The following is a 64023-nucleotide window of genomic DNA, read 5'->3' on the forward strand; positions in this document are numbered from 1 at the left end:
AAACAAGCCGACTATGAAAAATCGGGAAAATTTTCATTTTCAACAGATGACAACGCGTACTATATTTTATCTCCAAATACTATAATTTTGGAGGCTCTGTACTATAATTCCTCTTTCAAAATATGGCAACACTGCTTTCGTGACACTTTATTTTCGTAACGGTTTTGGGCTGGGAGATGACGGCTGAAGCACGTTCCAATGTAAAAATATCTACAGACTGGCAAAAACGGCGTTCTTCATGGGATCGGAGGTACGATTTTCCAATATGGGCGTAAGTGATAACCCTACTGAAAGCCAATAAGAATTAACGTAACTAACGTAACGTGCCAAAATTTAAATGATTATAATAAAAAAATAAAACAACAGAAATACAAACACAAAAATGAATAAAATAATGGAAGAAAATCGGTGTTTTCTTCATGAATTTTGTAATTTTTCTTGGACAGCAAAAAGGAATTAAGTGATTTAAAAATTCTAATTGCAAATAAATTAAAATTGCATACTTGAAATATTATAGGTACCATAAATGAAACAAAAAATCCATTACTTAGAGAGAAGTTGTAAAGAAACAAAGTTCTCATTAACATGACATTTTTTCACTCTTCTTGCTCTCCTGAATAGTAGTGATTTGTCACTAACGCACCCTTTTGGCTTGGAAAAGTCGAGTCTTCATATTTTTGTTCTATATAAATAATATCAATATTATTATTTTTCAAATCGATAGCATTATCCAGTAAACACATATAATTGGTAGATGTCTATCAGATTTAATTTACCGGTCGTAAATTATAAATGCCAACAGAAAATTGCGTTACGAACAAAAAAGATATATCTATAAGTATATGCGACAAAGCGATATGGAAGTAAACGGTGAAGTAGAGTAGTTGGGTGCCAAAGTCAATAAAGAAACCGTGGTAGTAAATGCGAGGTATCATTACCGGCTGAAGAGGAAAGCCGATACATTGCACGACTGGGGCCCTATGTTAGAACTTGCGAGTTCTAGTCGCCCGGTCGACATGACGTCATATGACATCATTGTGACGTATTACCGGAGTGATAATAGCATTCGAGAAAATAACGCTAGTCAAACACTGGCGTTATTCATTGTCACTATACACAAATAGGTGATTCAGCATAATAATATCTATGGTGAGCAGTGTGTGTTGGGCGGCTTGCCTCGAGCGAGACTTTATATCACCAGTTAGAACATAGGGCTGCTGGTCCTACCTTTCCGCCCCTCCCGTTCTCTATGGATGACCTGTCATTGTCTATAGCAGGGTTTCCCAAACTTTTTCTGCAATGGAACACTTAGCAAACCCGGAAATTTCAACGGAACACTTATTTTACACCGTTTTTATTAGCTCGTATTCTTGTTTGTCCGGTGGTTGTTTGTCCAGTACAAATCTTGCAATCGATTTTAACTAACTTCCCGACTAGCTAGACATTTGAATCTTTTACAATATATCAGAACGCGATGCCAATGCATTCTTTTAATACTTTTAGCCATCTTTAAGCAGAATTGAATTCATTTTCAGTTAATTCTGTTTTGTATGGAAAGTTATTTCAGAAAAATCCGTAAGGTGGTCCTAGCATCTAAATTATTATATATACGTGCGTTACTATGGAAATCAAAATGAAATGTCAAAATTACATTTCAGTATTCTATATTATTTGTTTGTTTGTTTTTTATTTAATTCATATCAAGTACAGGTTTGAGCGTACTGAGCATAATAATTCAACAGAAAATTTAAAAACCTTGTATATAAAAAGTTCTTTTTATCTTGTAATTATTTATTTTAGATTGATTCCTACTAGTTAAAATTTAAAAAAAAATGTTATTCAAACACATTATTTATTTAGTAATTACATATTTTTAAATATATAACTATAATATAATATAAACATAAAAATATGAATAAATAAAGCACTTAGGTAATGGCTTTGATAATTTTGAGTACTTGAATTGTATATCTTCTTGATATCAGGCACAGTATTGGTAAGTTGCATTCTTATATCTGCTGTGAAAATGTGTAAAATCCCGCTTCGGATAAAGGTAGTAGAAAACGGAAGTAAAACAATCATGCCCCCCACATCCTGAAGCGGGCCCTCAAGTTATGATATTTGGTGGGTCTCCTACCTATCTCTAATGTTAAAGGCAGTGTGACACATCACATTAACATTTTTCAAATTTTGTTACAGCTCAAATTAAGGGCCCTTATTCAGTGAATTATTAACTATTTTTTTTCTATTTTTAATACATCTACTTTTATCATGGAGTTGTCGAGTATCAATACGTAATCATCAAAAATTATATCGTTCAATTATATAATTTAAAATTAACAAATGTTAATAGTCGTGAAGTATAATAGCGCCGCAGGCGACTTTTTTAACTATTGAAACAAATTTTTGCTGTGTATTTATCTTACTTATCTGATCACCCGTCACGCCGGGCCCACCCAGAGCCGTGCCCTGGTACTCTTCTGACAGACTCGCCCAGAAATCATTTAAAGGCTGATCTTCAAATCAGAGTCACTAATTTAATCAATAAGATTTTCATAGTCACCTGCGCTTAAGCCTACTGGTTTAACTGTCACGAGGTATTCATAAAGGCATATAGAAAAAAGGGAAGGAGCTGAGATCAAGATAGTAAAGGGTCTCTCAAGAAGGATGCTCGATTTTTTTAGGTTATAGCAGCCATGTTGTTAAGGTGACATCTGTCAAATTTGATATGAATTGTTTAGTAGTGTATGGCAAATCACCAAGGACCATGGACATTCAAATACCGTTGAACAACGTGTGCAAATCATCAAGTTTTATTATCAAAATCAGTGCTCCGTTCGAGAAACGTTCCGCGCAATACGGAAGTTTTATCCCTGCCACAGCCGTCCTGCCGAGTCGACTATTCGACGTTTGGTGGCCAAATTCAAGTCAACCAGTACGATACATAATAGGGCAGGCCAATACGAGTACGTCACCGAAACGCAAGGTCTGCTGAAAACATCGCTGCTGTGCGTGAGAGTATGTGGGAAAACCCGAGGCAGTCAATTTCTCGTCGTTCACAAGAACTTCGCCTCTCTGCGACTTCAACTTGGCGAATTTTGGATCGGGCCTTAAGTCTACACCCGTATAAAATCCAACTGAGCCAGGAACTCAAGGTAAACGACCATAGACAACGCCGTGTTTTCGCTGATTGGGCTTTGGAGCAGTTGGAAGTTGACCCAAATTTCGCCAAAAAAATCATCTTTAGCGACGAGGCCCATTTTTGGATGAATGGATATGCGAACAATCAAAATTATCGGATTTGGGGTGATACCAATCCACACGAGATACACCAGCACCAATTGCATCCCGAGAAAGTTACTGTTTGGTGCGGATTTTGGTCTGGCGGAATCATCGGTCCGTACTTCTTCCAAAACGAAACTGGCATTGCCATAACTGTCAACGGTGAGCACTACAGGTCGATGATAAGCAACTTCTTGTAGCCTAAACTGGATAATGTGGTTCCAACATGACGGCGCTATTTGCTACACAGCGCATGCTACGATGGACATTCTGCACGAGCTATTTGAAGGCATGGTTATCTCGCGCGGCGGCGACGTGAACTGGCCACCGAGATTGTGCGATTTAACGCCTTTAAACTTGGGGCTATCTTAAATCGCATGTCTAAGCGAATAAACCGATGACATTTGATACCCTCAAAGTCAACATAACTAACGCCATACAGCAAATTCAGCCAGATTTATGCGACAAAGTCATCGAAAATTGGACCTCCCGAATACGTGCCACCAAACAAAGCCACGGCGGACATTTGAACGACGTTATATTCCATACTAAACTTAATGTATTAAATAATTCTTTCAAATAAAAAAAAACATGAGTGGATATCTCACACACAATTTGTTTTATTAACATTTAAAAATCGAGCGTCCTTATTGAAAGACCTTTATTATGGCGTGTAGGCTGTAAAAATATGTATAAATACTCGTATGATTATAATTAAATTTTAATTCTTTCTTGATACTTAATTTTGTAGATAAAACAAATTTTTATGTTGAAAAAATAGACGTTTCCATTTTAATCACTGTCGTATTGTCAATATCGTACAATAATACAAGGTAACATCAACGGAATGGAAGGATAAAACATAAGTTAATACTAAATAGCAAGGAAGCCAATATCAGACTAAATATTCTTATTCTCAAACCGGTTTTCAAGCTCTGTCGACACTAACTTTATCTATAACTGTGATTGTTGTTCAAAAAGTTTTTCTACTCTTATAATGTCTAACCTTAAAAACAGGATGAATAGACATTTTCTGTGCTACTTTTGTGGCTTCACATAGTCCTTCACTACGCTGTAAAGTTTTATCAATGGATGCATTATTCATTTGAGGGACGAGGTTCATTCAATTAGGTAATTAGATGTAATACATTGCCTCAAAATATTGTAATATTGTAACGTTGGTAAACTCAAAATCACACAGATGCAGCAATAGTTTGGACACCCAGTGACGTCCCTAGACAAAATGCCGCCCCTAGGCAGTGCCAAAATGCCGCCACATTTTTTGAATACTGTCCTCATCCTTTCATAACTCCAATATCTAAGAAATGTGTTGTATGGATACATTACTACTATACCTATATACAACTAAATCTAATTTAAACGGGTACATTTAAAAATACACTTGACAACTTCCAAAACTCGCGAGTGACTGGCAAACATATTTGGATAAATTTAAAATTAGGTATACACGTGTCATTGCTGTTTACCAAGAACGTGACCTCCAAGGAAAACGGAAGTAAACTAGACATCGCGAACCCGACAAAAAATCCTGTTAAAACTTTAATAGTACCTAATTAATTCATTTCGTTTCCAACCAGTGAGCTGATTTTTTTAATTGAAAGATATTTCCGTTATTAGGTACCAAGTTTATGTAGCTATTTCTATATACACCTAGTGATTCTCCTCGATTTGCCGCTCTTTGGGTAACTGCCGCTCCCAAGCGACGCTCAATCTGCCTACCCCCACGGGACGTCACTGTGGACACCCGAAGAATTTTATGCGGTTTCTTGTAATATCCAGCCAGTCCAGCATTTCAGGTTCATAGTTGTAGCGTAAGCGATTTGAATTTACTGTCTTGTATTTTGAATACCATCTGTTCATTATCATTCAAAATGTCTTTTGATGTTTAGTTTTTAAAATAAGGTGAGTCGGGGTAAGTGTAACTTTGGGGTAAGTGTAGCTACTTAGATATCTCAGTATCTACTACAAATTGGATTTTTTTTTCTAAATGCCTTTATGGATACCTCGCATTTACTATCGAGGTTTCTTAAGGACTTTGGCACGCAAACTACTCTACTTGATGCTAGTCAAATGAAAATTGTGCCGGCTGAGAGAATATGCCTTATTGAAAACTGTTCTTCTACCCGCATCGGGTATTGCTAATTTGAATTCGGCCAGGGCCTATGAAACCGCCTTGCAAAAACCCTGGAAAATTCTTAGTAGCGCAAGGCGGAGGTGATTCTGATGAATATTTTGTCGTATTCATTGGGAACTGAGGACTGCGATTTGTAGTCGAGTTTTTTCCCGTTGTAAAAGAAATGTCGCATAGGACTGATATTCTGAGCATATATCTTATATGATTGCAGTCACTGGATCTGAAAGGCATGAGTCATCATTACATGTCACCATTTATTATTTTTTATTCTTTTTATTACATCAATACAGAAATTAAAAAGTGCATCTCTTCCGGCCTCGTTTGCCATGGTCCCCGGAAGGTCTCGAATGTTCGCATCTGCCATCTGTAATAAAAAGTTCAGGTTGTGCCGCTCCTTGCTAAAAATTTGACAATCTAGGAGTAAATGTAGAACGTCCTGGTCGCTTCCGTCATCGCATGGACACTTTACATCAGGTGTTATTTTAAACCGGTGCAGGTATGCTCGCATGACTCCGTGACCTGTAAGAATCTGAGTAATCTCAAAACACAACCCCTTATGCACCCTGACGTCTCGTGCTGCTAAAATTGAAGGTAAAAACTTTCGGGTCAACTCCCCTGTCGATGAGTTTATGTATCGTGAGTTCCATTCGTTTTTCGCCATATCTGAAATTGTAATTTTCGCGTAGCTCAGAGAAAATTTGTCATAAGCTATCGTGGTCTTGGGTTCAGAGGCACCATGCCGAGCCAATTTGTCGGCTCTTTCATTTCCTTCTATCCCAGTGTGTCCCCTTATCCACTTGAAGTGCACCTCGGGGTGGCGCCGTCTCAGTATTGCGGACTCGCTGTGAATAGAAAATACAATCGGATTAGTAGACAAGGGATCTCCAATTGCTTGGATTGAGCTTTTGGAGTCCGAATAAATACAAATACTATGGTTTTCGGTGAGCTTTCGTTGGATTGGATCTGAGCCTGCCCACTCCAGAGCGCATTGGATGGCATAGAGTTCGGCTTGCATTACCGTACAATAGCTGGCAAGGCGGTACTTACGAGCCGCTATCTCGCCGCCATTAATGTATGCCACAAACCCTGCACCAGTACCGCCATCAATTTTGCTCCCATCCGTGAAAATCGGCATGTTATTGCATTCGTTGCTTTCCAACGTTGCAGGATAAGAAACCACTTCAAAAAATAGTCTAGCCGGGTGTGGCAGCCTTCTATAGTCCACCGGTTTTTCGTAAAGCCTGTCGTCAGGCAGAAAACCTGCGAGGCCCTCCTCGCCCTTCTTGGCTCTGTAAATGAGAGCGATTTGTTTTAAACGTAAATCTAGAGGCATAAGTCCTGCTAGGGCTTGCGTTGAATTGAGCGAAGCCGTGCGGTAAGCTCTGCATATTCGTATTGCTAGTGCTCGCTGAACCGTATTGAGTTTTTTTGCTATGTTTTTCCCTTTGGCAGCTTCATACCATATGCTGGCCGCATACGTGATCATAGGCTCAATAGCACAAGTGTAGAGAATTCGAAGAGCTTCAGAAGATACACCCCATGTGGGTTTGGCCATTCTTGTTAGTTTGAGCGAAGTCACCGCTGCTATTTTGCAGATGCTGTCCGCGTGCTTTAACCAATTTAGTTTCTCATCGATTACTACCCCTAAAAGTTTAAAATCCCTAGAAAAAGATAGAGGTTGCCCACTTATCACCAGCGAAGGCGGAGAGACGCACCTCCTAGTAAAAAATAAGGCTTTCGTTTTCTCCGCGGAGAAAGACAGTTTGACCTTCCTTCCCCAGGCCTCGACGCTCTCCAACACGCTGTTAGTCATGGTTTCTAGAGAACCAAGTTCTTTCGATTCCATAATCAGCAATACATCATCAGCAAAAGCCTGTGCGTGTACACCTTCAGGAAACGACATAGAAAGAAGATCGTCGAGAACTATGTTCCACAGTACAGGGCCGCAAGACGAACCTTGTATGCATCCCTTTGATGTCTCTTTGGAAGCAGATGCTCCAGCATATTCGACGATGACTTCTCGGTCAAATAGGTAGTTTTTGATGAGCCTGAAAATAGCGGGATAATTTTTAGATTTCAACTGTTGAAGAAGATATGGCCACCATGCGTTGTCAAACGCGCCTTTGATATCAAGAGATACCGCCACTACGAGCTGACCATTGCGGTTAGCCCCCTTGATTCTATCAATTGCTGCATGAAACGCGTCTTCAGTACTCTTTTGAGGGGTGAAATCGTATTGGTATTCGCTGAGCAGATGTTTAGTCTGAAGTTTCCAGGAAACTCGATTAATAAATAATTTTTCGAGTACTTTACCAAACACGGGCAGCAATCCGATGGGCCGATATGACGAGACGTTAGCGTAGTCGTCTTTTCCCGGTTTGGGAATGACACCACTCTAGCTACCTTCCAGATTTTTGGAAAATGACCAATTCGCAAACAAGCATTATAAAGAGCGACAACTATACTAGGAACAGTTAAGAATGAATTGAGACAGATATCCGCCGTAAAGCTGTCGTGTCCCGGAGCTTTAGCTGGATTAAACAGCCTCATTGTTCTTTCGACCTCCTCGAGAGTGAAGTTCTCGTCGTCATCTTCCTTTGAAGGAATCGAGGTGGCATTTCGGATCAATGTCTGTTGCTCCGTTTCGTTTGCAATATTGTCGTCTGGAAAAAAATACGCAAGAAAAGCCTCTGCAGATTCGAGAGCCAAAGAGGTCATGCGACCGTTGATTGTCAGAGTTTCAGGCGGTTTGAACGCCTTACTTTTGAGCAATCTCTGAAGACTAGACCATACATTCTCTTTTCCCTGCGCCGAGCAATGGCTCTTCCAGCTTTCTAATTTCGCTTCCGCAATCGCAGTTTCATACTTATTCTTTGCGGCTTCAAAAATCTGTCGAGTGAACGGCCGTCGAACCACGCTTGAATTGCGGAATTTTGTCCTTGCTACTCTAAAAGCCATTTTCAGTGTATCCAGTTTAGGACTCCACCATGGATTACTTTTTCTTTGGAATCTTTCGCCCGAAGAGCGCACCATCGTGCTCTTGCATGCCAACTCGTTCGCCAATGACCATTCTTTGACAATGTTTTCGAGCTCATGTGCATCTGCGACGCTATCCAAACTATCTACAGTGATACCGCGATCCTGAATCTGGGAAATAGGTGCAAGCCCAAAATCTATCCAGTTAGCCTTGGACGTCTTAAACAAACCTGGTCGCTGAGGATTGACATTTGAAGTTTTGTTTGCAGCGTAGCTATCTGTGGCCTGTAATGAAAAAACAATCGCATTGTGGTCGGATCCCAACGCTGCATCACGACATACTCTTCAATTTTTAACTCTGGTGAGCAGAGCGTTGGAACACGCAGTAATATCAATATAGCTTTCCAGCTTACGAGTTCCTCTGATCGTTACAAACGTTGGGACAGAACCCTCGTTTAATACGTTTAGGTCGTGCTGTGCTAAAAAATCTGACACGGCTGTGCCTCTGCTATCAGTACGTCGACTGCCCCACCAGATGCTCTTTGCGTTTGCGTCGCCTCCGAGTAACATCCTGTGACCCTTTGAAGTGTTCATTAGCCTGCTCATGCCGGTCAGCGATTCATCGATGTGCACCGACGGCGCGCAGTACAGTGATCCAACCAGTAGCGTTTCTCCTAAGTAGTCGAGTTCTACAACAGCGCAACTATATGAGCTAAACTCGGAAAGTAAAATGCAGTGGGTTAGAGATGACGTTCGACGCACAAGAATAGCTGCCTTCACTGGATACAGACTGCTCGGCTTCTGAAAAATGATACCTGAAAAAAGCGACGTACGGATTTGACCCGTGTTGCCAGTGTACGGTTCCTGGATTAAAGCCAGGTCTACGTTATTAGATTCCATATACCTGATGAAAGAGACTGTGGCGACCTCGCACCGTGCAAGATTCGCTTGTGCAACTTTTAGGTGTATAGCCATTATTGGTTTCCGAAATCAGTTGCGGAAGTAGACTTGGCTTCTTGTTGGCGGTGCAATATGCATGCGCGCGATAGAGGGCTGTGACCCGTCGGAGCCGTCAGATGGAGCCGCCTATTTTTCCGGACGCAGTTGACGCATGTCAACTTTCCCTTTTTGGGACATTCCGCGATTTTGTGGTCCCCCCCCACATCCCCGATACGCAAAGGCTTCCTTGCAAGTATGACCAGTATGCCCATACCCCAGGCATTTCGTGCAATGCACAACACTAGAGCATGGCTGCACTCAAACCCGCTGGAAACCAACGTTCAGGCCGCCAACTTCCACCATCTGGTGATACAAGGAGGACTCCACCTCCAGAATGTAATTAGATTTGCCCTGGATGCGACCTTTTGTTTTGAACACAACCCTGAAGAAATCGTTTGGTGACGTTCTGATGAAGGCATTTTGATAACGTAGTGCAGTTATCAATTGTTCAGCATCAAAATTTTCCTCAATACCCTTTAGGACAACCCTCGGCCTTTTCAGTGAGCTGACCGATGCGGTGAGAACCTCCGAGCCGCTGACAGCGTCCACCAGTCTCCGGGAGTCGTCCTCGCTCATGACTTGACGATGCACTTGTTGTGAGTCGCCCTCGCCAATGACACGACAGCGATCCCTAGACTGGAGACGTCCACCGTTTCTCTGATACATTTTTCAACCTCCTCGCTCGTCTTACTGTTGTCTTTGCTTGTTAAAATCACAGCATGACGTGAACGAACTTTTTCCGATGCAGCTGCAGTCGAAGCCGGGAACTCCAAGACAGGTGTAATCTCAGGCTTCCCAGAAGATCGTGTAGCTCCGGAAACTTCCGCAAAGAAACGCTTTGCCGATACGGGTCTATTGGGAATGACAGTTTTGGGTCTTGCGGAACTGGCTGAATGCGGCTGTGCTGGCCGCAGCGAAATGTTGCTAGCACTACGCAAATTTTTAGGGGTAAGGATTTGCGGTGGCAGTTCACTCTCCATGTGCGCAGGTGCTTCGCTAAAGATTCTTGTGACAGGCCGGCGATCAATTGAGAGCTGCGTTGTGTGACGCTTTTCTTGATTGAGCAGATCTCTGGTCGCCTCAGCACGCGCCTTAGATTTGATGAGGGCGCTCTCAAGCTCGCGTTTTTCCAGCTCTGCAGCCTGACACGCGAGCCTGATTACGCCCAGACTATTCGATATTGATTCCTTCGCTGACCGACTGACATTTTTGAGGGCTTCCAGTTCTGCGGAAGCCTTCGTGATCTCTGTGATGATGGTCACCAAAAACGTAACGGCTGTCACGGTCACTGTCGTCAGAGACGGAGGCGTCTTTTGACAAGTGGAATTAATCGTTGAGCCCTCGGCAGATTTGGCAGGCGATTTTTTACCCATTTTAGAATACAATAACAAGATGTTACCTACTTTAACAAATTTATTTCAAAATAAGCTATTGGATCAAATCAGTTTGGCAACGCTGCGATTTAGGGTAGGTAGACAGACGTTATTAAACCTTATTAGAGCACACGTTGGTAGGTACTTTTAATTATTACAAGTTACTAGTATTGCTAACTCAATTCCCTCAGAACATCGCAATAGCAATAATCGTCGTAGATAATAATTACTACAACAGATATGTTTTGAAATGAAGAATATAAAACCAATTTGTTTCAGGATATTGTTATTAGGTAGGTTAAAAAAAGGTTGATTTAAGGGCTGCAGTTCTGAGAATTTGTAACTTTGTGTTTGGAGCGAAGACTTTTGTGAATAGATTATTTTTTTGAAGGCTGCGAGGTTGTTGAGTTGACGATTATTTTTGTAGGTAGGTATGTATGGAATAATTACTTATCGGGTGGTCGGATCGAGCTTTCTAGAATTAAATTATAAGTATATTGTTATATATTATATAAATGAAGTAAAGGCTAATGCAATGTTTGGAGGGGCTTTAAGTCACATAATTATTATATAGTGTTGGATATTTTGTGAGCTACCTACTGAAAACCTATGGTACAGGACTAGGTATGTACTGAATTAATTTATTTTAAAATTTAATTTGAATTGAATTTATATTTGAGAGGGCTAGGCGAGTGCTGGTTAGTATAAAGTTTCTGATAACGAGTTATGGTTTTAGAAAATTATGTTGATGGAGCTCAATAATTTATAGTAACCTATACTGATTGCAATGGAATTATTTAAGAGCAAATTGGTAATAGAATAGAGTAGAATTTACCGTTTGCGTACGAATAATAATCTTACTGTGATAGATATGTGCGGGCGGTAGGCATAGTATTCTATCATGGTAACGTATTGTATGCTATCGGTAGTGAGTTGGACTTGCTTCGTTTTTAATTAATTTTTTGATGTTAGGTCAATTAAGTGGTTTTACAGAGATAATTAGTATACTAATTGTAATGAAATGATTTTAGTGAGATAAATTGAGACTGTAATTTATGAACTTTAGATATTAAATAGTGATTGATTTAAGGTAATGGTTCTATGATGCAATTGTTTGTTAGATTACTTAGCTTTCGATCCCGCGCATCCTGGAAGGCGATCTCTGGAGACTCCGCGAGAGCTGGGGCAATTTACACGGGCAAGCCGGAAATTACAGAATGCTCTGTCATATATTGTTCACACAATGAGCGCGTCTCCTTATTTCAAACTTATCCGGAAGCCGCTCCTGGGCCCGCAGCAATCTCGCGAGAACGTTCGCCAGGATGCACGGTATTCGCAGCAATATAAATGAAGCGAAAGCCGAACACAATAGTCAAATATTTTAAAACAAACTTTTCAACTCAGAGCGAGGCGGCTGGATTCAAATGGTTATCGGCTAGAGAGCAAATTCAGGTAGAGAAATAAAATTTGGGTCGGAGCGATTTGCGGATACGTCTGTACGGTCCGAGCGCTAGGAAGCAAGTCCACTACACTCTTAGACAATAGATACAGATAGACGCTTCACATTGCCTTGGTACGTGAAGCTGCTTGCCGTGTGTTTGGTTGTGTGAGTGAGTGGACATATACGAATACAAACGTTCGAGACCATAGGCGTGCGGGAGAAACGGAATATTATTAATATTCATTGATGTTCATTGGTGGATATCTTCAATATAATAAATACAGAAACTTCAAAATGTATTATTATTTAATTATCATAATAATATGGTACTTACATTAAAATTAACAAAGTAAATAACTAAGTAGGTACATGAGTATAATCAATATTAAACTGACAAATTATCATATTAATTTACAAGTATCAATAATTCAAATTCATCTAAAAATATATACCTACAGAGTATATAAATAGACATGCACAATAGCGAATCGAATACAAAATATGGATCAAAGAAAATCACTTTGAAAAATTCAGATTATTAAAACACAAGTTGAAGGACGTGCAAAAAAAACCTATACAAATTATAATATTTGGATTATATAGAACAGGTCTGGGCAAGCGGCCCGCCAAGTTTTTCTGCGGGACCCGCGAGTTTTAATCGTATTTTTGAAAAAAAATACTTTTTTCTACATTAAACGCTTTGTTAAAAATAAAATTTTATAAATACATAAATTGCACCGTCGAGAAGATATCTGCAAATTTTACAACACTCTTAATTCGGACAAATTAGAACAACTTAAATAAAGATTCTGATCGAAAAATGTTGGTCATTTCTAGATCAACTTATATAATTATGTGAACAAACAATTTCAATTAGGATGATTATCAATACAAACTCTTTACAATCAAACATCACTGATAAACATTTACAAGCAGTTTTAAGAATCTTAAAAATTAACATCTGAAATTAAAATGATGCTGAAGAATATAAAACAGTTCTTATTCATTCTTCTCATTAAATTGTTGGCTATAATACTTTGGACGCGGAAGACGCACACGGCGCGTAATGACCAGGCGGCCGATCGATGTAATTAACGTGCATTTTAAAGGGGGCAATTAAAATCTCATTATCTCTTCAGCAGCGAATGCGTTAAAGAATTATTTATTTTTTTATGTTGAAATTCTTTTTTCATGATAACGAATAACGTCCCCACGTTTATCCAATTCTGCCTTTTTGGTTCATATTTTGGGAATCTGTAATCCATTAGGGAGCAACATTACAATAACATTCATAAACCAATTACATTTAGGAAATCACGAAGCAAAAATGTTAACAAACAGGGCACTAAATCGATTATTCCTCGGGAGTTTTTCAACATGTATACTAAATTCCATTTCTTTAGCAAAACAATAAAATGATTGCCTACTATAGGTAATCTTTACTAATATTTTTTTTCAGTTTTTTGTTACTTCAATTTTAACCACATACCCACTTTTTGCGGACGCCTATGAATAATCATTTCGCTAGTGCTCGCCCAAAGTGCTCGCACTAGACGTTCAGCATTAAAATATAATTTTCTATTTTTTTACATTATATAGTATTGTTAAGCGGTGAAAATGCAACCATTCGATAAAGATATGCATAATTAAAGTTATTTCGAAAAAAACACTAGGTCACTTTATATTAAAATATATAATAATATACAAATAAATTATCACGAACATGTATCAACTTACCTATGAAACGTAATACCATCTTCTTGCTTATCAGTACGGCTACCACATTTTAAGACAACACACAGAACCATCTTTTCTACTTAATTAACTAAAAATATTTACCACTGACTTTATGTTTACCACAAAAAAATGCAATTGTAGCAACACGAGCTCGCGGTTATGGATGCTTTCTGAAGCGTTTCACCACTATTTGCCAGCGACATTGTTGGAAACTAACCAACACATGTGTAGACCTTTTATCTTACTCTAGCGCGTGTCTCAGAGATCGTAAGGGTGCCGAATACTTTCTCACTCGCACTCATGCATCGTTTTTGTTCAGGCCTTGACTACACTACAAATTGGATGAAACTATCTATGGAAAGGTGATAGCAAAGTCAACGATTTATAAAAATAATCAGAAATGGTGTCGATACCATGTTTTTTGAGGTACGAGAACTACATGGATTATTCTCCAGACGACATTTTGAAGTCGACGAGTGAGATGGTAGTTGTTACTAAAATATTTTTTTAAACATGGAAATCTGAACATTGTGGTTGTAAAAATTGGTGAGTATATGTGTTTTGATAAACTGCTTCACGTTGTGTTATCGTTTTACTAAATTATAAGCATTTGAAACCTTTAATCAAGTAGACACACTTCCCCCACGAAAGTGAACACGTGGGGTAAGTGTGCCTTTGTATTGTGTCACACTTTCCCCATATATTTTCTTTGAATTTACAAAGTCAATATTTTAACTAGTGATGGGACATGACGAATTATTTATATCGATCGAAGTATCGAAGATCAAAAATGTTCGTAATTGAAATAGAATGTTTATATGTAAGAATTTGTATACCAGTATAACCTAAATAATTCAAAATCCAAGGGACTCTGAAAATTTGATTTCGAATCCGCGAAAATCGCTATAAATCGAATTTTCTGAAGAAGAAAAAAAATCGTCATTTTTTATGGGGACTGTTCGACTATAAAATGTTCTTCTAAGCCTATAATTCTGGATTGCAAAGTTGTTCAATTACCAAATAAAGAAGTTACCGAAAGTTTAATATAAATGCCACTGTTACAAAAGTTTCCTGCAGAAAATATAGAAAAAACTTTGTTTGAAACACTTTTGCTGAATTCTATCAATAGTAAGACGCCTATAAAGAATAAGAGAAAAATGGTTGCCCCAGGAGCAGAAGTGATTACATGTTATGATGTTATAGAGCGAATGAAAAATAATGTCCCAATAGAAAAGAAAATAAAGCCATTGCAATAACATGCAGAAGAAGGTATTGAAACCGATAAAAGTACACCAAAACAAAAAAAAACACAAACACATGTTATCGGAAGAAGATTTGTCATGGACATCAAGTGACAAAAGCGAAGATAATATGCAAGACTATGTTAATGATTTGCTCGGCGATGAGGAAAACGGTCCTTCAATTAATACGCTTAATATACGAGTATCAATGTTTGATCAGTTTGATGATACAGCAGTTGCATCTAATTCAGAAATGTTAGAGATTGGAAAATGGAGTGTAGTACAATTTGCTACAAAAAAAACTGTGAAACATTTTGTCGGAGTTATAATAAAACTTGAGCAAGATGACAGAATTCTGACAAAGTTTGCTCGAAAACTTAAGACTATTAAAAAAGAAAACGAAACTATGTTTTCATTTCCAAGAGTAGAAGACATTTACTAAGTGAAAGAAGAGGATGTCATCTACATATTGCCTCCACCATCAACTGGACGAAGAGGCGAAATAATTTTCAAAACAAAAATCTCTGGTTACAATTCAGGTTACAATATTGCAATTCGAAATAATTACGTTAGAATAAATAGTTTTGTAAGTAAGCACTTAACTTGAATTGTAAGTACAGTAAAAACGAAAGAATGATTCGAGAATGAGACCCAAAACGTTACTAGAGATTTAATGTTTTTGTGAATTAATTATTATTTTTTCTTTTATATCTTACTCTCTATTTGTATCCACATTTTATTTTTGCTGATTGTTATTTAATTTTGTAATAATACGAAAATAATCATGTTAGGTATATTAAATTTCATGAACTGTTTGTTAATGCTTACTGTTTCGAGTTAAAAAAAATTATGTTTTACCTTGTTAATTCTTGGTGAAGCTGTTATAACATTTCAAATTTAACTCATTCTTTCGTACACTTATTCACACGCCGCACACAATCGACAAACCTCTTTATTGTTTTGATTTTACTGTAAGTGCTTACGTCTTTGTCATGTAAGTACTGACTATTTTTAGGGTTATTCTGCATTCCTGTATTGTATACTTTGTATTTGTGCTCATTCGAGACGAATAAAATTATAAGTTAATCTTCAAAAGCCTTTGATTGATTTACCTACCATCCCTGTTGCTGAGATAACCACATTAAATAATTAAGTACCTACCTAATAAAAAACTTCATTTTTGTTTCGGGACATCACTAGCTCTACATATATTAGTATGACACACTTACCCCAAAAAAATGATAGAGATCATTTTTGTTGAAAATCTATACAAAAGTTTTAATTTAAGAATCAATATCCATTAAATGATATGTTATCTTTCTATGCGTGTAATACGTTATGGTTTTGAAGAACTTTTGGAATAATGGTGAATTTAGTTACACTTACCCCAATATTGGGGTAAGTGTAACAAACTGACTAGTAATCAAAAAATATTAAAATGTCGTATTATAGTAAGATATACAGTGGGTTCAGCACTCGAAATGGAGAATTTTACGAACCGGAGCGCTCGGTAATTTTATGAAAATATTAACATAGTCATCTAATTTTATGTGTTTTATAAAAAATAAGTCTGTGATTTTTTGTTATATTATGGCCATTCTAGCTCAAATGGTAAAATTATTGTTTCCATGAGACGGAACAACAATGTTGCCGATTTTACGACCCGGAACGGCGCTCCGGTGCGTTCCGGTCCATTTCGAGCCCTGAGTGGGTTCCTTCTGTACATATCAATTATAATGATATTGTAGATTATATGGTAAAGTTTTCAACTGATTAAACATACCAATTCATCATGAAACAGGTTGAAATTCATCTCATTAAATTCTATGTCACACTTACCCTGACTCACCTTACTCATTAAATTACTTTAAAGTAGGTAGTAACGTAGTAAAGAGTTTTTTTTTTTTTTTTTTTTTAAATATTATTCAAATTGAAAGTAAAACACAAATAAAATAGTTAAAACTTTGCAATATTTTAAATTGAAATTATTTGAAAGATTCTCCGAATACCTAGTTATGCTAAATAAATAGGTATGGGAGCGAAACACCCGGGCGGCAAGATTTAAGGGAAGGCAAAAGTTCCAAGAACCAGTCATTAGAAAATAAGCCGAGTACATAATAGAAAATGTACAATATTTCAAGAAAAAACAATTTGTCTAACAACTAGGAAAAAAGTCTTCAATTTCATTAAAGACTATTTTATAAATTTATGTTTCTCACTCCATCGATACATATTGATTGTTCCAATATTTCAGTAAGTAATATAATATTATGATATAATTTTTGTTACAAAAATTTTGATGAAAAAATATTTTTTAAACTTTTCTTTGACTTTATCTATATTTCCACATTTCTTTCTTAATTTTGATGGGGGCAGCATTTTTGGGCTGGCACCAGGGCGGCAAACACCCTTGGCACGTCCTTGTGCAGCACAAAGTGTGTGGAACATAAGATGGTTAGTTTATTAAAGAATATTTTTTACACTTTCTAGGTTATAAATGGCTGCTCGCCTACAACGGAGAGATTCCACCCGGGGCTTTGAAAGCACAAAAACTCTCTGATTCCTGGAACAGTTGTACCGAGCGATAGAGTATGCTACATTACAGTGGGTAATGAACGGTTCATAAAAACAGAATACGAGGTTAGTAATTTTTAGCTTTCTAAATTAAAATTTTTGTTTTGCTACCTATTTTAAAGCTTACTCTCTCCACATATTAACGGGTCGATTGTCACTAACTCGAGAAGTTGCAAGCCATTATTTATTGCGTAAAATTTCAAACCACGCTGAAACCGCGAGATCGACAAACTTTGCTGTTCAAAACAACAAGTAAAATACGCAGAGTGGTCTCTCAGTCACATAGCTGGCACCAGAAACCAAAAAACAGGTATTTGTATAATAAATTGATGTTTTGTCCTCTACGTGCGTCTTTCTTCGAGTCGTGTAAACTCAATCAAAGCACACTTGAGTGCGTTTTGTTACATGTTTTGGTGATTACGTCATCTTTTTTGGCCTGTTTTTAATTAAATATATAGGACCTAGAATAAAAATTAATACACCAACTTGTATAGTGCAAATACCAACAAAATGGCGCTAATAATTCCAAAACCTAATTCATTTATACAAAAAACCTTAGAATATTATTAAAAAAATAAAATTTTGAATTAAAATCTTGAATTAAAAGCCTTAAATAATATAATGTTTCCTGTTCATAACGAAAGAAATGTTGATAAAATAAATGAAGAAATGTATAGAACACGAGAGGAAGTAATTATCTTGAATAGGACCTATTAGGACAAGCTGATTATGATAATGTCATTATAAATATGTAGATAATTTATGTAATATCACCATACTTGATAGCAATTTATAGGACCAAAAAGAGTGGATTAATAAAATGGTAATAATTGACAATTTTATTTGCCTATAAGCATGCATTTTACTTATAGGTAATAAAATATTTACAATACTTATAAAAGAAGAAGAAACATAAAATAAACGTTCTGTATTAATTAGGTAGGTACATACCAGTGGCGCAGCCAGGGGGGGGGCAAGTTTGCACTGGCACCCCCCCAAACATAAAAATTATCAGAATTATTTTAAACATTGAAATTGAAAGGCAATAAACTATACCTTGGGCTTAGACAAATAAAAACACGGCAAAAAAAATGATTTGTAATTATTCTCCAGCACCCTTTTTAGAAAAATTTCTTAGATTTTAATTTCTAGCACAAAAATTTCGAAACATTAATGTCGGGTTTTTTAGACACCCAATCCCTAATGGACCTGTCAAAAAATTCTCGGTGTCCACCCGAATTCCGAAGTGGTATAGGTCATGGCTGGGGAGGGCTGACAGGGCTCTAGCCTGGGGGTCCGAGCTGTGGGGGGCCCGGCGTATCGGGTTGACCAGATAAGTGAGATAAACACACATCATAAATTAGCTTTAACAGTAAAAAAGTCTTTGTTTCTTGTTCTCTAAAGTTTTCTGATTATTATGTATCGATACTCGACAGCTCCATTATTAAAGTAGATTTATTAAAAATCGCCAATAATTCACTGTATAAGTAGATACCATTAATTTGAACTAAAACACAATTTGAAAAACGGTAATGTAGTGTTTCACTCTGCCTTTAATCTTAGCGGTAGGTAGGGGGTCCGCCAAATACCCTAGCCTGAGGGCCCGTTTCAGGATGTGGGGGGCATGGTGTAGCTACACCGAGTGCAATAGACAAAAGATCGATAAACGAGAAATTAGGCTCTGTTGTGTTGAGTAGGTTTGTATATAAGTTAAATGCACTAATACTTTTTTTTGTCCATTTTCAATTAATATTTTGAAACCTCAATATTAAAAAACCAAAAATCGACGTTAAGAATTCATCGAAAAGAACGACTACACCCACTACAGTCAGTAGTGATGCAAATCAGAAGTACATTTTTTTTCAGTGGAATTCGGCATAAATATTGTAGCTCTCTAGACCAAGCGGGTAGCGCAGCCGATATTATTTGAGTAATGTTTTAGCATACTAGGCGCACATCTCCAGCATGGTCGCTGTTAGTCACTTCCAATCCGTCAGTCGCTGATGACACGCTCAACGGTTACCGCCAATATGCCTCCAATTTAAAAAAAAAAAAAAACTAGGAGACACTGTAAAAATATACCGCCGTGCATTGTGAAAATATGTAAAAATAATTATATGAAGGAAAAAGAGCCTATGGGACTAATTTATATTCTCCTTGGGCCCCCCCAATATTAAATTCTGAGTGCGCCACTGGTACATACAGACCCACAAACTTATCTGATGAATGGGATGGGGGAGCCACTGTCGAAAACTACCCAATCACGAATCGTAACTGGACAGAATCTGACATTCGAATGACATTTTCAATATGGCGTCCTATGGTAGTTTGTAGTTCCATTCTTGGCCATTCTTTAGTTAAGTTTATAGGTCTGTATGTTGAACGTCACATGACGTATATTAGCTATTGTCTTTGAATATGTCGATAAGGTAGAATTCTGTTTGACCCAGACTGCCGATATTAGTCTATGCTGCCGATGTTTTGTTTACACTTTATATAACCTTACTTTACCGGCAATATTTGTTGAGCTATTGCGTCTTTTTTAGTTTATTTGAATTATAGTTATCTATACATGCTACCAGTATGAGTGATTGTGGAACGTCCGAGCTATATTTAACAAATCTTCAACATCGATAAGAGTTGTAATGTCAATCGAAATAACATATTCTAAGTGACATACGAGGGTGGGTCAATAATTCCTTAGAAAAAAGCATTAAAACAGTTTTTATTTTTGTATTTTTTTTTATTTCTCAACATAATCTCCTTGGAGCTCAATACACTTGGTTAGACGTTTCTCAATTTTTTTTTAAACCGTCAGAAAAATAAGTTTTCGGAAGGTCCTCAAAATAAGCATTTGTCCGATCGATGACTTCTTCATTTGCAAAAAAACCTTGTCCACTTAGCCATTTTTTTAAGTTTGGGAAAAGGAAAAAGTCACTGGGGGCTAAATCTGGCGAATACGGTGGGTGGTCGACCAATTCGAACTTCAATTCTTCAATTTTAGCCATTGATCGTAAACATGTGTGAACACGGGCATTGTCCTGATGAAAGAGGATTTTTTTCCTGTTTAAATGAGGCCATTTTTCTTCAATTTCGTTTTTTAGCTGGTCCAATAAAGATGCATAATAATCCCCTGTTATTGTTTTTCCTTTTTCCAAATAGTCAACGAAAATAATTTCACGTGCATCCCAAAATACAGTAGCCATAACCTTACCAGCTGATTTTACGGTTTTCGCCTTCTTTGGTCATGGTTTGTCTTCGCAATCCACTGCTTTGACTGTTCTTTCGTCTCGGGAGTATAGTGGTGTATCCATGTTTCATCTACAGTCACAAAGCGACGAAAAAATTCATCCGGATTGCGTTGCATGAGCGACAACAGGGCTTTAGAGGCCACCACCCTATTGCGTTTATTGTCGACTGTGAGCAAACGCGGCACCCATCTTGCAGAAATATTTTTCATGCCCAATTTGTCATGTAAAATAGAAATGACGTTACCTTTTGAGATCCCTGTAACCTCAATTATCTCACTCAACTTTAATCTTCGGTCACTTAACACCATATCGTGGATTTTATTGATCATTTCTGGTGTAGTCACCTCTACAGGACGTCCTGAGCGTGGTTCATCCTTTGTTGATGTACGACCACGTTTAAATTCATTTAACCAGTTATAAATAGTTGCAAGTGAAGGAGCAGATATGCCGTGAACTAAATCCAACTCATTTTTTATTTCCTTTGCTGTTAACCCTTTTATATTAAAATGTTTAATAACAGCTCTAAACTCAATTTTCTCCATTTTCCATTTTTCCATTTTCCACAAGCAAATTTTTTTTTTAAATGTACGAAAAACACACAACAACCCGACCAATCTGATTGAAACTTCGCAGCATACTGAATCGGTAGTGCCGCTGCATGAAAACAAACCGCTTACAGTACTAGTCGCGCCACTTGTCGGCTTTTCTAAGGACTTATTGACCCACCCTCGTATTATAATGGCAAAATTATATCCTCTGAGAGAAAAGTGTGACGGCATTTGAGTCGCTTAGAATCATAACTCACATATTGCAATTTTGTCGTTTTTTAGTTAAATATGCCAAGTGATTCTAAATGAATTAATCTATATACAGAAAAATAGTTGAGTATTAAAAGTCAATTTAAACCATGTGAAAATCGTTGACAAAGTTCATTGTTGGTGTAATATGTCGTATATTTCAAAGAATAGAGTTTTGTCACCAACGCTTTCCTAACCAATCGGGGAGCTCTATTTCTCATAGTATGCTGTATGTCTGCAACGTTAGGAGTATTAGGTATATATATTTTTTTTAAAAAAGTTATTCGACTCTCTCACTCATTAATATTCTAGGGAGTTCAATACTGTTCTTCTAATTACAAAAAATAGTGCTCTGTTGGTTTTTAGCGATTATCTCAAAACTTGATTTTTGGAATATGTGAGTTATGATTCTAAGCGACTCATTTGATGATTTCAAATGCATCTGATCTTTTTGACTGGCATTCAAAATATGAGTGCATACCTATTCATTGGTAAGTAAATTAATAATAATGTAATTTAGTGTAGTGCACAAAATAATGAATAAAAACGTTGTGTCAAAAGACTTTTCTTTGGCATTCCGTCAGAGGGGTAGAAACTTAACTTAAAATAATTCATCAAAACATAAAGAAAATCACTTCTAATACGTTTTATCGGTTGATCTGGTTATGAATAGTTTGTGAAAATTGATTTTAAAACAGTAAAAATGCATTTTAAAATTTAAATGTCCGGTGATCATTTAAAAAAAATGCTTTGTGTAGTGTTTCAAAAATACTTTATACTAAAAAAATTCCCAATAATATACATTGTAAATAAAGTCGCGTGTCAATCGGAAACTTATTGGAAAACAATCAAAAATATCCGGATCCGAATGGAAATTTCTCAAATTCTTTACTTTTTTTTCGAATAAAGAACGATCATGGAATGGATTTTTTTGAACCTATCGCACATGACGAACAAGGCACACAATCGCTTGCCAAATCAGAAAAAGTCGTACCTAGTATAATTAATAATAATATTAGATTAGATTAGAATATAATAGATTAGATTATATTAGATTAGATAGTATTTGATAATTTGAGTAGTAAAATTTCATATGCATCAAAGGGTGCCGACATTTGCCTGACTTGGGCTATTGTGATAGGGCCCAATAATAAATAATTTTCTTGTAGGTACCTAATCAAATTTTTTATTATTGTGAAAATGTTCATTTGTAATAATTTTGCGGATTGGTACTAATATTATATACAATCAATCGTCAGGTTCTTTGCGACTGCAACGCCATCTGGGGTAAGGTGAAAGGAGACGACATTCCCACTATTGCGTTACTCGCCGGAAAGTCAGAAAATGGCGAAAATCTGTTCGTCGGTCGTTGCGAGGTTGGTGAGTTCGGTCGCGGTTATTGTTATCAAGAACAATTAATCGGTCCAGTCGTACTATCCCAAAAATGCTGTATCCTCTACTATTTAGATGAAGTGTTTGAACACGAATTCTACGAAATATTGATGGTCAAACCATTATAAAATTAAATTCCGACAATGTGTAAAGTAAACCCTTTAATGCAAATAGTTTGGTTCGATCTTCACTTATTAATAAAGAGTATAGACCATTATGCCCCATTTTACTTGTAGGCCTTGACCTTTTTCATTCAGGGAAAATCAAGCGAGTAACAAGTTATTGTAGTACCTGGTACCTGTGGCGAATGGTATGCCCCAGCGGGTCTATTCTATACACCAGGCCGACTATCGACCGTTAAAGTGATAAATTTTAATATTATCACTTTATCATATTGAGGTATTATAATAATTGTTACAATAAGTTAGCCAGTTAAATAGTAAATTTTATCATAGCCAAGAGAGGTGCTGTTAAAACATAGCACTTATTGTAACAATTACAACCAACTTATTGTAATGAATTGTTACAATAAGTGCTAATACTTCGATACAAACCTACCCTAGATAGCCGCCGTAGCGACCGAAAGCAGTCTTGTGTATAGAACAGACCCGCAGATGTTTCACATTTATTGGGTCATTCAAGTAGGCATCTGTATATAAATTTTTATTGTATTTGTTAATGGTATTAATTGTTATATTACAAATGTCAAGCCAAACTTGACTTATTATTATTACCAAGACTTCTTTGATTATTATTATGTATAGATTTAATTTTACATAAGTAGGTAGGTATTTTAATTATGTTGAACCAATGACATTAATATGGACGAAGCATCTGGAAAATAAAATGACACTCACTTTGTGTCGGGTTTGCCGGATGGCGAATTTCATATTTTAATATCGGTATCCTACGCTCAAATGAACATTCTGCTTGTTGGCGGTCTGGCGACACCGCTGCCCATACAAAATTTCTGACTGTCAGGTTTCGACTCTGACGTTATTATTGTGTTACAAAATGCCAATGTGCCTAGTTAAAAATTGTAAAAAAATCTACTTAACACTCCAAGAAAGATGGGATATCACTTTTCATGTGTTAGTATTATTTATTATTGATAAAATGCCATTTTAAGATATCGATGAATGTTTATTCAATGCACTTGAATGACAGAAACCATTGGACAGACGCCTGCGATACGCTGGGCTCACTTGCGTCTAATCTCCGAAAAGTCGTAAGTAACCAAAAATCTGTTTATTACGCAATGACACTAATACGCCATTACAATAAAGGTTATATTACTATAAATTCTCGAAGCTTGTATCGCATAATGGAAATGGAACGTCATACGGTCACGTGACGTCTACCTATACATCTGTGAATGGCTTTCATGCACAATTTCTCGTGCGCGCCGATATGAAGTGAGTTGTCCATTTGATATGTCATTGTGTTGAACCCTAAGATGTTGAATGAATCTTCCAAATGGATATGTGATTTAGTACATACTAACACCAACATAAACTGCAGGCTAAATACCTATAGTAAAATAAATGCATTTGCTGGCCCAAACATCGTCACCTTTACGGAACCGGCTTCATAAAACACGTGACCGAAATTCCTTAGACGATCGTCAATATTCTTTTGTTTCAGGATTTCCAGATAATTGGTAAATAAAAGTGTGCGAGATGACGGATGAAATGTAAATACTAAATAGATTAAGTTTTTATTCTTAAAATGTATAATTATGTTTAGTTAATAAAAATTGTAGGTATGTACCTAGCACGTAAGTTTAAATAAAGAAATACCAAAAATAATATAATATATATTATACCGGAACGCACCGGAGCGCCGTTCCGGTTCGTGGAATCTGTAAAGTTATCGCTCCGTCTTACGAACAAAATAATTTGACCGTCTGAGCTAGATATGCCATAGATATAACAAAAAATCTAGCACACTTGTGTTTATAAAATACACATAAAAATTATTGATAACCTTGTTAATATTCTCAGAAAATTTTCGAGCGCTCCGGTTCGTAAACTTTTCCATTTCGAGCGCTGAATATATGTATTGGTATGCAAGGAAGATGAATGGTTGACATATTATTGTAACTATTAAATGTATGTTTAATTTTATTATGTAATAAAAAAAATTTATTGCGTAATTTTCGAGGAAGGATATATTAATTAAACTCGGTAACTTCGTTTCATACTTTTAAATACTAACGTCATTCAAATAAACTATAGAATCAGTAATATAAAACTTTATTATAATTGGCTTCGATAATAACGCTTAAATAAAATAATTGTACCTAGAACGTAAGATAAGAATAGCAGCGAAATTCGTACATCGAAAACCCTATTATCATTGGGGGACATCATCGCATCATGTCCGTCGTAATAATACCATTTGATCAGTGACGTTCCTAGACAAAATGCCGCCCCTAGGCAGTGGCAAAATGCCGCCACATATTTTTATACAGTATTTTTTATCATCCTTTCATTACACCAACATCTAAGAAATGTGTTGTATGGATGGATACCACTAAATCTAATTTAAATGCCATCTCTGCCTCAATAGACAATATAAGTCCACGGTTTCAGATACATTCAAAATTACACCTGACAACTTCCAAAACTCGCGAGTGACAGGTAAACATACCTATTTCGATGAATATAACTATGTACCTATCTACAATTCAAATATAATTCGCAAATCTGCACGTGTCATTGCTGGACATGACGTCTAAGAATAACGGAAGTAAGCTAGACATCGCGAACCCGACTAAAAAAATATAGTCCTGATAAAACTTTTATAGTAATTAATTCATTTTGTTTCCAACCTGTGAGCTGAATTTTTTAATGGAAAGATATTTCCATTATTACTAAGTTTAGGTAGTTATTTCTATATTATATACCTAATGATTCTCTTCGATTTTCCGCCCTTCGGGTAACTGCCGCCCCCAAGCGACGCTCAATCTGCCTACCCCCACGGGACGTCACTGCATTTGATATGAATAAATCCAATTTATATAGCGGCACGGCACTTAATCAGCCGTCTTCTGCGGTTTTAATAAATGAGTCATTAATTTCGCTTTGTTTACGTACCGCGCTTACCTACGCGCTAAATTCATGTACGCGGGCGGTAAAAGGGTCATAAGCTTTGTATGAAAATCGGCGCTAATTCATGGCCCATACAAATCTGATTTTATTTTGTTAAAATATTGAAATATTAGTTTACAGTTTTGTAAAGGGCCTAATTATAAGTTATAATAAGTAAGTTAATATTAAATAAGTATTAATATAAAGACGCCAGACGCTTGTTTCACCGTAAACTCATTAATTTGTATGTGTAGGTCGGTGGAAGTAAATTAAAGGGCCTATTCTTATGTTAATAGATACCTAATAAAAAGTTCTAAAAGCCTGCACTTTTTATTTCATTCAAATCATGCTTCAGCTCTTGTCATAAGGTATTGATAGCGGTTCTATCTCAAAGTTTGTCACTCCGGCTCCCTTTAAAAATTCATTAAAAATAATCTCGGTTAAATAAATTCAATTTTATATCTTCGATACATCCGCCCACTTAAACATAACATCTTAGTCCCTCAGACCAACCAATAAATTTAAATAAATTCCCAAAGGGAAATCTCATAGACTCAAATGATGTACGAAAAAAAATCGACATACAACATCCCTTATCTCTATCAGCCAATGAGATCCGAGGGATGATTATCTATAAAAGTCGACATCCTGTCGACTTGAGACCAGTGATGCCAACCGTACTATAATTTTAATTCCGCGAAAAATGTAAAATACTATAGTTTGACGCCAAATATACCAAAATACTATAATTTTAAAGGATTCAAGACGACAAATATTCCTGTGCTATATATTTTTCAGAAATACTATAATTTTTATGCTTTTGTACTATAATCAGCATAGAAAATATGGCAACACTGCTTGATACAGTACGTCGCCTTCCTTCAAAACAGTAAGATATAATCCACACATCTTTGTGTGTGGATTCGATCGATATACGCGTCTCTTCCTCTAATAAATAAATACTAAATCTGCGTGCGTCAGCATAAGATTTATCGATAAAAAAATACCTAACTATATACGCGGTTAGCAACGAGTGTAAATAAACTCTCGCGCTCAAAATAAATAAACCTAAGATAAAATTAAGATTAATAGATAAGTTATATAAAGAAATACATGTGCCAATAAAAGTTAGTATTACTTTAACTATAGAATATTTATTCATTTAAATATATACCTACTGTCTCGTCAGTGCAGTTTTGTGTACCAACAGTCCCGAGATCATCCTTCTACATTAGTAACCATTCGAAAATAAATTTTAAAAAAAGAACTTAATATTAAATAACATCGTCCCCAACTACGATTGAGCCAGCATCGTAGGTATAAGTTACACCTTCTCTCCGTGAATAGGGAATCCAATCCCGAGCTAAAATTCTGATCCCGGGATTTCGGGATTACAATTTGACAATCCCGGGATCCCGGGACTGGTCCCGGGATTGGGATTTTTTTCCATTGTTAATATAAAATTTTTATATTTACAAATAACATTGATAAAATCGGTCAAAAATAAATCTAGTATAATTTATTCTATTTAAGACATTTATTGTTAATATTGTATACGTTAAATCTTGGAAATACACAAGTTTAATGGAGTAAATAATATTGTAATATAAATAATAATGTGAATTTAATATGAGATTGCTATTTCTGATAGTAAAGACATAATGAATAGATCAGCGAGATTTAAAATAGTAAAGCAAATAATCATGGCGTACTTATGGTCTTTCCGCTTCATAAATCTAATTAGTCAGCCAAATATGAAACTGCCGTAAAACGTATGACATCATGGTGGAATTACTTTGTTAAAAGTGCGAAGCATTGTTTTTTTACCAATCTTTCTCATTTTTAATAATCTAGGTATGTGAAAAAATAAAATGAATCGGCAACCTACACATCAAACTTCATTCAAACTCAGTTTATTTCTAATGTAGTTATTTTGTATTAAAAGTATTTTTTCTGTTATATTTTCCATAAAAATTGATAAAAAAATCAATCCCGAAATCCCGGGATTATGTTTATCAATCCCGGGATTCATAGGTATCGAAAATAGCTCGGGATCCCGGGATCCCGGGATTCGGGATCCCGGGATTGGATTCCCTATCCGTGAACCATAAACATAACAATATACGTAGTGAACTTCGACTCTGCGGGGGGTGGGATTGTTAATACGTAACGTAGGAACGTAAGTGTCATTATTTTTTATTATAACATTCTTCAATAGTAAGGTTTGTATGAAAATTAGTGGTCCATTTTTGTTACATCTACACTCTATCTCTACATAAGAAGGTTACCTTCAACATCTTTTATTAAAACCAAAGATGTTAGAAGAATACCGTAAACCTGGTAACATTGCTCTTCCATGGTAACTTTTCCCTGACGCGGCGTTTTACGTGGGCGAGTCGATGCGACGCGGCACGGCACGGAAATAACAAACCATGAAGAGCCACATGAGTGACCTACGTGCAGAAGGTCCGGCGAGCGATGCGAAACGGCGCGTGGTTTCAGCGACACGATCAGTTGGTTTGATATTTTTGCGCGAACTGAACGCGGCGCGCGGCAGATACTCATTGCATATCTTTATATAAAAATGATGAAATTTTCCATGAACGTATCTTTCTAAATATATAATATCAGTCCCACTTCTTTGAGATAGTTATTTCTGTAAATTTTTGTATTTAATATATGAGATTTCAAATTTAAAAAACCCTCGAGTCCGCCCATTATGAATAATAAGCGATGACGACTGATGACAAGCCACGTTGGACAACGTTGCCGCTTCGCATCGTTTTGCTTTATATCGCTTCAAACCGCGTCGCGATCGCGTTCGTATCGACTTCGCCTTCGTAAGTGCTCAGCCGTAGTGGTTTAGCGGGCACGGCGCGGTGGCGTCTTGCAAAACTCAAACGTATAACCGTGTGTGAAATGTTCGTAGACAGTGTCTTTTTTGGGGCATAATACACACCGTTATACGTTTGAGTTTTGCAAGATGCCGCCGCTCCGCGCCCGCCAAACCACTACGGCCGCTAGCACTAAGACGAGCCGTAAGGGGTTAGCACTTCATAAAAATGATTTTACTAAACATGTATGGTAAAATATACCTATGTATTTACATGCAACAGTGATTAGGTTTTTCGTAGATAACTAGGTACATTCAAAAGCCAAATATTATCTTACTCTGAAGTCAACGGGAGAGCAATTATACCAGCAGGGCTCTAAATCAGAGGTCGGCACCGTGCCCAGAATCCATGTCTATTTATGAAATGACAGGTGAAACAGAGTATTTTAAATAAATAAATAATAATTGTCCTATATGGTATGTCACAATTATAGACGTCGGTCCTTTTCTAACGCATGTTACAATATTGCATAAGTCAATGAAGGAGTAAGACATGTAAGAATAAGAGAGTATAGGTGTGGAAAACGTAACCTTTTCAGTAAAAAATTCGAAATTATCTGATTTAAAACATATTTGCAAGTATTTGATATTCAATATACGTAGGTACCTACTTGTTGTACCATAAAACTTATGTATTTGCACTAAAATCCGGCTAACATGAACATGTTCAACTTGAAATTTGACGTAAATGAAAAATATTTGTCAAAATAATTGCTTATTTTAATTATCATATAAAACAGTAGTTGACTTGTTTACGAAATTTTCAATCTAAAAAGAACATATTTTCACTTTTATCCTGCGTACTCTTGACTTTAGTTAGGTACTTACTAATAAAAATATTAAAATTTTACAATATGGTAATGTACGGCAGCTAAAAAAAGCTATAGCACACTGAACATTAAATTTAATGAAACAACTTAACGACCTCAAATTATTACGCTAACCTAGAAATTGCCTACAGAACTTTCAGTAAAAAAAATCACTCCCCTAGGTCAGTGGTCGGCCAACTCATTATTCAAAAGAGCCAAATATCAACAGTACTACGATTGAGATTTCTTTTGAGAGCCAATTTCTTAAACTTAAAGTATATATGCAGGTATACTGTTTATTTACTTAATAAACTTTAATTAAAGTTTTATATCTTAATTAAACTATAAGTACACTAAATAAAACTTGATATCATACTTAATAATGATCGTATTTATTGATAAAAATTAAATTGTAAGTAAGGTATATATACAATTAAATCATGACAAACACTTAATATCCATCTCCGTGAAAAGTTTGGGGAAGTCAGGTTTGTATGTTGTTGATTTTAATTTTAGGCACGATACCAGGTTCTTATCATAAGACACCTTTTCAATGTACTCTTGATAACGTTCATGCTTGAAAAAGATTGTTCGCATGAATATGTAGAACCGGAAAAGGAAAGTACAGCAAACGCTAGTTTTTTCAACTGATCATATGAGTCAGGAATACTACCTATTCTAGAATTCTAACTAAAAATCATCATGTCTTCATGACTACTTGTGCTGTGAACCATGTTCATATTTGAATTCAATGTGTCCATATCGGGTCTAGACGATTTGGCACCGCGAACTGGCCTCCGCCGATTGGCCTCCGGTAATTGGCCGCCGGTACAATCGGACGCCGGCCCAATTGGACGCCGACCCAATTCGACGCCGACCCAATTGACCCCCGGGAGGATTGGACGCCGCACAGTTGAATTAAATGCGCAAAGGAATAGACGTACGTTACAATTTGTTGGAGTAAATAAGCAAGTCAGTTTAATATGCTTCTATCTTCTCAGTGGTTGTACCTTATACATTTTGCGCTTGACACATTTTTAATATAGATTGAGAATAATTATTATGCCTTATGATGTTTGTTAAAAGAAAATAATTCTTACCTCGCTAGAACTTAAATATGTGCATAATCAATTAATTTATTGTCTATACATGGGTACTTATTTATATTTACAACAAATATTAAAAATAATGTTCGATGTTAGAATGAAAATTACATTATATTTCAGCGTTTTATCGACTTAATAATATTATAATAAAGCTTAAACATGTAAGTATATTATTATGCATAAATGCGTATTTTAAGATAGTATGAAATTACAAACAAAATATTAAATGCGCAATTTTTGCAAGAGAGACAAAAACCCATTTTTTGTGGAAATATAAAAAAATGTAAAATACAAACATCAATAATTGCGCAATCGTGAGCGCAATAATTTCAGGAGAGACCATTTTGTAGAACGAATGGATTAATGGATGAATGGATAATTGCGCAATTCACGATTGAGCAATTATTGATGTTTGTATTTTACATTTTTTTTAAATTTCCACAAAAAATGGGTTTTTGTGTCTCTTTAAAAAATTGCGCAATTCGCGATTGCGCAATTGTTGGTGTTGTATTTTACATATTTTTTATATTTCCACAAAAAATGGGTTTTGTGTCTCTTGCAAAAATTGCGCAATTATTGATGTTTGTATTTTTTTAATTTTTCGGGATTTCGGCCATTCGGGATTTCAGAATTCGGGATTCCGGCTTTCGGGATTTCGTCCAGCACCCAGTACCTAAGTAATTTATCAATCAAACTACTGAAACATTTATACTTAGCAGATAACTTACTTAATATTTTGTTTGTAATTTCATACTATCTTAAAATACGCATTTATGAATAATAATATACTTACATGTTTAAGCTTTATTATAATATTAAGTCGATAAAACGCTGAAATATAATGTAATTTTCATTCTAACATCTAACATTATTTTTAATATTTGTTGTAAATATAAATAAGTACCCATGTATAGACAATAAATTAATTGATTATGCACATATTTAAGTTTTAGTGAGGGAAGAATTATTTTCTTTTAATAAACATCATAAGGCATAATAATTATTCTCAATCTATATTAAAAATGTGTCAAGCGCGAAATGTATAAGGTACAACTACTGAGAAGATAGAAGCATATTAAACTGACTTGCTTATTTACTCCAACAAATCGTAACGTACGTCTATTCCTTTGCGCAATTTATTCAACTGTGTGGCGTCCAATCCTCCCGGAGGTCAATTGGGTCGGCGTCGAATTGGGTCGGCGTCCAATTGGGCCGGCGTCCGATTGTACCGGCGGCCAATTACCGGAGGCCAATCGGCGGAGGCCAGTTCGCGGTGCCAAATCGTCCCATTCCCTCCATATCAGCACAGAGACGTTCAAATTTAGAGTTCCATAATTCTTTATTTTTAAATCCAGCAATTGCATTTCAAAGTTGCCAATGTCAACATTAAGGGAAGAAAAAATTAATTCTGTTACCGCAGCATTAAGAGGTTTTTTTTTTAAACTAAGACTGACGTCGCTTTGCTGTTTCTGAATTCCTGAAACTTGTTGAGAAAAGCTTCCCTCTTATTTAAAATTGTTGTTTTGAAATAGCAAATGTCAATATCAGAATGATTTTCTTGGCGATGTTTCAGCAAGCTTAGTAAGCAAAGATTCTCTTCAAAATCTTGAGCAAAAAGGGATAATTTGTTTTCGAACGAAATAACTTCTTCAAGCATCGAAAAAAATGTGTTTCCGCCCTCCCGCAGTTTACGATTAAGCTGATTTAGATGAGAGGTAACGTCTTGATACCGGCCTTCCTCTGTCGAGGAGAATGGTGAAGGCCGTAGCCAGAAGCGGGGTGGAATTGAGAGAAATGCACAACGAGGTTGTTACTGGCAGTTTATTATATCGCTATGCAGGGTAGTCGTTTGCGGTGGGTTGGTCATGGCGATGGTAATGTCGGTTTGGCGGGCTGCAGACGCGGCGTCGCTGGCTGTTAGCTTGAGATCTTGTGGCTTGGGATGCTTGATGCTTGCTTGGTGCCGACGCGGTCTAGTTGGCTGGAGAATTGCAGATGCTGGCTGGGTAGCAGATGCTTGTTGCTCCGCGTCCGAGGCGAGAGAAGAGATGCTGGCTGGTCGACGTCTGATACGAGAGAGACGTTTTCGCGCGCGTCCAACTGTCAGATTGCCGGCATTAACGCGTTCTCTGTTGTACAGACGAATTTAGGAGTGGCGGCGCTGTCGGTAGACCGCGTCTGTTTTGGCGGGAGCGCAGACGAATTTGAATTTCCGATTCTTTGAGGTGGGCTTCGCTCGGCCGAGGGTTGCAAGAATCGCAAAAAGTGGACGTAGGCTGTGGGGTATGGGAAAGTTGATGGTTCGGTCCGTCCTTTGAGGTGGTCTCCTGTGGGAGACTTCCATCTGGTATCAGTCTACCATGAAATAAAGTTTTTGGATCAACTGATCGTCCGTTATTTATGGATAGTGAACACCCTTTTCAAGGAGAAATGCTTTAATTTCTATTAATACGGAAGCGAAACAATTTTAAAACGTTTCCTCTTGATAACCAACATACCTTGTTATGCAACAGAAGCTCTACGAACTCATTCTCCATTTAAACTACAAAATCTTTAAATTGGCGATGATTAAGAGCTTTAGCTATAATGGAGTTGATAGTATTAATCACAAATTCAATAACTTTGCAAATTTCTTCTGGAAATGTCTGCGCACAAAGAGTGTCTTGGCGAATGATGCAATTCTAAGCAAGTATCTCATGATTAATTTTTGGCCCTGTCTGTTGAAACTGACATAATTTTATCGAGTGGAATATGATGTTTTTCCATGCACTCAATTACAGCATTTTCAATATCTTCTCTACGTGCTTTACCTTTGAGTGGCAATAATCCTAAAAGTTTTTCTTTAAGACCACTAGATGAAATAAATCGTATAAATTTGTGCTATATCATTTATGTCACAAGACTCGTCAACTGCTATTGATTAAGCTGAAACCAATTTAAGATCTTCGACTTGCTGGTTGGTTATATTCGAAGATATTTTGACTGTTCTACAAAGTTTAGTGTGCACTATTCATAGCGGATCTTAGCAGCCTACCGCCACTCTTCGCCACTGCTTTTTGCAGTGTACTTACTAATCAACACAATAAAAATCGTTCTAAATGTAATGATAATTAATTAGAATATAAAAAAAACTTTTTATATACTTACAATGTTTTTAAATTTTCTGTTGAATCATATAAACTTGACTTGACTAGCTTAAACGATCAAAAAAAAGTGTATTTGATATAAATAATACTGAAATGTCATTTTGACATTCATATTGATTTCCATAGTAACACACGTATATATTAGTAATTTAGTTGCTAGGACCCCAGACCACTTAGCAACCAATAATAGTGGATTGGATTACGGATTTTTTCCAAAATAACTTTTCATACAAAACAGAATTAACTGAAAATGAATTCAATTATACTTAAAGATGGCTAAAAGTATTTAAAAATACACTGGTCTCGTGTTCTGATATATTATAAATGTTTCAAATGTCTACCTAGTCGGGAAGTTAGTTAAAAATCGATTGCAAGATTTGTACCGGATAAAAAACTACAGGACAAACAAGAATACGACCTAATAAAAACGTTGTAAAATAAAGAATTTCTTTAACATGTTAACTATCAATTCATGGTGGAAATGCATTGTATTAATAATTTAATTTAATACAACGCGATTTTTTTAGTACTTATTCCATTTTTAATAAATAAATCTGGACTGGTTTCGTCCGCCTCAGAGAGACATTTTCAACTGAATACTCTTTATAAAATAGCCATTTATCAAAACAAATTCAAAAGGCGACACAAATAATCCACCGATACATTGAATTATCCATCCAATAATACTTTGTCAATAACAATTAAACTTAAATTATTGAAATTGGATATTAATATTTCATATCTAGATAAGACAAAAACACTAAACAAAATATTCCAAATTATTAACATAAAACAAAATATGAAGCAAGTACTTACAATAACACATTTGAATATATCACCAAACAATTTTTTTTAATAATAATTCATTTATAAAATTTTCAATAAAAAATAAACAATATTAGGCACTTGATGGACAAACGAATTTGAATGAAAATGTGAGTCGAAAATAAAATAAGTTAAAAAATAATATACTTAACATAGTAAATAATGTACAATCTATAAAGTTATGTTAAATCAACATAGACAATCCCGAAAATTATAAATGATACAATATCGAAGATGACACACAACTCAATTGAACCATTAACAAAATATTAGAATTAGGCAAAAATTTGGTAATTCTATAAATATTATTCAGTTGAAAATGTCCCTGAGGCGGACGAAACTGGTCCAGATTTATTTATTAAAAGTGGAATACGTATTGTTTTTTTTGTTTTATTAAATTAAATTAATACAAATAAAGAATGTTCACAAAAAAACAGGACTGGGATCACCAGCCTTTAACGCCTAGTTTTTGTTAAATTGAGCTAACAGTCTCCCGTATTTAGTGAGTGTTGGGCTCAGGAGAGCAGATGATTTAAAGGTCTGTATAAATTTTCAGCTATAGAGCTATCTGATGAATTGTCTAGGTGTTCAAAGTCTATTTGACTAGAATATTATACAATGTTTTGAGAATTTTCATTTTGTCTGATGTATTTAAGTATTGGGATCCCATGCATCATACGTTCGGCTAATAATGGTGTTTACATGATAATAATATTGTACGAATAATGCATATAAATGATTTTGTAATAATATTATATACGAATAGGTACGAAATTATTTACAATAAAGTTGTACAGTACAATAATTAATAAAACAAATAGTTTTTTTTGTTAATTCTTTGTCATCATTGTTAAATTATGTGCATAAACAATATATAGGTACTCCGTTGGCTTTAATTTTTAAAAAGCGTACAGGAATTTCCCCATGGTTGTAGGAAGCATTTATTAGTGATTGACATAGTCACATGTAGACAGACTCAGTAGTAATATCGGCGGACGTTGACATATTAATTCTTGTTCTTTTTATCGTCATAATAAAAGCGAGACAACTAGTAAGCATCAGCCAATATTATATTAACTTTATATTGCAACGTTGTAGAAGTTCAAATTGGCGTACGAAAGGATAAAACAAATATACGCTGGACGTAACTTTGGCGTTATAACATAAAATAATAAATATTCAGGAAGTGGCATTGATAGTTGTTTGAAAGGTTTCCAAAATGATAGTGGTTTCTAAAATAAGCGTATATATTGTATAGTCATGTCTTTCAAGAATCTAAATACCAGGTGGCCATTGTGCCTCAACAATGTTGTATATTCATAAAAAAAATAAAGAAAGTGAGCTCCTTCCAGTGGACGCACATTTGTCGATTCGATGAAAGGACGCAGTATTGGTATCTGGATGTATATATATAAATATTATTATATATTTCAATAGGTACCGTTTTCCAAATTTTGGTTTTATCAATAAACCAGCAATGCTTTCGGCGAATTCGTTGTTAAGAAATTTTTAACTGATCAATTATCGCTAGACATTCAAAAAAATATTATTGATAAAAGCAAAATGTAGGAGAGTATAATATTTCCATAATAAGTTTTTTTATCAGTATTTTAGAAGTGTTGAGTGGCACACCTGCGCTCTTTAAAGCATTGCGAAACTCTTTCATTATGATAAGCATCGTTGGCATAGTTCATATAAGTGTATTTGACTATAGTTATCAATCAATCTGATTTAAAATATTCACTATATTTGTGTTTTTTATAATATTTGTGATGTTATCATATTATGAGTGATTTTAATGTGAAACTATTTTAATAATATTTGATTTTTATCAGTCTTATCACGGTTACCAATAATTTTATTCATATGACCATTATGTACCTACTGCGGCCTCTACTTTTTTGTTGTCACCCGAGTGATCCTTTTTATTTCAAACAAAATGTTTTATTTGAAGACAGCATGTTGGAAAACTCTCAACTATATTTTATGTCTATGAAACATGTCTACACGCCCATCCCCGGTTACCGAGATGTAATTATGTAGACTTGGACAACGAAACCTAAAACTTTTGCGCATAATATTATTGTCTATGGGCCGTATGTATGAGATTCCCAAATTCTTTATAAGCTATTTAACCGATTTTCCATCGAATAGCTTATAAGACTATTTGTGACGTAAGCGATCTGACGTCACGCGCCATTCAAAATGGCTACCTCAGCTGTCACTTCAAATGTCATTTTAATTTTGCAATCATTGCAACAAACGTTTGGTTGAGGCCCTTGTTCGTTTTGTAGATTCTGTAAAACATTTTCGAACTCTAAAAACAGTTACTAGTCGTGCTGTTTACAAAATACGTATAATTTTGATCCCTAGTCTATAATCTAGATAGTAGGTAACTGATAAAATGCCTCGTTCCTATTTCGCTTGAAATATTTCTCATGGACACATAAGATGGACTTACGAAAGATTACGATAAAATATCTCCGCTAAACCACCGCAAAAATTTGTAACTACTGCTGTATCTGGCATTAAAATATACCAGTGGAAGCATTCTGCGTTCTTCAAAATAGGTACCTACCTACCTAGTTAATTATTGTAAGATAACTGTAATAAACAAGGCACAACTCTCAAATACACTGGAAACATCAATAGTGTCATACGGTGATTGGTATAAATGATAATATTATACAGAGATCTAAATCATTTGCATTTTCTGTCATTTATTATTATTCTGTTTTGACATTTCTCATAATAATTGAAGTCCCATTGAAGTGAAGTTAGTCATAATAATATTCAGTATTGCCACCAAATGTATTCAGTGTTGCTACCAAATGGAAAAGATTACTGGCAATACAACCTTTCGTACAGTAGAATAATTTTAAAATACATGTGATAAAATAGCTGATAAATTATTTAAAGTTCATAATAATTATTCATGTATAAATATTAAATTTATATGGTACCGTTCGCACACTTTCAGACACATTTACAATTTCAAAATTTTGAATTATTTATCGGGGAATGAAATTTTATAATACGAACACCAGGACAAATGAGATCTCACATTCGTGACGTCACTTAACAGCTAATTACGTTTGTACTCATGCATACAAACGTGCAGTATATAGCCTATAAGGTTTTTGGGAATCTCATGCATACGACAGTATGACTGCAGCTTCATCCAAAATACTTATTTACTAATATAACATAGGTATAAACAAAGATTGTTTTTAAAAATAAAAAAAATACTTTATCTCATGATTTTTCTTTATCAGTTAGTTCTGTCATAGACTAACATAATTTCAGCGCTCGAAATGGAAAATTTTACGAAACGGAGCTAACACAGCTATCTAATTTCAAGTAAGTATATTTTATAAAAATAAGTGTTAGATTTTTTGTTGTATGTTATATCTAGCTCAAATGGCGAAATTATTTGTTTTCCGAGACGGAGCCATAATTTTGGAGATTTCAAGAACCGGAACGGCGCTTTGGTCTATTTCGAGCCCTGTGTGATCTATTCAGTTATTTGTCAGTCGAGATATTTGATTTGTAAGATTTGTGATTTAAATTCAGCGTACTATAAATATTATCTGATATTGTACCTAATGGTACGTTTACATTTGACACTAATATCGTCATATTTATGTATGACACCATATTCACTTAAGTGTAAACAGTAAGTATATTTGTATCTGCCACTTATTTTGCGTGTGTCGACTCTCACCTGCCACTTATTCAATCTACTTATATACGCAAATGTAAACACCGCGTATTCGACAAGTTCGAACTTGGAGCGATATATCACCGAAGTTGGACCACCGTCTACTTTTATGTCAAGTACCTGACACATTATTCGTAGTTTGGCAGGTACCTAGTGAATTGCATATGTATATTTCTAAAACAACGGACAATCAATTATCATAGGTACACCATGAATGTATGCCCAACGTTTACGTTAATAAATGTACTGTAGCGATCTGTCAAAAATCATAGACAATGAGAAATAAATCGGATGTGCCGTGTTCTATGGATTTTGTTCGAAAATAAAATATCGCTTGTTCTCGGCACATACGATTAATTCTGAATCTGATGCACTCTGTGAAGAAAAAATGCGCTTCAAATGGTATTACCTAATTCATTTTGGCCCACACCTGCACTCGTATTAGGTACGATAATATTATATTGAATATGCAATGACGATCAAGTGCTAGATATCGCAATGTTACTGTTAATCGTTCTTCTACGCATTTCTGAATTGTGTGTCTTGTTTTTTGGCAAAAGGTCCAATCTTGCAAACTAAAGTTCACAAATTGAGTTGGATCTTCGATTTTAAACTCTGACATTAAACGGAAGCACCTAGTTCTTCTCGTCCCTGAATCCATTCCCGCATCCATCTAGACCATTTTTTCCTCCTTTTTGTTGCTAAAAGACTTATAGAAAGATAGAAAATAATAACACTCGCTGCTTTCTTTTTTAACATTCCCATATTGACAACTGACATAACTTTTTTGAGAAGTATACGAAATAAGTGGCCGAATAAGTTACAATACCATATGTAAACACCGCATATATTTATTCCAAATGTTGCCATTGAATAAAGTGTCGAGACTTTATTTCAACGAGAAGTATACGAGCATTTTATGTCAGATCCATGCAGGTGTAAACAGTAAGTGAATTTTTATGTCAGACACATAAAATAAGTATAACGGTATAAGTGTCAGATGTAAACGTACCATAAGTCATTCGTTTGTGTTTTTAAATATGTAAGTATTTTTTTAAATACTGGTGAAATTGTAAATTATTGTGACAGACCGCATTTTGGAGATAGGATTTTCAAACTTGACGTTTATTCAAAAAAAAAAAAAAATATCAAAGCTGGAAGGTCAAAGCTTCATTTAGATTCATACAGCAAAAAAATCGCTCAATTTTATATCGTTAGTGATTATTGATATTTCATCAGTTTGGTAAGCCGTTGTGATTAGTGTGAACCTTTTTATCAATAGTCATATCGTATTATATTCTTATTTCCCATAAGTATATTGACAAGTGTGCTCATTTTCTCTGATCTCCACAGTCTACCTCTTTCCAAAAGGCACCCTTTGTCGCTGATTGGAAGCTATCAACCTCGTAATCGCGTGGATTATCAGCTCGTGTAGGATGTTGTGTGCCGATTCTTCGAAGAGGTTTGATTTTCGATAAGATAGTCAAAGTTTTAAATCAAAACCATGGTCTCTTGCAGTGCAACTGGGTGCGCAACCAAGGGAAACTACTTTGTGAACAATATACAATGTTGAAAATGAAAAGAATTGTTAAAATTTCTAGTTACAATATTATTCAACGACAAATAATTATGTCGGTCAAAACAGCCTCGATAAAATAACTCACACCACTACTTTAATTATAATATATACAATATCGTAATTTATTTGGGCATAATGTTTCACTCCTGTGTACACCCGTAATAATTATAGTCTACATCCTACGCTTATAGCCTGTCCGTGGTCCTTTCAAAAAATGGAGGGTGATGGTTTTAAGCCCGTTTCAGACACGGGGAATTCTGCCCTGATGCAACCCATGCGGTCTGATCCATGCGGAGCCAATCTGTTGTACTAGCATATTTGTTATTATAGTCGTTCACACTTAGCGGAACACCAATCCACTAGTCAACCGCTAAAAATGGATCCCACTCAGAATCCGCGGGTTATGTTTCAAAGGAATGCCCACAGAGTATTCAGTTGATGCATGGAAACCGCGCGGTAACTTATAAGAGTATCAGAATTAGAAATTTTTCTCAATTTTACCTGTAAAGTGGCCACGTGTAAGCCTATCTTTTAATATCGGGTACACCCAATGCTTTCTTCTTCTTTTTTTTGTTGAGCACCCAAAAACACATTGCTTCTTCGACTTATATGTTAACACGTCTGGTCACTGAAGCTTCAAGCTCGGTTTTCGCGCGGAAACAGAGTTTTTCTAAATAGCTATCAATTTCCGCGCGGCTTAATATGCCTGGGATTCGCCGGGTCTGAGCCATGTCTAGGCGAAGTGACCTGACTGACGGTGAAGTGAGCTAATTTTTAACAAGAGGTATTATATTGGCCATATGAAAAATTTACATTTTTCTTAAAGAATACTTCATATTATTCAAATTAATTATAACACAGACATAAATAATAATTGTAAAATAAGCAAAAAAAATAACAAAAATGAAAATTATTAAATTACTAGACCCCCTAAACTAAGCACATGTATGTATCTTATATCTAATTACCTTATAATTACTGAGTGAAAATCAATCCTAGTCTTGAGCCATATATGATTAGATATCTCGCAAACCCCTTTAGTTACGCGGGCTATAGAATAACCAAGTTCATCGCGATCCAGAGACGCTCACGTCATTACAAATTTTAATCTGATCGGATGCGTGTAACTCGAGTTATCGTTTATGATCCGTTTGTATGGAAATACGTGCGAGTGAGAAAGCTCCCGCATTACCGGTTTGGAGACGCCGCTCTCAGAGCGGCCCTCGCGTCTTGAAGACCCGAGAAAATCCGCGCTTTATTGCGCGCGGGATTCTCCTACTCCGCGTATGATATTTAATATGGACGTGATGAGAATTAGAAAGTCGGGGATATTAGGTTCCCCGTAAAGAGTTTAGATATTATGTTGATGTTTTGTATGGGGCTTGGGCTTGGATTGATTTTCGGCTAATTAAATTGGTACAATAGTGATTAATTAATATCTAGCTTAACTCGCGATTTTAATTATGCTTATATTATGTTCTAATTCTTTTAACGATTTTACATATTATGAATGCCTGTCTATAATTCTATACACTGATAATACCTAATCATTGCAAATTACACAGTACAAGGTTTATGTCATATTAATTACTTTGTTATCATTAATCGAGGTCCAACACAAGATTATTCTATTCTTAATATTAATATACCTATCAACTATTTATTTAACATTAAAAATACTTATTAATATTATGGAAATACCTATTACTAGCATCTTATTCATTCAATTTTAATCATTAGATTGTGTGTCTATTTATCAAAATAAATTTACGTTAATCTTCATTATTATTTCGTCGTTGCTATTTACATTCTTACCATTACCCTTTTTGGTCCTTGTGACCGACTTACATCATCCACAGTTCACCCTGAGAAGTGGTGGGACCTGTCAGAGCAAACTGCGGGACTCCTGCATATATTACATATTGCTCTGCTTTGTCGAGGGTCGTAAGCACATAACCGGTGGCACATTGTCTACCAGGATCAGATCGAGCGGCTGGGTGGCACTAATCCTTATGGGAGCGCCCCCACAGGGGTACGTAAATTAGGTGCACGTCACTAACCTAACAAATAATCCAGTATATCGGCTATTTTCAAATTTGTTTGCTGCTGGCTTCCTGTAACGTGTAGACCGATAACTTCAATAATCCCACATCATCCCTTCAAACCGGGCAGGAGTAAAATCGCGTACTTTCTTCACCATGCCACGACTCGTGGAAATATTAATAATTATTGTTCTTGTGTTTTGTTAAACAAAGATGTGCCACCGGTGGTTTTGAAGCTACAATTATTACGAAATAAATATTTATTCTCCTAATTCTGCCGATTAATACATTCACTGCTGAGCTGTTAGTTTATTACAACGTTTTTATTATGTCGTATTCTTATTTGTCCGGTGGTTGTTTGTCCGATACAAATCATGCGATCGATTTTTAATTAACTTCCCAACTAGCTAGACATTTGAAACTTTTAGAATATACCAGAACACGATGCCAATGCATTTTTTCATACTTTTAGCCATCTTTAAGTAGAATTAAATTCCTTTTCAGTTAATTCTGTTTTGTATGAAAAATTATTTCGGAAGAAATCCGTAATCCAATCCACTATTATTAGTTGCTAAGAAATTATTAATATATACGTGCGTTACTATGGAAATCAATATGAGTGTCAAAATGACATTTCAGTATTATTTCTATCAAATACAATTTTTTTTTTGATCGTGTAATCTAATCAAGTCAAGTTTATATGATTCAACAGAAAATTTAAAAACGTTGTATATAAAAAGTTCTTTTTATCTTGTAATTATTTTTAATTAGCTCATTTAAATAACATGCTAATTAGATAGAATGGCCAGGTAACTCAAACGCGCCAGTCGCGGGCTCAGCACCGATTTTTAATGGGAGATCTAAGCATTCATTACAATTATTGGTAGGTCTATTATTATATCTAGCAAATTTAATAAGGAATTGTTTGCTTAAATCCCAGTTGTCCAATCTCCACATATGGGTTTTTCCCTTATGAAAGCGTGATTATTTTATTTGTAGGTAAATATACTTAACATAATATATTTTTTATTAAATTCTCTAATCATGGTTTTGAATCATAGACGAATGTTTTGTTCTGATAACATTTGATTGATAATTTTTGACATTTTAAAACGATAGCCGATGCTATGATTAACCTGTGTTGATAAAGTTATCTAGGTACATTGGCACGGCACAGAAGCTATCCCCTTTCCATTTCACTCATTGCATCGTAATCATTCCATTAGTTAGTTTATTTTGACAAGCTTGTGAAGGTTTCCTACAATGGGTAAGTCATAGCCTATAATTATTACAATATATACAATTCAGATAATAAATCCGTTTAACATCTAACATAAAAACACTGGTTTTGTCCTGTAAGCTAACAATTATCTAAAAATTAAAAAGGGGCAACATCTTGAAATTACTTACGTGATTTATGGCTTTAGATGTTCTCGGTCCCGGATAAATGCAATCCCATGTAAATAACCATACCAAATGGCTTGTAGAGCGTATTTACGATTCCTCAATTAGGGTTGTCACACACAATTTATAATAATATACCATTTTAGAATTAATTTTAAAACAATAAAGCTTAATGAAAAAATTAACAAATTATATCCCACTAGTCTCAAATAGTCCACACAATTTAGAAATTAAAATGATGTTAGGGTTGTCACAAATAGCGATTTTATAAAATTATTGACACGATAAATAAAAATATGTTCACAATAGTGCTTTATGATGTTCATATAACGTACAATATTCATTAAAATTTATTTTTGTGTGGTATGTTTCGAAACACGGCACTGCACATAAGCACACATCACATTGTTTACAAAAGAATTTTGTAGATGTTCTTTTTTTTGAGGCAGCACATACCACACAACGCCTTCTATTTATACTTTTTGCAGAAGTAGATGGCTCAGATGTGGAAGTTGGCAAAAAATCCATAAAATGTGTGTTTGCTCCAATACGGGAATGTAATGCGACAGACTTCCGCTTACGAGTGCTTCTTTTTTATTATGTTCATCTAGCAATTGCTTGATAACTTTTAGCGCAAATGATCCCAGTGATATGCGTTTTCCACTTTTCTTCATGTACATGGCATGAGCGTTGAACATCGACAAGTCTATCAGATGCACTATTTGCCACTTGCACTTAGGTCAATTTTGCACCCCGACAGGCTATCATCGAATGAGTGAATTTTTGGATTAAATTCGCCTTCTTCCCACGTGAAAACATCGCCAGTGGGTGTTTGAAATAATATATTAGTTTGATCCAAATCTTCATTGTCGTCTAAATACTCTAAATCAACGAATAAATTATCTTCATTGTCTGAAATTAGACAGGTAATCTTCGTCTATATATTCATCTTCTGACAAGTTATCACTAAAATCACAATCACTATCCATTTTCGGGTATATAATTTAAAAAAAAAACCACAAAATATTTTATCACAAAAATTTGGGAACAAAATATTCCCGAGAAAATATGTCAGGATTGCAATCTGAACAAGTTCAAATATAGACTGAGGGTAAATATTATAAAAATGTATTGGGATAAGTATTGGAACATGTTGAAAACATTAACCACATGTAAATAACATTTCTCATAATATAAGATCAACAAAACACATGTGTACCCTGACCTGATTTAACCTTTACAGAAAACAGCAAAAAATTTCATGCTACCTACCTACCAAAATATTTTGTGATGTTTTCATCTAAAATCACTGCCCCTGCATGGAATGCGTTTTGAACGAGAAGGGAATGTTTTTACCGTCGATTGTTTTATCATGAAATATTTTACGTAATTACGCTGTGGCACCCCTTACTACCTCTATACACTTTTTGTTGAATTTCTCTTATAAAAATTGTCGAAACAAAAACTTTTTATTCATTTTGTGAGTCATTAGCAGATGTCGGACCTATATTCAATAACGCCAACTGAAAAATAATATTAATAATGTGCGACCACCGCTTAGCTTGTATGGTTAGTAGGTATGCGTCACACCGGTGAGTCGTTAGCTTGTATCAGGTTGTTTGTTTTTTTGTTCCTTCAAATTTGAAATTTTTACCACATTTTATGGTACAGTTTGCATATTTTGGATTCCATTTTAATTTGATGTTCTTTTGTTTGATTTTTGCTGCTGTCAAAGTTATTATTTTCATTTGACATATTGCATACAGTTATCTTGATGTTGAAAATTCTAATTAAGTACTATTTTAAGTCTTTAATCTAAAGTAAGTAAAAGACATCAACCACAGAAGCAACCTCGTGTGGAGCCAGGTACTTCAGCTACTATTGGTTATATAAAAGCAAAATAATGAAATTGCTTTCTGCATTAACGTAACAAGTGCACATACAAACAATAACTATTAATCAATAATAAACCTAAAATTAATATCTATGGACATTGCTCTAAGTCCAATAAAAATGAGAAATTTTGCTTTACATAATGATTACACATTAGCTCAAATGCTAAACAATCGTTCTAATCATAGATAATATTCAGAATGCATTCTAAGCAGCGTTGCCAACTTAGCATTTTACTTGCCAGATCATTTTTGAATAGACATCTAGCTTGTAAAATTTCCATCTGGTGTAGGTATGTCGTTAAATCTAGCGTTTTTCGATACCGCACATAGCTTAAACTTTTTCGTAATAAAGCTTGAATATTACACCAGATTTTCTTAAAAATCAACATGCTGGTCTTACGTGCTTTATATATTACTAGGAAAAAACACCAGGTGGCAGTGTCACCCGTCAACATTCTTGTCGATTCGTTCAATGCGTTCAGTGTATAATTATATAGTATGTGTGTGCGTCTGTATGTGTGTTGCAATGCGTTGCATATCTTATAATTAATTAAGTAATTAATACTTACACTAAATGTTACATACAAAATGACGATGTAATTTCTTACCTACATAAATTTTATATTTTATGTCCTGTTCCATTATTAAAGTTGTAAAATTCTTTTTCGATCTTTGTTCTTGTAAAAACATATAATCGAGACACATTGTTTTTAAATGCGTATATGTATAATGTGTATATACACTTTTTCAATTTTGAAATAATCTGGCATTTTAGTGTGCCATCTAGTTTATTTTCTCATCCTATCTGGAATATTTTAGTGAATGACAGTAGTTGGCAACATTGATTCTGAGTCGTCTGATGGATGATTGTATGGATACGTTACTAACAATATATACAACTAAATCTAATTTAAACGCCATCTCTGCTTCAATAGACAATATTGCGAGTCTACGGTTTCAGATAGGTACATTTAAAAATACACTTGACAACTTCCAAAACATACGAATGACTGGCAAACATATTTGGATACATTTTAAATTAGGTATACACGTGTCATTGCTGTTCACCAAGAACGTGACGTCCAAGGACAACGGAAGTAAACTAGACATCGCGAAGCCGACAAAAAAAATTGATAAACTTTTATAGTACCTAATTAATACAGTTTGTTTCCAACCAGTGAGCTGAATTTTTTAATGGAAAAATATTTCCGTTATTACCAAGTTTATGTAGCTATTTATATATATATATATACCTAGAGATTCTCTTCGATTTGCCGCTCTTTGGGTAACTGCCGCCCACAAGCGACGCTCAATCTGCCTACCCCCACGGGACGTCACTGACTGTACCGAAGATTTTTATCTAGAGTACCTATACGTTTTATAACTTTACAATTTTTTGCACTTTTTACTATACTGGTACGCCTCTGCCTGATTACCTCGCATAAAATTAGATCAACATGATATTCACTTGTATTCATACATATAAATGTAGTAATAAATAAATAAATAAATAAATAAATAAATAAATAAATAAATAGATAATACAGTCGATTACGAGGAAGATGGGACCGACTGAATTTGCTCGTCATAAGCATTACTCGTTATATCGTATATAACATTTTTCGCGCCACGTTCTATAGAACATAAAAAATCTGAAAACCATCGTAAAAATCCCCGAAACAATCATGGCATTAATAAAATATAAAAGAAGTTGTTTATTGTAATGAAGTGCTGAGCCACCGGTACTGGTAGGCACATACTGACTTCACAAAGCTTGGATTTTTACATGCAATTTAAACCATATGCGTGGATACTTTTTCAATGTTGTCGACGAAAACACCAATTTGGTACTTAAACACTTAACTAGTGTCATAAACGTAATCCGATCCCGGTGACATCGGCCTAGTTAACTGCCCGGTAGGATTTTATTGCTTAGGCGTAAAACCCACTCAACGCAGCGAGTGGGGCGCTCGCGCAAAATTTCGATAGACGGGCGAGTAGGCATTATTTAATAACAGTAAACTCATTGTTTAGTTTCTGCGTGTCCGATATTTCGCTGGTAGAATGATGTCATCGTGAATTTTAATTACAAGCATAAATTTTGAGAATTAATAAATTTTGAAAATTACGAGAAATTTAATAATATTTTTATTGCTTTGTTATGAGAGACGCTGATAATAATAATTATTTTGTACTTCTTGTGCCCCTTATTACATAGGTGAAGGGTAATGCGCGGGTGGGGGGGGGCTACTTCGTAGAGAGCGCACCGAGCGCCGCTTTGGTGGGCTTTATGCCTTTGGGTCGAAAATGTGGTTTTTAAACGATCGACACATTATTAGTTATGCTCGGTATACCCGAGAAGTAGCTCGTTATAAAGTAAATGAATGTATGGAGAAATCATAAACTTAAATGTCAATGAATGTTTCCTCATTACATCCGAAATATCGCTATTTCCGTGATCGTAATAACCAAGTTTGACCGTATATGTACAAAAAATATTATAAGAATATATTAAGTACATCATTTTCGTCGTAGAGCCGGAGTGCAACGTTATGAAGCATATACTCTACCGGCCGTAAATATGTGTCACTTCAATAATATTGTTTTTCACACTTGGTAGGTTATAAATGGGCAAGCACCTACAACGGAAAAATTCCACCCGGGGCCGTAGTTGGAGGACACGACGGCGAGCAGCTATATATCGGTAGAGCCATCCACAATGGCGCTTTGACTCCGGGAAAAGTTTACCCGTCCCATGGAGTATGCTATATTTCATGGGATGGTACCGAGCACCATATAAAGGAATACCAGGTTTGTATTATTTTCCCTTTTAGCCCCGTCGCACATAGAAACTAGGCTTGACTGCACCACGTCGAATTTGTCGATGTGATTTTGTTGTCGTTCACAAAACACAATGTAACTTAATGCACTGCCGCTTAGGTTCGGTGCGACATTTTTGGGAGAAAAAAATATATGCTCTTCGTGTGTAATAAATTTTGCTTGGCACGGGTCGCAGGTAGAATAGAAAAATGTAGCATCGGAGCATGTGCATAACTGCTTATTCATCAGCCCACATGGTCTCCTCTGTGTGCGCCGGAAGAGAGTTGCAGCATTGCCATTAATTTATGACCATATCTCAGTCGAGACGATTTTTTATGTGCGACCTGGCTAAAGTTTATAATTTTTCCTTTGGTGTCGTCAATTTCACTCCTTTTTCATGTTAATAGGTTGATTGTCATTGTGAAAGCTTTAAAACTGTCACCTCATCGTAGGTCAAGGATAATAGGAACTGAAATACCTAACGGGTAAGGAGAAGCAGGCAACCGATCTTGAGTAAGAAAGAATCCGGGATACATTTAAACATGTGTCAAGAATACGTCATACGTCGAATACTGACAACTGCTCTCGGTTTATGCATTGACACTCATTTAATATTGGTGTATTATACACACTATTGCACGTCTATAATACGTGGTTCATTTTCGTAGGACACTCACACATTCAAAACCCTGCTTCAAAATTTACTGTATTGGTATTATGGCCTATCTGAATTCTATTTATTATCTGTTCTGTGGTCTAACCACTACTGGTGGCGTGTGGTGGGCCAGGAGGCGTAAACAAACTAAATACAAAAAGGCTTCCAGGAAAAGTGTATTCTGCATAATATTTATTCATTTGATTTTTTGCATACCTCCTCCACATCTTACATTTCAGATTTTTGGGTTCTAATGTTTGTCCATATTGTTCTGCGCGACTAGGGCAGAAAATGCCCCCCTCTCCTCTTAGTGTACAGTGTGTAGGTTAGCAAATGATAAAGCAAATATCGCCCTGATGATGGCTGACCTCCATTATGGGGTGGCACCATAAGAAAAATAAGAAAATCTTTAATGAAATGTTAATCTTTGGAGCTGTAATAATGTTTACTCATACTTAATAATTATTGCAGATTACTAATGCACATTAATCATTCGTTAGGTCCTTTGTGACTGCGATGTCAAATGGGTTAAAACAAGTGGATCAAACGTTCCCCGTGGTTTGTTACCAGCTGGACACTCAGAATTTGGAGAGAACCTGTATATTGGTCGTGTCCAGTACAAACGGTCGTTGACCGTCGGCAAGGTCCAGCCATCCCACGGTCGCTGCTACATCGCCTATGGAGGCCTCGAGCTCGGATTCGAGGATTACGAAATCCTGACTTGCTAACAATTTTAGATAAAATTCCATCAGGGGGATCGAGTGTGCGGTCGTCAAACATGCCCTCTTGAATCTAATCGAAATTTTGCATTTATTTTGTTTGCCTTTTAATAAATTATTTTTTTATTCTAAGATGAACATTTATTATTATTTTATGTACTCAATACTTAAATATACACAATACTTTAGAATATACGAACATAAAATAAACTAGTAATCATTTTAAAATAAACTATCTTGTGTTTTACTACCTAATAAAATACTTAATGAAATATTTTCAAATATAAACATAAGATTAGGTACTTACTGAATAGTTTTTGTTGTCTATGTGCAAGAGTAATTCAAATGACATATTAAGTATGTTCCAACAAACCAAACTCTGACAAAATGTTTTCAGAATTTTTTTGAAAAAGTTGGATCTTTGACGAAATGTCAGATGTTTTCAGGTAGGTACGCGATTTTTATCATCTCGATTTTTCGTTATCCTAAAAACATTAAAATGTTCATAGGTAACGCAATATGTCGAGAAAATGATAGATCAGAACGAAATATCAAATGGATGTCATTTTTAGGTTGGGTCATTCATATCTGGAAATTTATGTTCGACAGATCGTCAGAAGTGGTTTGACGTTTCAAATCAAACGACTTTTGACGGTCAAAGAATGGTCAGATGCTTGCGGGAACAGTGAACCAAACTTACCAAACGTCAAATCTCAAACTCACTTACTGCGCATGCGCATCCCATTTGTCAACCATCGGAATCGTTTGCTGGAACGGACTTAAATATCATCTTTTACTAATAATAAAATTTTACTAGCTGAGCCAGCTGGCTCTCGCCAGTCTGTCTCGCTAGGTCTTGCAGACAGCTTTTCGTCATAGTGACTTTGTGTTGGATTTTAATATAATGATAATGGAAATATAAATAGATATAATATAATATCACCGATTTTGATAAATACAGCAATTCAAATGACAGAAAGGAGTAGAATCAGGCATGGGAGGTCTTTATCCAGCAGTAGATGGGTTCAGGTCAATGATGATAAGGACGATATAAATAGGTATAATATAGTAGTAGAATCAGGTTGCGGAACCCTTCATCCAGCAGTGAATTGATCCTGGTTGATGATGATGACGATATGAATATGTAGATAAATGTAATATCACCGATTTTGATAAATACAGAAATTCATATCACAGAAAGGAGTTGAATCAGGCTAAGGAGGTCTTTATTAAGCAGTGGATTGGTTCAGGTCGATGATGATGATGATGACGACGATATGAATATGTAAATAAATATAATATCACCGATTTCGATAAATACAGAAATTCATATGACAGAAAGGAGTAGAATCAGGCTAGCGAGGTCTTTATTAAGCAGTGGATTGGTTTAGGTTGATGATTATGATGATGATAATGATGATAATGACGATATGAATATGTAGATAAATATAATATCACCGATTTTGATAAATACAGCAATTCATATGACAGAAAGGAGTAGAATCAAGCTAGGGAGGTCTTTATTAAGCAGTGGATTGATTCAAGTCAATGATGATGATAATGATAATGACGATATCAATATGTAGATAAATATAATATCACCGATTTTGATAAATACAGAAATTCATATGACAGAAAGGAGTATAATCAGGCTAGGGAGGTCTTTATTAAGCAGTGGATTGGTTCAGGTCGATGATGATGATGATGACGATATGAATATGTAAATAAATATAATATCACCGATTTTGATAAATACAGAAATTCATATGACAGAAAGGAGTATAATCAAGCTAAGGAGGTCTTTATTAAGCAGTGGATTGGTTCAGGTCGATGATGATGATGATGACGATATGAATATGTAAATAAATATAATATCACCGATTTTGATAAATACAGAAATTCATATGACAGAAAGGAGTAGAATCAGGTTAGCGAGGTCTTTATTAAGCAGTGGATTGGTTCAAGTCGATGATGATGATGATGATAATGATGATAATGATGATAATGATGATAATGACGATATGAATATGTAGATAAATATAATATCACCGATTTTGATAAATACAGCAATTCATATGACAGAAAGGAGTAGAATCAAGCTAGGGAAGTCTTTATTAAGCAGTGGATTGGTTCAGGTCGATGATGATGATGTTGACGATTCGAATATGTAGATAAATATAATATCACCGATTTTGATAAATACAGCAATTCATATGACAGAAAGGAGTAGAATCAGGCTAAGGAGGTCTTTATTAAGCAGTGGATTGTTTCAGGTCAATGATGATAATAATGATAATGACAATATGAATATGTTGAGAAATATAATATCACCGATTTTGAAAAATACAGAAATTCATATGACAGAAAGGAGTAGAATCAGGCTAGGGAGGTCTTTATTAAGCAGTGGATTAATCCTGATTGATGATGATGCTGATGATGATATGAATATGCAGATAAATATAATATCACCGATTTTTATAAATAAAGGGATTCATATGACAGAACGGAGTAAAATCAGGCTAGGGAGGTCTTTATTAAGCAGTGTATTGGTTCAGGTCGATGTGATGATGATGATGAAGATGACGATATGAATATGTAGATAAATATAATGTAACCAATTTTGATAAATACATAAATTCATATGACAAAAAGGAGTAGAATCAGTCTATGGAGATCTTTATTAAGCAGAGGATTGATCCTGGTTCATGATGATGATAATGATGACAATATGAATATGTAGATAAATATAGTATCACCGATTTTGATAAACACAGCAATTCATATGACAGAAAGGAGTAGATTCGGGCTAGGGAGGCCATTATCCAACAGTGGATTGGTTCAAGTCGATGATGATAAGATGGATAGAAATATGTATAATATCACAAATTTGTTAAACCAATAGTAGTAGAATCAGGCTGCGGAACTCTTCATCCAGCAGTGGATTGATCCTGGTTAATGATGATGATGATTATGATGACGATATGAATATGTAGATAAAAAACATTAGAAATTCAATACTGTCAAGAATACAATCAACGTAGAGAGGCCTTCATCCAGCTGTGGATTTATTGAGGCTCGTGATAATAATGGCATTATATATAGATAGGTAGATAATAATATAATACCACTGATTTTGATAAATATAACAATTCATGTGTAAGTAAGGAGTCGAATAAGGCTGAGGAGGCCTTCATCCAGCAGTGGATAGGTCAAGATTGATGATGATAGGGACGATAAAAATAGGTAGATATTATACAATATGACTCATTTTGATAACTATAACAATTCGTAAAAATTTCTTTCATTGTTTGCAATGGCAACTTTGTTAGTTTAATATGACTATATTGTGATCTATAGAAATTAGTAGCCTAGGTAATTATTCAATAAAAAAAAAAGTGCGTAACAGCCACAAAGAAGTATTTAAAAAATCAAATTTGGAATATCATGTTATCTATGAAATGGCGGACAGTGGCGCACGCTGCTGTCAAAAGATATTATACGTAGTGAATTGTACCAAGATTATGGTTTTTTCACCGGAAAAAAGTGCGCCAATGCCTACATTACGATATTTAAATAAAAATAATCGAATTCGTTTGTCAAATAAAAGATTAGAAGGTCTTAAGCGACAAAGACGTCATTCTGTGAGGCGTAAACAGTAAATATGGCGATTGTATACGGTGTGTAAGAAAATATCGGATATAAACGTCACGTACATGTAAAATCATGGAAAATTTCTGAAATGTGTTCAATTCAATCGGTAGATGAATCGGTATCGCACATTTTGAAGTGAAGATGTAAAAATAACAATAAAATGTCGCTTAAATGAGCTGTTAGTGCGTTTTCCAAAATTTCTTAGGATAATAATATATAGGAGACTAGCTGAGCTCGCGAGCTCGCCAGTCTGTCTCGCTAGGTCTTGCCGACGGCTTGGCGGTATTGTATATTAATATAATTGTGAAGTATGCATAAACGGCGCCATAGTTTTCCCTTCGGGATGGATTTTCATTTACGTCAGACATTTTGACATTTCGCTGATTTGTCAGTTTTACGATTTGCATCTCGTCACTGCCAATACAAATTTGGAGTCATATGCGTAGTCTATTCTGGAGTCGGGCCTTCACAATATCACCTGACACCACTTCAGGCTGCTAGGCCTAGCAGAACAGCTGACAATCGCCGATTGCTACCAATGACATGTTAATTTTAATACAATATATGTATAGGTATGTGCATTTAAATATGATAAATAATTATACATCTCATTCATTCGAATATACAGCAATATTATGTGATTATCAAAAAAAGCGACCCATTATATCCAAATATTAATCTCTTTTGGGTCCTATTTACATAATAGAAAAAGGTTAGCAGCATAAAAAACAAACTTAAACATTGTTTTGTTTCATTGTCTATAAAAAATAAATGTATGTAAAAAATAGAATAATATTTACAAATCAAATTTTGAATTCAAAATTAACCTTAGCCAATATAGTTTCCCGGTGCGGGACATTCATATTGAGACAAATGTTAATAAATAATAAAGCAATACATATTATATCTGAGAGGAATAGACCATTTCTGATAAAAACAGGAATTTATAAAACCTAAAAATGTGGAATCAGCTTAAAGAGGCCTTCATTCAGCAGTGGATTGATACAGGTTGATGACGATATAAATAGGTATGTATATAAAATCACAAAATAAAAAAAAATGGCAGTTTATGTGACTAAGAAGAGTAGAATTAGGTTGGGATAACCTTCATCCAGCAGTGGATGGATCTTGGTTGATGATGATAATGACGATATTATGAATGGGTAAATATAATATCAATTTTAAATCTGTAGATATGATTTAAAACTAATAAGAATAACAATAACTAATAATATTAATTTACTGTAAGCAATGATGATATTAATGGGTAAAATGGCGCTCTTGGGTAGAGTTACAATGCTTTTTATGTCAATTAAGAAGTGTATGACTTCAAAAAAGGTCATGCGTAAATCATTTCAAGTTTATTATTGAAAGAATCTTCAGTTAATTTACAATTATGGAGAAACACAAATATCAGTAGATTTCTTGAATTTCGAAAAAAAAATCAAAAATTCAGTATATTGGCAAAAAATATCAGTTAATCTACTGAAATTTCAGTAGACATGGCAACACTGCTGGGTTGATGCCATGTCTATCCTACTGAATTTTTAAATTTTGACTTGGCAACACTGGGTTGATCGCATAGTGAGTGTTGCCATGTCTACTGGAATTTCATTAGATCTACTGAAATTTTTGTCAGGAAAAGAAGAAATTATGATATTTGTGATGAACAAAAGTCACTTTTAACATGATTTTTTAAAAGACACTTGTGAGATTATGTCAATATGCACGCTTTCGCCAAACACAATCGTTGAATTTCATACATTTTTGTCAATCTACTGATATTTTGAATAAAAAATCTACTGAACTTTGAAAATTTTAGTTGGCAACACTGGTTGATACCTTTTAAATATTTTTGGGTTATATAATGAGCTAATTAAACGTATACCTATAAGTTTCATTGGTTTAAAAAAAAATTCATTCAACAGCCGTACAAAAAAAAAAGTGACATTAAATTAGGAATGTAAAACGCCAATATTTCGTGCGCCCGCGTTTCAATGAAATGATCAGTTTTAATCGGAATTCGTATAATTGTTATTGTTTATTTGAATAATTATATTTATCTATGGGTACTTGTTATAAATGTGAGTTATTATATAGTGCTGTGCATTTTTAAATCATTATGAGACGTAAATAATATCACCTGTCGTTTTTTACATAAACAACAAATGACGGATGGTACCTCGTTTTTAAAAGTGATTTTTTTGTGACTGTGTTAAGTTTTATAAAATTGTTCTCACTTCAACTTATAGTCACTCAAATGCATCTGATAAGTAAATATGTGGTGAGTCAATTGAAATACCGTATGTTAGTATACATAGCGTAATAAATACATAGTGTCAAAAGACTTGATTTCCGTCAGAGGTGTAGAAACTTAACTTAAACAAAGAACTTAATTCATAAAAGTTTAAATAAATCAGTTCTAATATGTTTATCGATTAATCTTATTATGATTAGTTTGTGAAAATTGATTGTATATATCGGTTAAAACGCATTTTAAATTTAAAGCGGCCATCTTTGTTTAGTTGGTTCGAGTGTTGCAAACATTGTGAAAAAATAAATTCCCATATTGTCAATAAAGTGACGTATCGTGCCGGAAAGCTTTAGAGAAACATCCATATTATATCGCAAGATAACTTAAATTCGGAAGAAAACCCTTCCTTTCACACTCTATATTATGACCTATTTGAATTTCGAACATTTAATTAGTGTGTTTGACGTTTGAACCCATCGGACATAACGAATAAGGCACACAATCGCTCGCAAAAACGGGCAAAGCTGTAGGATAATAATATATAGGAGATTATGAAGTTTACATAATTATAATATAGCAGGTAACTTTTTAAGTGCAAATTAATTTGTATCATTGTGATTGTAAAATTTAATAAAAATGTATCGTTTTCTACTGGGTATTATTTATTTTCAATTAAATAATATAATTTTACAAACTTCTATATACTATTACCAACTATGTTTATGTAAACTAACTACAATATTAATTGAATTATTAGTGTTTCCTGAATCGGGGACTATTTCATAATCCGTCTGCTGCTGTGCTCTCCCTCAAAATTCCACGGCTGTGGTTTATATAGTTGGTTTATCATGATGAAGAATTCACGGATAAAAATAAATCCAGACAAAGGCTCTGCAGTAACTTTCACAAAAAGATCAGGGTGCACGGCACTGATTTTCCAAAAGTTAGCTTTAGACGAACATCTAACTCTAACATTTATTTAACATCTGGATATCATAAAGCGCAAAGTTCAAGTCACGAACGACTAGGCCCTATGATAGGAAGAAAAAGCAAGCTTGCCCTTAGAACTGTGATTGTACGTCCATTATGAACAGCGATCGAAATGGAAAATTTGACGAACCGGAGTCCTCGATATTTTTTTAAATGTTTACAAAAATTAGAGTGTTAGATTTTTTATTATTATATGCCTACCTAACGATCAGAATATTTTTTCACGATATCGATAATCTTGTAGATTTCATGAACGGAAGCTGCGCTCCGGTGCGCCCCGATCATTTCGAGCTCTGGGCAGAATAAAGTAATGTAGCAAGAAAAAAGCAAAAACATATTATACATAAACTATTAACAAAATGCGGCACCCTTGTGAAAATATTCCCGGTATGATAAACCACCATAACAATATGTATATTATATATTCCAATACAACAGTAGTAGCTATTGCTGCCAGGATCGCTTGTGGTTCGATTATTTTTTAATTAACTTGTCAATACTTTTTAATGAAGCGACTGCATCGTCTGTTTCATGGAAAACTACCACTGTTCTCAAAAGTTGTAATATTTGTATTCGCCCGTATGTAACGCATGACCAGCCTACATCTACGGGACGTCACTGCTTAAGTACTATTTTTGTATGAAAGAAGGAAATACTAAGCTGATACTTATTACATAGTTTTATGAATATTTTTATGACTAAAATATATTCAACTTTTCTTTGACTTATTTATTTCCAGTAGGCTTTACTTCCACTAAAAATATATTATTTTGAAGGGGCAGCAGTTATGGGAAGCTGGCACCCAACGGCAGATAACCTTGGCGGAAAGTGCGTCGAAAATAAGTATGTACAATAAAACATATTTTTTAAATTTTATGGGGGAGGTTCCACCCGAGGCTTTGCAAAGCGGACATTTGGGTGATCCGACGCACGTCGGTACAGCGAAGAGTAAAACACACAGGCGGCGGGATTTAAAAGACGGCAAAAAATCTAAGAAAAAGTCATTAGAAGATAAGCTGAGTAATAAAGGTACAATATTTATAGAAAAAACAAAATTAAATTAAAGACTATTTTATAAATTTATGCTTTCGTACTCCATCGATACATATCGATCATTTTTGCATTCTAATTTATAATGTTTATTTATTTTTTAAGAATACAAAACATTGTGGACATAACAAATCTAAATTCAAGACGTACACAACATGAAATTTACATTATAACAGATATTACAATATAGAATATAATAATAATAACAGAAAAACGAATTAAATCAAAACATACTTAAGTACAATTTAATACAGAAAAATAAAATTTTGAAAACAAAAACATACAATTTTACACAGAAAAATAAAGTTTCAAAAACAAAATGCTAAGTACATCCCTGAAAATGTCTATGTCTTTAGGGAGCGCATTTACTAATCTTGCACCTCTCGCTAATGGTGCGATGACACGAGAAAACGGTTCCAATCCAGAATAAATAATGGCTGCGACCACGTAGGTAATTGGCTGGCGCATGTAAATTCAAATTTATTAAAACACCGGGATTGGAAACCATCCCTCGCGCTAACAAGCAATAGTGTTTCAAGAGAAGAAGAGACCGACGAGATTCAGGAGAGTGAAAAGTAAGCATGCCTTGTAGAAATGCAGTCGGAAAATAATCATTTGACAAATTATTGAAAGGAAAACATTTAAATGTCTTAAAATAAAGACATCGAAGAAATTTCTTCTGGACGCTTTCTAAAATAAGCTTATAGGAAACCTCATAAGGACACCAGATAATCGACCCATATTCAAGAATGCTACGCACTAATGAGACGTAGAGTGTACGTAATACATTTGGATTCTTGAATGGTTTGGATTGTCGCATGATGAATCCTAGAAGCTTACTTGCACGTAGAGCCGTAGAAGTTATATGCGAGTGAAAAGATAATGAAGAATTAAAAATTATCCCAAGATCTTTCACCTCAGATTGACGCTTTAATGAACTTTTTGACATAATATAATTATATTTAATCGGGGTTCTCGACCTAGAAAAAGTAATACAAAAACATTTGTCAGTATTAAATTCTAATTTATTCTTTATTGACCAACTTTCAAGTGAACAGAGATTTTGCTGTAATATGTGACAGTCCAACTCATTGCGAATTGGTGCATATAATTTCAAATCGTCTGCAAAAAGTAAAAATTCTACTCCATCCATGGCTGTCACTATATCCTTGATAAATATGAGGAACATAATTGGTATAAGATTTGATCCTTGGGGAACGCCTGAAAGAGTTTGAAAGACTTCAGATGAACACCCAGCGTACTCGACATATTGACAACGATGCGAAAAATAAGATTTGAAAAAATTACAAAATTAATAGACCCGCCTTAGATCCGCGTTATATTATTCAATTTATTGGGTAATATATTATTATTAACATATTTTGTTTTTGTTTTAACGAGAAATGGATGTCAGCCACTTGCTCAACTTATTAGGTACATACTCTGACTCATACACTAATTGAAAAATAATATGTGTACATGCCAGACCTAGGATTCAAACCTGGGACCCACGATGATATAGGCCGACGGCCATTGTGGGACTAAAATCTGTTAATATAAACCTTCACTCTATAGAGGCCCATATGGTCCTGTTAGGATTGGACATGGTCGAAAGAAAAAGAAAAGAAAAACGTATTATTACATAGTTTTATGAATATTTTGATGACTTAAATATGTTTTTAACTTTTCTTTGACTTATTTATTTCCTGTATGCTTTACTTCCACTAAAAATATGTTATTTTGGAGGGGCAGCAATTTTGGGGGGCTGGCACCCAAACGGCAGAAACCCTTTGTGGAAAGTTCGTCTGTTTAAATGTACAATAAAAATATGTTTTACATTTTGTAGGGGAGGTCCACCCGAGGCTTTGGAACGCGGACCTTCGCGCGTCAAAAATCCGACGCACGTCGATAAAGAGAGGCGCAAAAACTTTCTGATTCCCGGAACAGTTTTACCGAGCGATACAGCATGCGACATTATAGATATAGAAAATCATCCGCAGCACATAAAGACAGTATACGAGGTTAGTAATTTATTTAATTTGTTTTGCTATTTTCAAGTTTAACTACTCCCTCACATATAAACAGTAAAATTTCAAACCACTTTGCTGTTTTACTCTACTTAATTCTGCAGAGTGGTCTCTCAGTCCCATAGCTGACACCAGAGATCCCTGTTTGTGTATTAAATAAATTATGGTTGGGAATTGTGGATTGTTTTGAGGATCGTAAATAAGCAACGTAGTTTTAATATACGATTAACTTTATTTATATTAATCTGCATGAATATTATTATACAGAAGGATCACATTTTATATGCGCGAGTGCTCTAAACCGATGACAACTATCACGCCACACACAGGTGCGGCATAAGAGGGGGAAGAAGAATCTGTCTCCCTCTTACAAACAATAGTCGATATCTAGCTTCGGCGGAGCGACCGCTAGATGTCGACACGTACTTCTTTATTCTATTATATTATTCTATTAGATGGCTATATCTCAACAATTATATTACTTTTTCTCTAGGTGCATGGGCACTCCTAATTTAAAGTTGTGTAAAATCAATCAAAGCACACTTGAGTGCGTTTTGTTCCATGTTTTGGTGATAACGTCATCTTCTTTGGCCTGGTTTTTAATTATTATTCAAGGACCAAGAATAAAAATTGCTACACTAACTTGTAGGTAAGTAAATAAAGAAATTAATATAATATATTAAATATCGAAATCGCAGTTATTAATTTAAATTGTGGTAATAATTCAAAAACGTAATTCGTATACACAAAAACCCTTTTTTTGAAAGGTTTTATAATAAAATTATTCTAAAGTATCACAACAATCGAACTGATATGTTAGTAATTCAGTAATGAATTCGATATAGGTATGTGATAGTAAAGTTTAGCATTTATTTCGTCGTGCTTTCTAAAAGGTTGTGTAGGTAGGTCCCTACTTTATAACTTAATTTAACTATTGCTTCTATTATACCTACTTAAGGTTCCATTCATTATTTTTTTGCTTCAATTTGATATTATATCAATTATTACAAGTACCTAATAGATAAAGTAGTTATCTGTATCTGACCTGTATCGCTACATAAAAGGCCCCGCGCCACTTGGTTCGCTGGGATTTTTTTTTGGCAATGCGGAGGTTGAGGGCTACATTTCAACCAATTCCCTTTTCCCAGGGGTCCACCATGCCCATGCATTTTTATAAAACTTGATCAACCTATAAATTTAGAATGCCGCAAGTTTTACTTGCAGCTTGGTGTCGGTGTTCATGTTGTTGACTAAAAGTTCGTATCATTGAACCTGAACTGAACGAATCAAATGGCACCGTTGGATTTATTTGATTTGGAACCGTTTGGTAGAATGTCCACGGAAACGCTTTTCTGACAACTAATTAGTGTTGCCAGTACTTAAAATTAATTCATAATATATTAGTCTCTAAAACAGAAACATATTTGAAACGTCAACTTGTTATGAAATTCTAACCTCCTATCATGGTCTACAATAATACAAATTTAACAAACTGTCGTATTCATTCATTTTAAATCAGGGCTCGAAATGGACCGGAACGCACCGGAGCGCCGTTCTGGTTCCTAAAATATCCAACATTATCGCTCCGTCTCGTGGAAATATTAATTTGACCGCCTGAGCTAGATATGTCATAATATAATAAAAAATCTAACAGACTTATTTTTATAAAATACATATACCATTAGATAACAACGTTAATATTTTCATAAAATTATCGAGCGCTCCGGTTCGTAAAATTTTCCATTTCGAGCGCTGTTTTGAATATACAAAATATAAAGAATGCTTCATAAATAGGTAGCCATTTAGTTAATTTATAAGATTTATAGGTATGACGAGTTTTTAAAAATTACTTTTGAGTAGAGCTTTTCATAATTATTGACCACTTGTTCATGTCGACAGTATGATATTGTGACTTAGACGACAATCGAACATATTAAATTCGTTAGGTAATATACAGATCATTCCGGGTTGATTTAACACAGTTTGTAGTTTAGAATCTCCGTTACAAAATATAAATAAAATGAAAATAAATTCTTTGTCTGACATAATAATTATAGTAATGATATTAAATCGAACTTGCATAGAAAATAGTGCTGGATTTTGAGATAATAACACCAAAAGCGGCGTCTTGTTCGCGTATGGTTACTTATGAATAATAGGTATTGATTATTAATCTATAATACATATAATTCAAGTGAACTCCTATGGTGTAAATATCTAATATATTAATATGAACACCTCACGATATATAAATGCCGAATAATGCTTATCAACACTTTGACAGATTGCCATTAGTCTATGGATCGTCCAAATTGGTTTGACGTTTCATGTCAAACCATTTCTGATGGTCCAAGAACGGTTTGATTTTCAATGATACACTGAACCAAACGTCAAATCTCAAACCATTTCCGGTCAACTACAATTTGTATGTATATTGTCTATGGTTTAATTTGATTTGTTTCGTTCATGTTGAAAGAAACGAACCTTAAGGCCCTCCTCCCACGGCGCAACTGAAATATGACAGAACTGGTTTGTGAAGGATCTCATAAACTGGCCAATGTGATGCTTCGCACACGGCGCTACTGAAACTCAAACTGTCAAACTGGACTATCAGCTGTGTTGTATAAAACACGCGCGCTTATTAGGTTATTTTAATTTAAGTTAATATTTAACAAACAATGTCTTCGAGCGGGTCAAGCGACGAGGAGACTTTGGTTTTGTATCAATACAACAGATACAGGAGTCAAAATAAAAGAAAATATTGGATTCATCCTTATATAGAAAGGAACATAAACTGCAGACTATTTGTTGCTGCAAAGGAACTGCAAGAAACCGATTCCAAATTTCTGGCTTTCTATAGAATGTCCAAGGAAAGCTACCTCGAGCTTGTTAGGATCATCACTTCTGCTATTCAAAAAGAAAATACAAACATGCTCGCTTCGCTTATCTTGTACTTTTGAGTTTTGACGTCTCTGGTTGTTTCGGTTTTTACGATATGACGCTAGCGGCTTTACGAAGTGCTACCAATTTTGGTAAGAAAATATGATTTTTCACCGAAATCTAATGATGTTGGTACCACTGTTTTACGGTGACTGGAAACTTCAGCGACCGCGCGACTAGCATGTCGCATCTCTTCGCGACCGTTTTGAAGCTGAGAGATTCCGGTCTCGCCGTCAGCGAGCCGCCATTGAAATACATTAGCTAGATACTGGCTGGAATTTTAGTTTCAGTTCCGACGGACATAAGTTGCGCCGTGGGAGGATGGCCTAAGTATTGTGAAAGTGTTGCCAGAAAATTTTTGAAGATATTATTCCCCACTTTCTTGATAAAAACAAAATACGGCAATTTTTCCATTGAGTTGGGATGTTTTTAGTTATGTGGACGCATTAAAATGTCAAATGATAGGTTTGTTCCAGGATTTGAAACCAAACAAATTAAACACCTTCATTATCTGCTTATCATAAATATTATGAGAGTGGTTTGAAAGAAATTTTCAGAAACTCAATTTAGAAAGCGCTTCAGATACTTAGTAAGTATTGTAAGAGCCATTAGTTGACATTTGTCGCAATAAGATAATATGCCTATAGTATTGTGGTCGATGTGCGTGGGCGCGAATCCCGAGAGACGCAGGTTTGATTCCTGCTAGGTGTCGTATTTTTTTTCAATTTGTTATATTATTATATTTTCAAATTATGTACGATAAAATGTATTATTTGATTATTTATGCTAAACAGTGTTGCCATCTTTTTCCATGTTGATTATAGCTGTATTTATAGATATATTTATATAAGTAAGCATATAAAAATTATAGTTTTTCTGAAAAAAATGTGGTACATTAACCTTTTTTGTCTTGGATCCTTGAAACTGGACTTTCAACTTCCTGGAATTTCTTCAAAGGTGAATTTATTATGAAATGCAGAGTATTGATTGGAATGCATTATATAACCGATGATAGTGCAATCGATGTATTTTATACGAATAATTATAGTGTTTCACTCATAGCATTATTAAATCCATTGGTTTGAAAGCCATATATCATAAACGTTGCAAGCGCTCGAAGTGCCAGAATGATTATGGTGCTTTCTCCGATCTGCGTAGAAGAGTTCATCATACCATTGACGATGCTC

At 35.1% G+C, this 64023-nt stretch overlaps 1 protein-coding gene across 1 annotated transcript; it reads left to right on the forward strand.

Moving 5' to 3' along the window:
- The first annotated feature begins 11320 nt into the window (after nt 1–11320).
- Nucleotides 11321–49983, forward strand: LOC147073372 (pfs47 receptor-like). The gene is made up of 5 exons (XM_085945589.1): nt 11321–11339; nt 11907–12097; nt 23086–23206; nt 48351–48541; nt 49706–49983. Exons 1-5 carry the CDS (start codon nt 11321–11323, stop codon nt 49931–49933), a joined length of 750 nt encoding a protein of 249 aa, XP_085801715.1. The 3' UTR covers nt 49934–49983.
- The last annotated feature ends 14040 nt before the right edge of the window (nt 49984–64023 follow it).

The sequence above is a fragment of the Rhyacophila brunnea genome, unplaced genomic scaffold, assembly GCF_057557595.1.
Source record: "Rhyacophila brunnea isolate RB1 unplaced genomic scaffold, BYU_Rbru_1.0 scaffold_18, whole genome shotgun sequence".
Taxonomy (NCBI): domain Eukaryota; kingdom Metazoa; phylum Arthropoda; class Insecta; order Trichoptera; family Rhyacophilidae; genus Rhyacophila; species Rhyacophila brunnea.

What these genes read in the sequence shown, in the direction of transcription:
- LOC147073372 (XM_085945589.1), top strand. An exon ending in CGCAGCAATCTCGCGAGAAC is followed by an intron (nt 12,098 to 23,085) that starts GTTCGCCAGGAT and finishes ATCAATCGTCAG; the next exon opens with GTTCTTTGCGACTGCAACGC. An exon ending in ACCATATAAAGGAATACCAG is followed by an intron (nt 48,542 to 49,705) that starts GTTTGTATTATT and finishes ATCATTCGTTAG; the next exon opens with GTCCTTTGTGACTGCGATGT.